The sequence below is a fragment of the Sciurus vulgaris genome (assembly GCF_902686455.1).
Source record: "Sciurus vulgaris genome assembly, chromosome: 5".
In the NCBI taxonomy this organism is placed as follows: Eukaryota; Metazoa; Chordata; class Mammalia; order Rodentia; family Sciuridae; genus Sciurus; species Sciurus vulgaris.
The window spans coordinates 175,144,588-175,197,581 of record NC_136465.1 but is presented as its reverse complement, the minus strand read 5'-3'; the positions used below and the strand labels follow the sequence as shown (position 1 = coordinate 175,197,581).

General features: G+C 54.9%; 1 protein-coding gene across 6 annotated transcripts; it reads left to right on the top strand.

Annotated features, from left to right (window-relative positions):
* Window positions 1-23,246: 23,246 nt before the first annotated feature.
* A4GALT (alpha 1,4-galactosyltransferase (P1PK blood group)) lies at window positions 23,247-45,686 on the top strand. 6 transcript variants are annotated; one of them, XM_079141261.1, is made up of 6 exons: window positions 23,610-25,902; window positions 27,839-27,934; window positions 28,206-28,757; window positions 42,466-42,605; window positions 43,367-43,782; window positions 43,942-45,686. In XM_079141261.1, the coding sequence occupies exon 6, from the start codon at window positions 43,987-43,989 to the stop codon at window positions 45,046-45,048; it is 1,062 nt and encodes a 353-aa protein (XP_078997387.1). In that variant the 5' UTR covers window positions 23,610-25,902; window positions 27,839-27,934; window positions 28,206-28,757; window positions 42,466-42,605; window positions 43,367-43,782; window positions 43,942-43,986; the 3' UTR covers window positions 45,049-45,686. The 6 variants fall into 6 exon arrangements, 5 of the variants coding, with proteins under 5 accessions (XP_078997388.1, XP_078997387.1, XP_078997386.1 ...); XM_079141262.1 differs by lacking the exons at window positions 23,610-25,902; window positions 27,839-27,934; window positions 28,206-28,757 and adding an exon at window positions 23,247-23,529; XM_079141260.1 differs by lacking the exon at window positions 28,206-28,757 and having other exon boundaries at window positions 23,610-27,934.
* Window positions 45,687-52,994: the final 7,308 nt, after the last annotated feature.

Genomic DNA, 52,994 nt, shown 5'->3' with positions numbered 1-52,994 from the left:
TCCTTCTTTGCTTTTCTTAGGTATTCTGTCACGACAAAAAGCTGACTAATACAATGATGGTGGTGGTGATAATGATGGTGGTGGTGATGATAACGGTGGTGGTGGTGGTGGTGGTTATGATGGTGATGGTGGTGATGGTGGTGGTGATCATGGTGGTGGTCATGGTGGTGATGGTGGAAGTGACGATCCTGAGCACGTTAAAGCTCTCGGAGCACTTCTGCATCCAGAGAAGGGCTTAGGACTCCTGCCCATGGTCCCTCACTTCTTGGGGTCAGAGGATGGTAGTTCAGATCCAAAGGGAGAGTCAGACCCACCCAAAGAAGCGAGGTTTGCTTCAGGCAATTTATTCCAGGATGGTGGAAATGGAGACATTTCTGGGCCTCCCCAGAGCAGGCAGCCTGCAGGGCTGAGGGGTAGACTGTCTTCCTGGACCTCCACAGAACACCAAAGCACATGAAATGGCAGGGCTCGCCTCCTCTGCTCTCTCTTAGAAAAATCCCATGTCAGGCGAGGTGAACCCAGCCATGCATCACAGGGATGTAATGGGTATTCAATCTGCCTTGTCCATTTGGGGAAGGGCGGAACAGCAAGGGACACTGCCAGAACAGGAGCCAGATGCCCAGATAATTTGGTTAAGGCTGAAGCTGAGCAGACACGAACAGCCTGACCTGGGTCCTGGGAGGGAGGCCACAGGCTCTTGGACACAAACCTCAGGGCTGAAGCAGAGGTCGGGAGGACCCATCCCTGGATAGGCCCCCAGGTGATCATCATGTCGCCCCAAGCCTGAGACAAGGAGGACCGTTCTTTCTAGTTTGCAGAGGAGGAAACAGAAGTCTGAATGGCGCCCAGTCTTACGGAGAATGAGCAGCTGAAAGATGCTAAAGCCAGCACGTCCGGGTCCAGCCCCGCTCGCTGCCCCTCCGAGACAGCACAGGCGGGCTGAGCAGGTCGTGGCTGCCCCTCCCGTCTCTCTTCCCACAGGTCCCTTGTGGTGCCAGGAAGACTCAGTGTTCAGAGCCAGCCTTGGGATCCTTTCCCAAGCTTCCCTGGAAGGCATCTGACCAGGTCACTTCCTGGGGACTTGCTGAAGCCCAAGGAGCAGGCTGGTGGGGGATGGGCGGGGCGGTGGGGCATGAGGAGGACCACAGGGTGGTGGTGAAAAGCCGCTGGGCCTCTGTCCCTCCCTGCCTGAAGCGGCTGAGCATCCCTGGGGCTTCTGCCCCTTCCCTGCTCTCCCCAGGGGCACTGAGGGACAGACACAGCCAGGATGGTGCCCTCTGTGCTGCCTGGGAGCTGCGTCTGCGGTTCAAGGGACAAATTCCTCTCTCGGTTCCCAAAACACTGGCCGCACCCCAGACAGCCCTGTCCTTTGTCCCACTTTTCTAGAAAACCATTTTTGAATCAATTAGGGTACATGGTGCTTATCTCCTGATGGGTTTGTTTGCTTTACTTCAAATCATGCCTGCAGGTCGCTTGGGCCAGGGAATCAGCGAGAGATGGGCGTGACGGAGGCAGCTAGCTCCCGCTGGACATGGACACGGTGATGGCCCTGCTGGGTGGCCGACCCAGTGTGAGGCCCCCCAGACTGGCCAGCTCCCAGCTCGGTGAGTGGGACCGTGGCTGGGCTTGGGCAGGGAGGGACTGCGGGGTCAGACTCAGCTGTCCACCTGGCTGGCCTGTGAGGCTGGGCTCGGTGTGGGAGCCAAGGTTGGGAGCTTCCTAGGTCAGGTGTGGCCCCTCCTGGGGTCTCACGGGGTCTGGGTCCAGCTGCATTGGCCTGGGTTCAGGACATCCCCGCCCTTGTCTTCCTCGCAGAGCCCCGGGGTCCTGGTGCCCTGCCCCAAAGCCCCACCCCGTCCCCCACAACCTTGCACAGCCCCGTGCCCTCTGGGATGTGAGCCCGGGGCTCCGTTCCAACTCTGCGAATGGAGACAGTCACCTCAGGGAGCAGCAGCGGGGGCGAAGCCACCTGGTCATCGTGCTGGCCACCTTCCGGGTGTCACTTCCTGGAGTCTCTGGTGTGCGCTGCAGCCTGCACAGAGGCTCTGAAGGGGAGCAGCCTGCGAGGGTGCCCAGTGGCCCAGGGCCATAAACAAATGGCAGGAGCCGGAGCTCTCCCTGACGGAAGAGCAGGAGGGTTCCAGTGCACGTGACCACGGACAGGCCCTCCAGGCACCAGGCTGAGGCTATTGGTCATCACGTGGGCCTAAACCCTCTATAGGCCTGGCCGGCCCATTTCCCTAACAGAGGCCATCGGGCACCTGGAGGGTCAGCCCCAGTGAGACAAGATGTGCGGGACCCACTCGTCTCCCCAGAGAGGGCTGGACGCTGGTGGGCAGGAAGGACAGTGCCCGGGGGCCCCCATCAGTGCTGCCAGGGTGCCAAATCCACTAGGGACCCGAGATGACAATCGCGGTGGGTGCTGGGGCAGCTCCTGAGCCGTTGGCATTCCCATTCCACCTTAGGAGCACCGTGAAGCACATGCCACGCGGAAGCAGAGACAGCCCAGGCCCTGGCACACCCTGAGAACCAGCCTGCTCTGCAACTCTGCTGGGTTCAGCTGCCAGTCATGGGGACGATTCTAGGCTGGCAGTCCTACTGGGAGCCCAGAGAGCGTAAGGCTGGAGGCAGAGCCCTGGGCCAACCGTCCCTCCCACAGCCCTGCCCTGTCCCCGAAGGCAGGCAGGGCAGGGAGGGTTCAAGATCAGATCTCCTCCCTCCCCCAGCCCTGGCACCCTGCCGCTACCCCTGTCCAGTCTGGTCACTCCATAAACAACAGTTATTTACATTGCTTTTTTGTTGTTGTTTTGCTTGGTACTAGGGATGGAACCCAGGGGCGCTCTACCACTGAGCTAGATCCCCAGCCCCTTTTATTTTTAATTTTGAGACAGTTTCACTGAGTTGCTGAGGCTGGTCTCCAACTCACAGTCCTCTTGCCTCAGCCTCCCAGAGTACCTGGGATCACTGGCATGTGCCCCTAGACCCAGTAAAACATAGCATCAACAGTGCATTAAGTACCTTAAGTAATCTAGAGATGATTTAAAGTGTACGAGAGAAGGCTGGGGACTCACCTCAGTGGTCGAGCACTTGCTCAGCATGAGCAAAGGTCCTGGGTTTGAAAAAGTACGCAAGAGGATGTGCAGAGGTTCTGTGTAAATACGGTACCTTTCAGTAAGAGATTTGAGTGCTTGTGGATCTGGGTAACTACAGGGACCCTAGAACCAATCCCCTGGGCTTATGAAAGACAACTCTGTAAGGTTCTCTATGATTTCAATGGTAATCTTACTATGGAATTTTACTATGAGTTTTACTGAGGTCTAAAGTATATCATACCATAATCCTTCCCCAGTATCTTTAGTCCTTAAAATGCTTAATTTCAAATAGCTCTTGCTGACACCAAGTTCTACACTAGTGTTTTCCAGGGTTTTCGCTCTTCTCCTTTTTATTTTCATTTATTTATTCGTTGCAGTCTGGGGGTTGAATCCGGGGCCTCATGCATACCGGGCAAGCACTCTACCACTGAGCTCTAGCCCCAGCCCTTTCAAAAATATTTTATTTTAAGACAGGGTCTCGCTAAATGGCCCCAGCCGCCCTTGAACTTGGGATCCTCCTGCCTCAGCCTCCCACATTGCTGGGATTGCGGTGAGCTCCACCGCACTCGCCTGACCTGCTCAGTTATCATCTCATCTTGTACATTTCTAAGCATCTGAAACTTCTCGACGTCATGCTGTGTCTCCCATCTGTAGTCCGGGTGGTGGCCGGAGATCTCTGCCCACACTTCTGTGTTCAGCTGACTCTCACGAGGGCTTATTTCCTTGTTGTGTGCATTTTATAAAATCCTATGTTGTCAAACCTCCTGTGGATTCTAGGACCTTCCAGATGTGCCTACCCTGGGGACACTTTTCCAAAGAGGATTTGCCAGGAGCCAGGGTCACTGCTAACCAGGGACTGTATCGGCACCCTTCAGAGACCTGGCTTACTGTGGGCTTAACGGGTTCCTTCCTCCTTCCATCCAGCCCGGCCCAGCTTAGGCTCCCTGGCAGGGAGGTGGCCTTAACATCTGAGCCCCTTCCCCTTTATTCTGCAGCCACCTCTGGTTTCACCTGGCTGTCCTTCCCCTTTTCCCTTAGTGAACATTCTGGAAGGCCTCCGCATGCCTCTGTGGCTGCGCCCTGTGCTCCTCTGCCTGCCCTGGGCCCTGGTCTGCTTGCAGGTCCCACCATGCACCTTGCTTCTATGCTGAGCTCTGGCTCAGGCTGCTTCCTCTGCCTGGAGTCCCCTTTCCCCCCAATTCTTCTTGAAAGCACCCAGAAAACCACTCCAGATGTGGGACCTCACACAAGAGACTTTAATAAGCAGACGAACAGAGTGTCTGCCCTGAAGGAGTGAGAGAGTGAGAGAGGAGGGAGGGAGAGGGAGGGAGGGAGAGGGAGGGAGGGAGAGAGAGAGGGAGGGAGGGAGGGAGAGAGAGGGAGAGAGAGAGAGGGAGGGAGGGAGGGAGAGAGAGAGGGAGAGGGAGGGAGAGGGAGGGAGGGAGGGAGAGAGGGAGGGAGGTAGGTAGGGAGGGAGGGAGGGAGAGAGGGAGGGAGGGAGCGAGTGCGCAAATGGCAGGGGAACTACCCTTAAGTAGTGGAAGCCCGTGGGCTAAGCAGACCAGTGACTGGTGAGGAATATCTAACGATAGACTGTAAAATGGTGTGCGTGGGGGGGCAGAATCAGGGGAGAAATGGCTGCAGTCTTGTTCCCTTCATTCCCCCATTTTTGTTTTTATAAGTAGATCCCTTTCGGGCGTGTGGGCCAAGATCCATCCTCAGTGACTGCTTCCTGCTGGGCATGGACATAGAACTGATTACCTGTGCTGGGCGTGAGTGTGGCCTCTCCATCAGTGTCTGCTCCTGGGATTCGTGCAGGGAGTCCTGGTACAGCAGGTCAAGTGGCACCTGGCGCATGTGCACACCCTGAAGAACCACAGGCCTCGGCTGTAGCAGGTTCAGGTCTCCTGTTGCCTCAGGAACGTCAGCTGAGTGGAAGTTGGAGGAATGTAAGGGGCAGTCCCCCACTATCTACCTGCTCCAGCAGGTACACGAGGCAGGCGTTGACCTGGGGCAGGAGGCCCAGGAGGAAGACAAGAGGGAAGCATAAGGTGAACAAGGTGGCCACATCTTGGGGAAAGAACAAGAAGCAGAGAAGAGTGTGAGACCATGGAGGGGGACAGGTGGAAAGGGCTGTGCTGAGCCCAGGGCACCCAGCACCAGATGAGAGGCAGCAGATGCAGAAGTAGACGGGCCGGCTGTATGTGATCACCCAGTTGTGGCCGTGCACGGGAGATGCTGCATCAGGCTGCACGCTCCTGAGCAGGGAGTGCTGACAGGAGGCGATGACCAGGCAGAAGTGGGAGACCCAGATGTCAGTGAAGCAGCCCTTCAGCAACAGGTGGCCCAGGAAAGCAACCAGGCTGCTTAGCCCGATGCCAAAGATGTTCTCCACCACCCCTGCATCCGGTCAGTAGAGCCAGCAGGGCAAGCTGCCACCATACGCGCAGTATGGAGGTGGTTCGTTAGCCGGGTCGAGTCGGAGGAGGGATTGGGGAGGGGAGAAGAAGTGGGGGCGGTGCTCGGGTTTGTATAAAAGCAAAGATCAGGTTTAGTGCGCGAGAAAGGGAAGCTTGAATGTAGAGAAATCTCTTTCCCTTTGCCCGCTCGCTCACAGAAGTTGTATAAGTCCGTAAAACACTGGGGTCCAGGGTGCCATTAAGCGGCCATTTGGATTGACTATCTAAATGATACTGTGGCCAAACATTATTACACAAGCAAATAAGTTTTGGTGGCTCTAGGTCAGGGGACAGGTGAGGGAGTTTAAGATTGTCTCGTAGACACCCCAGGGGTGAATCTGCCAGAATGGAGGACCCAGATCCCATGGTGCAGACTGATACCGAGTCCAGTGTCCAAGGCATCCCAAGGTCACAGACTAGCTGGCTGGAGACGAGGAGGCAGCACAATGAGGGGAGTCGTCACCCCGTCAGTGAGTGCTGGGCAGAAGCCAAGAGGGTTGAGGACCTGGCTCTAGGACTTGAGAGAGGAAAAGCGAAGAGGAGCCTCAACCATAGAGATCGGGGACCCACCCGTCAGACAGGGCCAACAAAGGGGACCAGTCGTTGCTGTAAAAGTCGTGGCTGGGGGAACCCCCACTCCTCAACCGCCTCGAGGGCGCCAGACGATCTATGGTCGCGTCTCAGGTCAGCAGAGGAGGGTTTAAGTGGACCTGGGGGAAACTCACCAATCTGAAGCCGGGGTCTGGGGGTGGAGGAGAGCGTCCGGGTGAACGGAAGGTGAGGCCAGCCACTGGGGTCTGGGGTGGCAGATGGAATTCCACCCGCCTAAGTGGCGGTGGAAGAGCTCGTGGGGGTCACAGCACCAATGAAAGCACCCAGAAACCACCCCAGATGGGGGAACTCACGCAAGAGATTTTTGTAAGCAGACGAACAGAGAGTCTGCCCTTCAGGGTGAGAGAGAGAGAAAATGAGAGAGAGAGAGAGGTGGCAGAGGGCGGGGAGGCAAATGGCAGGGGAACTACCCTAAGTAGTGGAAGCCCGCGAGTTAACCAGTTAAGCGGTTAAGTGGGTTAAGCGGACCAACGACTGACGAGGACGTTAACGATCTAGACTGTGAAATGGTGCGTGGGGCAGAGTCAGGGGGAAATGGCTGCAGCCTTGTCCCCCCTCCTCCCTGCCTCTGGGCTCCTGAGCCCCTGGACACACTGTGCTGCCCTGTCGCCCCACTGCACCTGAGCCTCTGCTGTGGCTGAGCAGCACGGCCAGCTCCCAAGGTGGCCCTGTGAGGCTGGGATGCGGGACCGGGTCTGCTGGTGACAGTGACCTGGATGCACGCCCGGTCCTGTGGCCCAGGGATGGTGCCGTGTGGCCTGGTTCACTCCAAGGACACTCCCACTTAGAGCTCATGTGCTCCATTAGGGTGACCCTTGGGGACATGGTTCCCAGATCGATCCAGTTCTGTGCTGCAGCTCTGCTCCCTTTTCCCTGGGCTCTGGGGACCAAATGGGGCGCCCAGGACTCTTCAGCTTCTGCTCCAGCGGAAGGCCCCGACCCGCCCGGGCTGACGCTGACAGTGGACGCCTGGGATGGGCAGGAGCGAGTCCGGGCCCCTCTCCCTCCTGGGGCCTGCCCTCCCTTCGGCTCTCCACCCTTCCCAGGGCTTCCCCTCCCACCTGCTTCCTGGGCCTTTCTAGTCTGTGTGTTTGTTCCTGGTGGCTCTTGCCCCCTGCCCTCCTCCCTCTTTGTCCAGATGTGTCAGGGCCCCACCCAGTCTCCAGGGATGACCCAGCCCCAGCCTGGGAGGCTGAGTGAATGCTGGACTCTGGAATTTTCCTCAAAGAAAATTTCCTAGGAAATTGGGGGCAAACACAGGCCAAAGAGTGGAAACAGTAGAGGTCCCAAGAGGCTCAGCTCAGCCTGGCCTGCCTCCAAATGCCTGCTCCCCTCCCACATCCAGTCTTCCTGCCCTAGGCTCTAAGGGGTATCTCATTTGGGGGCTCCAGATGCCCCTTCTGGTTCCCTGAAAGTCCCCAGGGGGAGGTGGGAGGGCTAGGACTGGAGTCCCCAAAGATATTGATAAAATTGAAGAATAGGGTGTCCCTCCTCTGAGAGGTCAGCAGGGAAGCCCAGGGCAGAAGGTTCCCCAGTCCAGTCTGAGTGTCCCTGACCCCAGAACCTCACAGGTTTTCCATCTCCTGCCATGCCACATGGCCACTGCTGGGCCTGCAGGGTCCTGCCAGGACGCTGGGAGAGGAGCTTCTCACCACCAGGAGTGCCTAAGTCACTGGTGCACTGGCCGAAGGCACAACTAGGGAGATGGCTTCAAGTTCCAGTGTCAGGTTTCCTGCCTGTTCAGGCCACCTGACCCAGGGGACCAATCAGAGCCCAGGTCCTGGGATTCTTGTTACCCTGTGCCACAGGTGATTGGCTTGGAACAGCCACCTGACCCAGGAGGACACTCAGAGGCCCAGAATTTTGCAAGCTCTAGCCTGTGAAGAGGAGTTCCTCCTCCCCAGCTGTGGGAGTTGTCACAGGTGAGACATGGAAGCCTGTTGCCGCCTTTTCCTGCCAAGTGGAGGAAGCCAGTCTCCAGCCAGAGTGATTCCCTTGCAAGAAGATGAAGAGATTGGGCAGAAAGCGTGGGAATATTAGAAACCAGGTTTGGAGTGTACCTACCTGCCCCAGGACTTGATTTGGAAACTTCCAGATTCTGCAAAACAATCTGCGAGGATACAAATTGGATTTCTGAGGTTTGCAACCAATTTAGTGCCCAAGGGCACTTCCGTGCTGCTCCCAGAGAACATTTACTAAAACTGGACCAGTACAGAGAGGATCAGCATGGGTCATTTAAGAAAAAAAAAAAATGACTTAAGACAGGCATGTAGTACACGCCTGTAATCCCAGGAGGATCACAAGTTCAAGGCCAACCTCAGCAACTTAGTGAGGCCCTAAGCAACTTAGCAAGACTCTGTTTTCAAACTAAAAAGTAAAAAGATCGGCTCAGATGAAAGTACCCCTGGGTTTAATCCCTAGGCCAAAAAAGAAAAAAATAACTTAAACAACACTAGGCAGCCTCCCCTCCTGGCCCATCGCTCCCCTCTCTCCCCATGCTAACTTCTCGGGAGTGTGGCCTGTCTGCTGTCCCCCATTCCTCGCTGCCTTTCTCTCTGCTGCCCACTGAAACTGCCCCCTCCAAGACACCCAAAGAGCAGCGTGCCCCCCAGCTTGAGGGCCATGGCTCAGACTCCATTGTTTTTGGGGGGTGGGCGATGGAGATGGAGCCCAGGGGAACTTTAACATGGAGCCACATCCCCAGCCCCCACCCACTATTGAGGATACATAAGTACATAGGTGAGTATTTAATCAAACATCATACAACATACACACGTTCTGAACAGCACAAGGGACCCTTGAATCTTCTTTTTGCTCTGCTGGGCGGGGGTACCTGGGGCCTCGCACTTGCTGGGCAGATGCCCTTCCACGGAGCCACATCCACAGCCCCTAATATGTACAATTTTGATGTTTTTGTGTATCAGTAAAAAATAAATTTAACTCAAAAAATTATACCTAAATGGTCAAACTGACAGCGGAGCGTGTTTTCTATTTTGAGACAGGGTCTCACTAGGTTGCTTAGGGCCTTGCTGGAGCTTGGGACCTCCTGCCTCAGCCTCTGGAGTTGTGGAAGTCTCGTCCCATCTTCCTGCACCTGTGCAGCGTCTGATGCCACCTCTGCCCTCTTCCCTCCCAGGGGAGTCCTGTCCACCCGGTCCTGGCCATGGGTCCAACCTCCCACTGCCCTCCAGGCCCCTAGCACCACACCTTCCAACCAAACTCAGGCCTCCCCTCTGCCAGGTGTGCGTCCACCCCAGCCACAGGCCAAACACCTTCCCTGGTGAGCCGCCACACCCTCCCCGTACCTGATCAGATTTCAGCCAGAGGGGAGGCGGGATGGGAGGGCGCCGCTGGGAACCAGGCCCACCTGCGTTGGGCAGGTCGCCCCCAGTGCCGGTGTCTCCATCTGTTCAGGGGAGACTGTTCCCCAGCTAACTGCGCCCCAGCGTTGACCTGAAGCCCCAGTGACAAGGCCTTCGTCCCTTCACACAGAGGCACAGGTAGGTTCCTCTCTGAGATGGGACAGGCACTGCTGAGGCCCTCGTGGGACGTCTTGCTCCATCCATTGGTTCACACACACGGTTCATCCAATGCGGAGGAACTTGATCCTCCGGGCTCTGGGCTTGAACTGAGTGCAGACGACACTCCAGGAGCCCCTCTGGACACTGGGGCCAGAGAGGACAAAGCTGGCCAGGTTGTGCTAGCGGCCAGGAGGGAGAGGCAGGGCAGAGGTGGAGCCCATGCTGCCCCGACGGTGGGGCTGAGCCAGAACAAACCCAAGTTGCAGCCCCCTAGTCCTGCGCGCCCCTGAGAGGGTCCCCTGGAGCAGCTTCTGGCTCCTGCCTACCTTTTGGGGACATAAGTGCTCTTGGCTGAGGAGGCTCAGGAGCCTGGAGGCCCTCGGGCCTAGGACAGAACAGGAGCCAGGCCTGGGGTCTCCATTCTTGAGGGGGATCCTCCACCAGGCAGCAGCCAGGATGGGTTGAGTGTAAGCGCAGAGCACGGGAGGCAGCCTCAGCGATTCGGGAAGCCTGAGCACCATGTAAAAATAAATAAGGATATTGTGTACATCTACAACTAAAAAAACAAACAGGGCGGGCTGCCCCAGCCTGGGGTCTGAGCAAAGACTCTGCAGCAGCCAGAACCCCGCCGCCCCACCACCCCCGCAGGGCTTGCCAAGTCCCTTCCCAGACCTGCCCTTGCCGTCTCTGCACCTTCCAGCCCTCCGGCATCTCTCAGGCTGTCCAGGCTTCTCCCAGTCCGCTGGAGGTTTTGCTGGGTTGTCAACTATTGAGTCATAACCAAGATCTGCTGAGGGAAGGGGCAGGCAGGTGGACTTGGGGATGCGTCCCATGTCTGCTGTGCTGACCTTGGTAGGTTAGCAACCTCTCTGAGTTCAGCTTCTGTAAATTAGGACCACGGTCCCTCTCACGTAGCGGGTGGTGAGGTGGCAACTATATTGAGCAGCCTCCTCTTTTCCCTAAACTCTGACCGAAGGTCATGAAAGGAAGGATGCTCTGCAAGGCACCAGCCCTGAAGGAGAGAGACGATCGATCAGAAAGGAGACGAAGACCCTCTGGAAGCCGGGCGGCAACTGGAAGAGGAGGCTCGCCAAGCCGATCCAGGCAAGAGGAAGCGAAGCCTGTGCGAGCGAAGCCCAGCCGCCTCTGAAGACGGAGAGGTGGCTGCAAACGCAGTGAGACCCAGATGGAGAAGTTGGCGGGGCGCCAAGACCCCACAGCTGGAGCACAGCTGGCAAGGCCAGGCTCCATGCCAGCGCACGGCAGGCCAACCAAAGCGAGCCGTCCTCCCGAAGCCGCCGGGCCACCCCAGGCTGCCGCCGAGGTACCCAACCCAGGGGACACACACCCGAGAGCAGAGCGTCCCTCAGGCCATCTGCTGTCTTGGAACCAGGCACAGGGACAAAGAGAAGCCAGCAAAGCCATTGACGGTCGGTGAGGCTGGTCGCCACCACTGTGAGACGCGAGGGCCGCGTCCCAGCAGGAGGACGGGGCTGGGGCTCAGGGTGAGGCACTGGGTCCGATCCTCAGCACCACATAAAAACAAAGAAATAAGATAAAGGTTAAATTCTTTAAAAAACAAACAAACATACTATGCATTAGTAAAAAGGAAGGGAAGGACCAAGAACTGAGCTGTCCCTGATGCCTGCAAATGTTTGCAGGATATTTTTAAATGCTTTTATTTCATTTTTGCTTTCCAAATAAGTTTTATCCTTTCATTCGCTCTTTTCAGGTGTGCGCGGCAGCAGAGTGTGGTCTGACCTCCATCCGTGTGGGGAGGGCAACTTCCCTTTCTTGTGGGGTCATGCTGGCGTGTGCTCGTGCGAACGCAGGAGAGCCATGGCCGGCTCACTCTTTCCCGTGCTCATTCCTCCCTTCCCGTCATTGCCCCGTCCAGCCCCGTGAGCCTCCACCCTGCACCCCCATGTTTGGGGAATTCTGAAGCCACAGGGGATCAAAGCCAAGGAAACCAGGCAGGGCCTCTGACAAGCAGAGTGGAGATTTGGAAACTGGGTGATGGGGAGAAGGGAGAAAGAGACCTGGATCCTCAGCTTCCTGCTGGGTGTGGTGGTGGCCACCTCTAGCCCAGCAACTCTGGCAGGAGGCTGAGGCAGGAGGACTGCAAACTCAAGGCCAGCCTGAGCAACCTGAGTAAGACCCTCAGCGATTTAGCAAGACCCTATCTCATAATAAAAATAAAAAGGACTGGAGATGTAGTTCAGTGGTAAAGTGTCCCTGGGTTCAATCCCCAGTACCTAATAATAATAATAATAATACAGCATACACTTCAATTTAAAACTATGGGAGTCGTCGCCGTTGCCTACTAAAACAACGACAACAAAATCACAAACCCCAATCTCAGAGGCTCAAACTTTCTCATTTTCTCTTTCTTTGCCTCATATAACAATAATTCTGGAAGTGGGCAGCCGTTAGGGTCAGTACAGAGGCACAGCGCTGTGAGAGCCAATGATGTGAATTCTCTTTGCCGTTCCGAATGCCTGATACCTCATGGTTACAAAATGGCAGCCCAGTTCAGCCATCACATCAATATTCCTGCAGGATGAAGGGGAAGAGATAGGATTTGTGCTGGGAAGATAACTTTCCTAGAAGCCTCACAGCAGACTTCTCCCTGTGGTTGCTTGACCACCCCAGCTGGAGCGAGAGAAGAGGGAATTAGAAATGGGTATTGAGCAAGCTGATCAACAGTATCCACCACAGAGGATAAATATAAAACTGAACAGCTGGGAGTATGGGCCCCTGGGGAGCAATAAGCAAGAAGGTCCCAACTGCAGAGGACTGGTGTTTTAAATTATGCCACGTAGGACTGATTGACTTTAAACAATGTCCATGTTTGACTTAGATAAGAATTAAAATTAAATTTCATAAAAGAACAGGTACATTATGTCCCAAGAAAAATTGGTGGGACGTGAGCCTCTTAATAAATGTACTGAACTTTTTTTAAATTTCTGTTTTTTAGTTGCCAGTGGACATTTATCTTATTTATTTATTTATATGTGGTGCCGAGAAACAAATCCAGTACCTTGCAGATGCTGGGCTAGTGCTCCACCACCGAGCTACAGCCCCAGCCCTAGGTACTGAACCTTTTTTTAAAAAAAAAAATTATTTGAGTGCTGGGGAGATAACTCAGTTGGTAGAGTGCAGGGTTCAATCCCCAGGACCAAAAAAAAAGTATTCAAACATCCAGGTAAATGACACGTCACCCATAACGCCCACAGTACGATTTTCCAGGGCTGGAGCTGTGGCTCAGTGTTTGAGCGCATGCCTCGCATGTGTGAGGCACCACATATAAATAAATTTTAAAAAGATCCGTGTGTGTGTGTGTGTGTGTGTAAAAGAATCTTCCACAGCAGCATTCAGACTTGCACTGGGCTTACACGGTCCTCAGGGAGAGAAAGCAGGGCCCCAGAGTTTTATTCGTTTATTTATATTTTTGGTACGAGGGATTCGACCCAGGGCTGCTTTACCGCTGGGCCCAACCCAGCCCTTTTCTCTAGCTCAGCTGAGGGGCGGGGAGTAGGCTGAGCCCCCCACCCCCCACCAGAAAACCAGGACGCCCACTCCTCGTTTATGATTTCAGTTTCTGTAGGTCACAAGTCCAGACCCGGATCCTCCGGATCCTCCGTCCGGGTCCCCCAAGGCTGAAATCATGATGTCAACGGTTTGCTCGGGACACTCCTCCAAGCTCACTGATCACTGGAAAACCCTGCTCTTTGAAGTAGTAGGATTGAGGCCTGCAGTTTCTGGAAGTTCGGGCGTTCCCTCTCTGAGCCAGTTTGCTTAGTCACAGGAGGGACACTCACACTGAATCTCTCACCCTTGTTACTCTTTAAAGGCAAATTCAGTCCCATGCTGAGCAGCTGGGGGTTACATCTTCAACATAAGGAGTTTTTGGAGGGACACAGTTGAGACCACAAGAGGTAGTGAAACAGGGCCGGTTGTGGTGGCGTATGCCTGTAATCCCAGTGACTGGGGAGACAGACGGGAGAATCCCAAGTTCAAGGCCAGCCTCAGCAACTAGCAAGACTGTCAAAATAAAAAAATAAAGAAAGCTCTGGGGATGTAGCTCAGGTGTAAGGCACCCTGGGTTCAACCCCCCAGTACCAGGGGAAAGAAAGTGGAATAGAGGCTGGGGTGTAGCTTGGTAGTAGAGCACTTGCGTAGCATGTGTGGGGCTCTGGGTTCAATCCCCAGCTCTGTTAAAAAAAAAAAAAAAAATTCCTGTACAGTGGCCTTGTGTAATCCCAGCAACTCAGGAGGCTGAGGCAGGAGGATCACAAGTTGGAGGCCAGCCAGTAACTCAACTTAGTGAGGTCCTAAGCAACTTAAGGAGATCCTGTCTCAAAGAAAAATTAAAAAGGGGCTGGGAGCCAGGCACAGTAGTGCAGGCCTGTCATCCTAGCAGCTCAGGCGGCTGAGGCAGGAGGATCTTGAGTTCAAAGACAGCCTCAGCAATGGCGAGGCACTAAGCCTCAGTGAGACCCTGTCTCTAAATAAAATACAAAATAGGGCTCAGGATGTGGCTCAGGGGTTGAGTGCTCCTGGGTTCAATACCGGGTACCTCCCCACAAGAAAAGGGGAGGAGATGGGACTGTGGCTCAGTGGTTGAGTGCCCAATAATTCGCATGTGTGCACGTGTGCACGCGCGCGCGCGCACACACACACACACACACACACAGCATTGGGTGGAATTCACCTGTGAGTCCATCTGGGCCTGGTGCTTTCTGTCCTGGAAATCATTGGGGGAATCTGTCCTATAATCTTGATTAAATATCTGTGCTGCTTTTGTGACCCAGAGTCCCTGCGTTTCTGCCCTTTCCCCCTCCCCCTCTGTGGAGCGGAAGGCTGGAGGGGGCTGGAGCTGGCTGCTTCCCCTCCCCAGGCCAGATAAGGTTTTGTGAAGTGGTTCCCTCAAGGACTGCCCTTTGTTAAAGAGGACAGAACACGCCAAACATTTCAGATCGCTGGCTTTTCCTTCCCCCTGTCCAAAGCTCAAAGGACTTCTTCACAGTGAGAACCGGTGGGGCTGCTGAGGTCAAGCCTGTGGGAGCCCCGGCTGTGGGTCTGGAACTCCCCGCTCCGCTCGGGCCTTCAGCATCTGCGACCGCAGCTCAAGCGCCCCTCCTGGCCTGGCTGCTTCCTCTCTGTCCACTCTTTTGACCAGGTTTCCTCCTGCGGCCTCAGTTCTCTGAAGGGCTAAGAAGACTCGCTTTCAGTTTATTCAGCTCCTTCCTCGTCGGGAGAAGGCTGGCAACTCCCCGGCTCCTGAAGTGCTCCCCAGTTTTCAAGAGCACCCCCACGCCCGCACCAGGTTCCCACCTGACAACTGCCCTGGGGCCCCAGGCTCTGTCCCTGTGTCCCTTACCAATGACCTCCAGCAGCTGACTCCAGCCAGGTCTGACCTCAGAAATCTAGCTCCCGTGTCCCCTGCTTTTGACCTCCACCTGCGTGTCCCTCAGGTGCCTCAACACACCCAAGTGTCCACCCTAACATCATGTCCCCTTCATCCAGCTCTCACCCGGCACCTGGGCTCCTGTCCCCAGGGCCAGCATCGGAGCACCAGACCGCAGCCCTGCTCCTGTCTAGGGCTTCCTCTCCCTGCCTGCAGCACGGCCCACCCGGGTTTGGAGCCTGGAGCTGAGAGTTCACCCTAAGGCCACCGTCTTAGAGCTTCTCCCTCACAGGTTCCTCCCAGCCACCCTCAGGGGGCCTGCTTCTACCAGGAAGATCTCCAAATGCCCTTGTTCGTGTCTTCACCTGCATGCAGACCTCCACCTGTCCCCAGGTGAGCACAGAATCAGCTCCGGACCGTTGCTGCTGGGTGACAGCCAAGGCCAGGCGACCTCTGTACCCTCTCTCTCCTCCTGAGCTGTTTTCTAGCTCTTGCTCACGCCTGTGTGGGGCTCAAGCAGGACAGAAGACTACGCCAGGGGAAAGCAGGCCTGCCTATCACCCAGCTGTCCAAGCTCAGCTTAGCTCCATCCTCCCAGGGCCACTCCTGGTCTCCCAGGCCCGGCAAGATGCAGTGGTGCTAGTAAACGCCCCATTTGCTCCCCAGAAGAAGCATTCGCCAACCCCTGGGGTGTAGATATTCCCACCACCGCCAGTTTCAGGCCACCAACACGATGTTACTCTGTGTGAGTCACGGAAGGCGTGGGACTCGCTCTCCAGCCTCCTGGGCCCAGCCTCCTGGGCTCAGCCTGTGTCTCTGCGCCTCTGTTCACCTCTGTCAAATCATCCACTGCAGGTTTGATAGTGAATCTTGGTTGTCAATTGATTGGATGGAGACACCCGAGAAGCTGGTAAGGCACACCTGGGTGTGTCCGTGAGGGTCTTTCCAGGGAACTTAGATATGTGGGACAGTCACCTGGGTGGGGAGACCTACCCTGAATGTGGGCAGCACCGTGCAATAGGTGTGTGGGGGGGCAGTCAGAGGAACAAAGGCAGGGAGGAAGGGCTGCCACCAGCGCGAGCCGGCTGGGTCCTTGAGCCGCAGGGTCTCCGCTGCGGCCTTGGTCTTCTGGATGGGCTTCTTCAGCCCTGCAGTGTGGACTCAGCAGTGACTCCCCGGGGGATTTCAAGCTCCGCCGGGGCTGCAGCATTAATCCCTCTTATTCTAGGCTTCCAGCCTCTTGGACTGAGCCGCTGCCAGTTCCCTGGCTCTCCAGCCTGCAGATGGCCATTGCGGGACTACCCAGCCTCTGGCGGCATGAATCATTGCAGTCGATCCTCTGTAATGACGTGCGTGCTCTCGGTTCCAGAGAGCACTGGCTAAGACAGGGGGGACGTGAATGAGTCAAAACCAACTGGGACCGCCCAGGGAAGGAGCCCGCGCCACAGTGCCTCTCACCCACGCCCTGCCCTCCTGGCTGCGTAGCCCGAGGGACCAGCCTTCGTAAGACTCGGGTTTGTCTTCTAGAAAAGCCCACATGATGAGTGCACCCGACACTTAGGCGGGAATCACACAGATGTGAGACCGTGAAGTCCTGCGGACAAGCTAGAGGTCAAAGGGCATTCTGGGGCCGAGCACCAGCAGGGGAAGCAGCTGGGAAGAGGGTGTCCCCCTGGCTGGGAAGAACCTGTGACTTGGGGCTGGGGCCACAGAAGGTGGTAAGGTCAGCACAGGTGGCCTTTGGAAGGCAACAGAAGGTGACTGGATCGCTCCTCGGCCCGGCAAGACTTGGGACGTTTGGAAAGGAAGAGGACCACGTAGGCCTAGAAACTAGGAAGGAGAGCTGGGGGTGGGACAGGCTGGCCCCGCGACCACCTCAGGGCAGGGGTCTGAGGGCACGGAGGGTGCGTGTTGCCTCCCCGCTCAGAGCCGCAGCCTTCGGCTCGGTTACGAAGCTCAGAGGCGAGAGGCTCGCAAAGCATGGTGGGAAACGCCCTCATCCGGCTGAGAACACGGAAGAGATAAGGGATCTGATGAAAGAGATGCCCAGGAGAAAGAGTTGGCTTCAGTTGGATCAAAAGTCCCGACTTCCTGGCTGCTCCCTGGTTCAGGAGCCATCCTCCGAGCCAAGGCCGAAGCCGTTGCCCGTCCAGGGCTGTGCTGCTTCTGAGAGCAGCAGCAGCAGCAGCAGCAGCAGAGTGGCGGGAGCCTGCAGCAAGGAATCTGCATTTCAACCAGTTCCTCGAGAACCCTGTGCACAGCCAAGCAACAGAAAGGCTGGCATGGGCTCTGGGGGGCAGGCCTTTGTCCACCTTGGATTTCCAGCATCACAAACATTGAGAATCCTTGAAAAGGACCGGGCAGTGGGTTGATGGGTTGGCAGCTGACCCAGGACTGCTCTAGGGGATAGAAAGGGGAGGACGCATTTGGGAGAGTGACCAGAGAAAACTGGCAAGATGGCACTTGATGGGGTGGACCGACGGAGGCGGGGTGGTGGAGGCGAGAGCTTGAGAGGGTGGAAGCTAGCATTTCAAGAGGTGGAGCAGGTACTGGCTCTGCGCCCCTGCACCTCCTTAGTGAACTGGGTCAGGACTTAGCTTGGGAGAGAGGCCACCAGGGGATGGGGTCCTCACATGAGTGCATGAGGCCACCTGGGCAACATACAAGGCAGAGTGAGGAGGCTGGCAAAGGGCCAGGAACTCCAGCATGGGTGTGTCCAGAGGAGCCCACTAGTGGATGACCAGTCAGAGGGCAGGAGGCCAAGGGCAGAGAGTTCAGATCAACTGTCAGATGCCACTAGGAAGAGAGACAAGCTGGAAACCACCTCTGCATTTGCTGATGGAGTTTTTACTCAAGAGGTCTCACTGGACGGAGGGGACAGCCACAGCAAAGTGGACTTCACTCCATGTTCCACAGGTTAAAAGTAAAACTATCCAAAAGTAAAACTCTGAAGTCGAGTTTTTCTAGAATATTCCAACCTCTATGACAAACTTGATGGATGCCATTGCAGAATTCACAGGGGTGGTTCCCGTAACACCGTCCTGTATTAACACTGAGAACTCTTCCAAAGTTTCAAGGCCGGGCGTTCATTTCCTTGTCCCCTTCTTGCCTTTACCTTCTTATGGACTTTGCTGCACTTGCTCAGCTTTGGTGGCAGGAGTTTGATGTCCTCCTGTGTTTGCGGCCGTCTTACAAGATGACCTGAGGTCTCTGGTCAGATGTTTGACCTTTGGTCCATGGCTGGACACAGGGCTGGTCCCCTTCTGGGGTAACACATGGCTAGTTACTCATGTTTTTTTTTTAAGCTTCTCTTGACTTCTTGCTCTTCACAATTGGGGGTGACTGGGCTGAGCTCAGAGAAGCCTCTTCTATCTGGTCATTCCATGTGGCCACCAGTGCCCGGGAACCTATACTGCTTTCCTTTGGTCCAGTTTCTGACCAGAATTCCAGCCAAGAACTCGGTTTATTCTTTTTAGTTTACACAGATGAAGCGACACATCTCTTTGCTCACAGTAATAAAAAAGAACTCACAGACCAACATGTCCCAATACGTTAAGCTCAATAAAAATTCAAATGTTTATCTTTTTTATATTACAATATTTTTAATGATTCACATTAATTTCCCTCTTTCTATTATTATAGATACAGCCTTTCATAGAGTTAATTCATTCAAATGAAAAAGAATTACTACAATTAATCTTTTTTTTTTGCAGTGTTAGGGATCAAACCCAGAACCTCCCCCATGCTAGGCAAGTGCTCCACCACTGAGTTACCTCACCAGCCCCCTGATCCACTGTTTTAAACAGAAGTCCCGGCCATTAAGTGTTTATTATGACTGGGTAAGTGGCACACACCTGTAATCCAGTGACTCAGGAGGCTAAGGCAGGAGGATGGCAAGTTCAAGCTCAGCCTCAGCAACTTAACAAGACCCTCAGCAAATTGAGACCCTGTCTCAAAAAATAAAATATCCTTTGGGGAAAGGAAGGGTCCCTGTCCACCAGGGAATTGAAGACAGAGGCTAGAGAGGGCAAAGCTGGTGAGAGGATGCACAGAGGGAGGTGGGACAGGGAGGGGCCCGTGCTTCCACCTGCTGTCCCTTCTGGTTCCCTCTACAGTGACCGCCTTCTAGGGTAATTCACAGGATTGATTAATGCCCCAGCCTTGCAGACTGTGGTAAGGCTGCTGCAACTTGCCTTCCTTCTCTGAGACCCCTTCTCAGGGGCCCAGGAGATGCCAAGGAGATGCCCAGTGGCAACACACTGAATTCGATGGAAAGATACTTCCCCAGTGCTGGGGATGAACCCAGGGCCTATACATGTGAGTCAAGTGCTCTGCCACTGAGCTGCATGCCAGCCCTAGGAGGTCCTTTTGAACCATGCAAACTCGTAAGTTTCTTTCTTACGTGGTTCTGAAATGTACTTTTAGAACTCAGCCCCTGTGGGGCTGCAGAGAATGTGCCTCCCCGCAGGACAGCCCCACAGATATGAGTTTTGTGAGTGTGAGACGTATTAGCTGAGGGTCTTCGGGGGAGGCCATGCCCACCTCCCCAGCCTCAGGGTACTCCTGGGTAGGAGGAGCCCCTGGGGAGGGTGTGGTAAGCGTGAAAGCTTGCTCCATCCGGGTCATGGCCAGCGCTTCCTCCGTCCTTCACTGCAGGTAGACCGAGCACAGCCCTGTGCTTCACTAGCTCCAGCTTACCAAGGAGACAGAAGCATAGGGGCTTGGAGAATTCAAGCACCTGCACACCCACCTGGCTAGTAAGCCCTGAGGCCAGCAGGGGACCATGCAGACACTCCTGTCACAGTGATCTCAGGCCCATTCTGAGACCCAGGCCCAAGGAACACCCTCCCTTCCTCTCAAAGTCATCCTTGGGACCAAGGGGTCCTGCATGGCACCTGGAAGGCAGCTGATGGGGTGCTCAGGCTGTGAGGAGAGTCCAGGGCGGCCTGGGTCAGGCCGTGTGCTGGACTACGGTTTACAGATGGGCAAGGAAGACCCAGCGAGGCGGTCGGGCTCTCCTGACGGATCCCTCCTTCTTCCTCTGCACCCTCCACCAGGCTCCCCCAGCTGGGAGGGCTTTGGCCCCAGGCTGCTGGGGCCTGGAGGTCAAACTCCAGTTCTGCTCTCCGCTCACCTCTCACACACTCGGTGACTGGGAAATTCCCCTCTGGCCTCGGTTGTCCGTGCCATAAAGTGGGCGTGCCTCCAGAGGGCTGTGGGAAGGACAGCTGCAGAGGTCACCTTCCCTGGAGGAGCCGGAGGCGCTGTGGCCTGAGGGAGGCTCCAGAGGCCAGCCCGCCCCGAGTTCTTCCATCCGCTGGCTGCTTACACCCAGGGCAAGTCTTCGCTGGGCGCTCGCTTGCCTGGCTCTCCAGACCTTTCGAACCCCAGGAGGGGAGGAGGCCTCCGCCCTGACAGATGGAGGCCGGGAGCTTTGTACCAGGGTTTCACTTTCACTGTGGCTATTTCTTCTCCACTAGTGATAATGGGGTTCATTTTAGGGTAATAAAATGCAGTTTCCATTGGAAATACATTTACTGGAATGAAAAGTCAATGTAAAGAAAAATCAGTTAGGGGCTAGGGTGGTGGCTCAGTAGTAGAGCACATGGGTTTGATCCTCAATCCTCAGCACCATATAAAAATAAATAAACAAAATAAAGGTACTGTGTCCATCTACAACTAAAAAGCAATATATATGAAGGAAAGAAAAAATATATAAGAATTTTACATGTGACTGGGGGGTCTAGCACAGTGGTGGAGCTCATGCCTAGCATGAGTGAGGGCTTGGGTCCCATCCCCAGAGAGGGGCGAGGGAGGAATCTTACAAGAGACAAAAGGGCCCAAGTTCACTTATTCTGTTTGCCGAGTTAACTACCCTGGCTTCACACTGTTCGAGGAAGGGGAACAGTCATGAACAAGACGACGGCACCCTCTGCCCTAGTAGTTCCTGTCCCCAGGCAGGGGACTGGCAGTAGAAGGAATGCATATGTGATGTGAAAATCATGTCCAGTTTGCAGCAGGGACACACGTGGAGATGGTCAGCAGGTAGATGGTGTCTTCCTTCTCTCCAGCTACCGTAACAAGATAACATAGATTGGGTGGCTCAGAAATAACAGAGACTTCTTCTTCATGGTTCTGGAGACTTGGGAGTCTAAGACAGCACATCAGCAGTCTGGGGAGGACCTGCTCTCTTACAGATGGCATTGTCCAGCTGTGTCCTCACAGGGTGGAGGAGGAAGGGATCTCAGAATTTTTTTTTTTTTAAGTACCAGGGGCGCTCTATCTCTACAGCCCCAGCCCTTTTAAAATTTTTGTTTGTACAAGGTCTCACTAAGTTGCCCAGTCTGGCTTTAACTTGTGAGCCTCCTGCCTCAACCTTCCGAATCCAGTCTCTGGGTTTATGGGAGTATGCCACCACAACAGCCTCAGACCTCTTTTATAAGGCTCTAATCCCATCCATCAGGGTTCCCAGGCCCTAACCACCTCCTAGTACTACCACCTCAGGGGTTAGGACTTCAGCAGATGAATTTGGTGGGTGTAGGGGACAGTCACTCAGACTAGAGCAGATAGTCTTCAAAGCCACAGGACTGGTAACACCATCAGGGTAAAGAGTTTTATAGGGACAGAAAACCAAGAGCAGAGCATGGGCCATCACAGCCTTTAGAGGTTGGGGAAGGGAGCCAGCAATAAAGGGGAAGTGTCAGGAAGGATGAAGAAGAGCCAGCCAGGTGAGGTGTCCAGGAAGCCAAGAGAGGAAGGTGCTTTAAAAAGAGGGAGGAGGCTGTGACAGAGGCTCGGGATGGTCCAGTGCGAAAAGAGTTTTGGGGCTGGGGAAGTGCTTCCCTCAAAAGCACAAGACCCTGGGTTCAATCCCCAGCACAGCAGAAGAAAAAAAAGGGCGGGGGGATAAGAAAGAAAAGAGTTTTAAGGGAACGGGAGGAGAGAGGCTGAAAGCGGTGTGATCAACTCTTTGAGGATTTTTTTTTTTTTTTTTTTTTTTTTTTTTTTTTGGTACCAGGGATTGAACCCAAGGGTGCTCAACCACTGGGTGGGCCACATCCCGGCCGACCCCCTTTATTTTCTATTTTGAGACAAGGTCTTGATAAGTTTTTACGGCCTCGCTAAATTACAGATGCTGGCCTCCAACTGGAGTCTCCCCACTCGGCCTTCCTAGTCGCCGGGACTACAGGCATGAACCACCACACCGGCCCTTTGTGGACTTCTGCTCCGCGGGAAGGAGAAAAGGGAGGCACCTGGGTCGGGGAGGGTCACAGAGGAGATCAGTTTTCCTGTTTGAGTTTTAACCACAGTGCCTTAACGGAATGGTCCAGGGAAGGGGACAGAGGCAGAATTGCTGGATGGATGTTGGCCCGAGGATGGCCGAACAGTCCAAAGCGCCATCAGGACCAGGAGGGTGGGCGAGCGGGTGCCACTGGAAGGCGGGGGTGGGAGCTGGTCCAAGCGTATTTATGGGGCCCTTACTATGGGCCAGGCTCCTCTCAGGGCTGGGGTCGGGTGTTTTCTCAGCCTCCTGGGCGCCGGGTTGCCTGCCCAGCGAGAGGCTGAGCCGGGAGGAGAGAAGGGACCCCGGGAAGCGCATCCGACCCCTGAGGAAGCAAGTGGGGAGAGGAGCGTTCGAGAAAATGCCTGGCATTGGACCGGACACGGTGCTGCGGCCCCGCAGTGGGCGCGGCTTCGCCTGGGGCGCGGGTGACGGGCTCTGGGCGCTGGGAGCCGGGTTCGCCCGGCGATGCTGCTCTCGACTGCAGGACATTCAAGTTGCTGAAGCGCTGAGCCTCAGATTTCCCATTCGTTAATTGGGAAAGGAGTTACCAACCCTGAGGTTGGCTCCATACCTGTTGGGCGCGGGCAAATGACGGCGTGGGCCCGGCCCGGGGAGCGGGCAGCGGGCAGCGGGCAGCCGGCGGGAACCCGACCCTGCAGCCGGCACCAGACCCGCGGGGCGGGGCCGGGCGGGGCGGGGCGGGGCGGCGCTGACCCCGCCCAGGGCCGGAGCGGCGGCGCTGGCGCCCGCGGGGCTCCCGCACTACCCTCCGGCCGCCGCCGGGGCCGGAGTGCGCTGCTCGCCTCCGCCGGAGCCCGAGGTACGGGGGGCCGGCGGGCGGGGTCCGGGGCTTGGTCCGGGCCGGGGGCGGCTGCGAGGCGCGGGAGGGCTGGGTCGCCGCCCTGGCCACCTGTTCCAGAGGCGACATTTGTGTGCGCCGCAAACCCGCACGGAGGTCCCGGGCCGCCTCCTCCGCCCAACTGCGCCCGAAGTTGAGCGCGGACCGGACCCCGAGCCCCGGCGGCGAGGGGAGGCGACCGCCAGTAGCCCCCGGGCAGTCCTCGCCGGGCCAGGTCCGCCGTGGGATGGGGGCACCCGGGGCGCGGAGCCCAGTCCAGCGCGCTCGCCCCGCCCTGCGCCGCGACCTTGGGTGGGTCTCGCGCTGGGTCCGGGGGTGGCGAGTGGTCTCGGGAGGCCGCGGCGGGGTGCGACCGCGGGAGGGCGAGGGAGCGGCCAGCCGGAGGGACAGCTGCAGGGGGCGGCGGCGGCGCCCGGCCTTGGGGATGCCGAGGCTTGGGACGCGCGTTGGCAGCGCCTTCCAGATGGAGGGAAGCGCCCGGGTGAGGGCTGGGGATCCGGGCAAGCCGCGGAGCGTCGCAGACGCCTCCCTGCCTCCCGGCGGGCTGCTCGCCCCTCCTGGTCTCCAGCTGGGAAACACTGAGGTCCTGGTGGAGCCCTGATGTGCTGGAACAAGCTGCGGCTGGAAGACCGTCCCAGGGTCCACCCCGCTTCACCGCTGGGCTGGTGCCCTGGCTTCCCCATCTGTCACTCAGGGGTAGAAGTGCCCCCTCCTCGGCAGATTCAGCCTCGTCCTTGGCTCTGAGAGGTGAAGAGCTCTCCCAAGTCCACCCCTTCGGCTGCTGTCCTCGCCTCCCCCCAACACCGAGTGATTCACTGTTCCCTGCCCTCCCTTTAGGGTCACTGAGAACCATTTATCCTGCCATTCATCAAATACCCCAGCACCTGGCGGGTATCACGCCACGCTCCTGCCTTCCTGTTGTCTCCTCCCGCTACTTGAGGGTTTCTACCTTGTCACCTTCCAAAGAACTAGGAAGCCACCCTGCCCAGGGCGCGGGGCAGGGCGGAGAGTGGGCCAGGACTTCCACCCACCCTGCTGCCCGCCTTCTCCGTGGCCCACCCCCAGTTCTTCAAATCTGTTGGGGGTCCCTACATCTGACTACACTCTGTGCCTCCGCAGCTGAAATCCCCAAAGGGAAGTCCTCAAATCAAAAGACAAAGGAAATACAAGGAAAAGAAAGGGAGAGGTCAATGCAATGGCATTCTGTTTTTCTCCCAAATGTTTTTCTTATGCCTCAGGTGTGTCTCTGCACGCCTGCCAGGACAGCTCAGCTTTAGAAAACAAACTCTGAAGTGCAGATTCTTCTTTTAAAAATGTGTTCTGTACCAACTGTGCTCTGTAGCTGTCTAGGCTAATCAGGGTTTTCCCCTGTGTGTCGCGTCAGGGCCGGTGTTGACAGGGTTCACAGAATCACTGGAGGTGGCTGGTGTGGAACATCAGGAGGTCACGACCCCTGGCCAGCCCCAGCTAGCAACTCCTAAACCCCCCTGGTCATGGGCTTTCAGATTCACACCTCCCAGGTCCCAGCATCGGGAGATGCAGGACACCAAAGGTGGATGATTTCACCTTTGGCGCACCTGCCAAACTCTGGAACACACTTCTTCCCAGTCTCCCCACCTGCCTCCTTCTCAGGTACCTCCTAGGATGGGAGGCAGACCTGGCCGGATTCAGAGAAGCCTTTATTCCTTCGTTGGGACCCATTTTCCGGATGGGAAAATGACCCCAGTTACAGAGGGGATTTGGACTTCATAGGGTACAATGACATAATATTTGGAAGCCATGCACCTTTCAGTTTTGACCCTCAGGGGCTAGTTGTACAGGTTAACACTTTAAGTTAGGAAGGTGGTGGTTGTAAAAAGGCTGAAACTCATTGTTCTTACTCTGAGATCCATTGTTTCCCAGAGTTTCAATATGTGCTGTGCCTCCATTTAGGGCTAATTTGCCATGGGGGAAGGTGTAAGTTTAGGGCCCATTGTTATTAGGGTGCTTGGGAGAGGTTTAATGTTTGGCCAATTTCCCCTTCCTCCTCCCGAGCCACACTGTCCCTCCATTTTAGGAATACATTTTCCATAACCCTTCACTAGGTGTCAACCACTCCTGCTGATTACCCTGCATTTTGTTCCTTTCACCTTGGTCCTCCCCTCCAAGGAGGGAGGAAGCTCCTGGAGGGAAGGGACCTTGTCCAAATCCTGGTGTCCAGTGCCCAGGCTGGCACCTACTAGGTACCCTCTAAATGCTGCTTGAGTAAAGTAACTGAACAAAGTGGGAATGGGGGGTTCACATTTGCATCATTTGGAGCTAGCTACTGTTAAAATGCACTCCTTTTTTTTTTACCAGAACTTTAAAAAAATTTTTTTCATATTTGAATATCTTGCCCGTACAGTTGTTTTAGTAGCATAATTTCGTGAGCATCCTCACTTGTCATTTTTATATTTTTCAATTCTTACATCTTGTTACATCATATTTATTTAATGGATCGCTTTTGATATTTAGGTTTTTTAATAAATATTTGGCTCTTTTAATGTTTCATTAATTTATGCATAAACTTTTCATAGAAAGGAATTCACCTGCTGGTTGGGGCATCTGAACTTCTAGAATGGCTACACCTCCAGCCAGCTAGCTCCACAGACAGACTGTGCCAGTTCGTGCTTCCTCAGGATGTGGGTGAGCGTGCTCACCATTTCCTAGAAATGTCATTAGTGGGTCAAAGTCTGAGCATCTGGGACCTTTGTGTGCTGCTTATTGATTTGTTCGAGCTCATGAGTGAGGGTTTTGCCCCTGTCTGGTCGCCTTGTGGCCCAGGTCTTTTCCCAGTGTGTGTATATGTGTGTGTGTGGGGGGGGTAATTATTTTGCTTTATCTGTGTGTGTGCTTTTGTGAAAGGGACTTGGCCGCATTCGTAGCTGATGGGAAGGTCAGAGAGAGCAGGGGCCCTGGAAAAGACAGGCAGGTCTATAAATGGAGGTCCCAGGGGACACAAGAGGTGGGAGGGATGTGTGCTGCTCCAGAGGGACCTAAGGACAGGAGGCCGGAGAGGAGCTGAGAGGGCACTTCAGGAGCAGGCTTTGGTCTCCTGAGAGGAGGTCTCAGTGCAGTCTCCAGCTCCCTTGGGGGCCCGCTGCCAGCGCTGACTGGGCCTTCCGTGAACCTCAGCCCCTTGGGTCCTCTTCCTTGGGAGGCAGCAGGTGTTAGCACCCCACTGACAGGCTCCAGAGGGATGGGAGGTGCTCTGCCCCATGTCAGTGGACTGATGAGTGGCAGTACTGGGTCCAAAGTTGCTTCTCCTGCTGACCTCAAGCCATGTGCTCTCGGCCCTTGGGTCCCTCCGTGAGCCTCCGTGTCTAGTGGGTTCCAGGGAAGTGGTGAGCATCCCTTCCTCTCCTCTCTGCCTCCATCATCTCCCTCTGGGTAGATACCAGTGGGTCCAGAAGCTTCTAGTGCATGGGGTTGGCCACAGGACTGGGGGAGCACCTTCCCTTTCCACGCCAATGCCCGCACGCCCTCCCCTGTGCCCATGCTTGCCTCCAGCCCGTGCCAGCAGGAGCATCCCAGCCCCCGGGGTCACACCTAGGCACAGCCTAAGCCGGTGGGCAAGAACTCAGAGGGGAGGATGGACAGGTGAGAAAGCAACAGGAAAAAGGTCTGTCTTGGGTTCTCCAGGCTCAAGTGACAGAGTGCAGACGCAGGGACAGAGCCCAGCTAGGCATGCGCCCCTCCCCGTGTGCAAAGCCTTTATTTACTGTTTCCCGCAGATCTCTAGGGTTGCCCTCCAGTTGGGGGCATCCATGAACCAACTGAGCCCCGCTGAAGGCCAGACGCTGTTGACCTCCATGGTGCCAATAAACACTAACTCCCACTTACAGGAGGAAATGGACACTTGACTCTTTATTGCAATGACCTTGAGCCCTGTTCCCCTGAGAACCAAGCTGGGTGGACCCCTTCCACCTGGCAAAGGGTTTTTGACCCCAGCTCTGCCACTTCCCAACTGTTCCTCAGCTTCCTCAGCTCTTTTTATTTAATTTTTTAAATTTTTAATTGAGCCTGGCATGGTAGCACACGCCTGCAGTCCTAGCTACTGGAGAGGCTGAGGCAGAAGGATTGCAAGCTCAAGGGCAGCCTGGGGAACTTAGTGAGACCCTGAAACAAAAATAAAAAGGACTGAGGTGTGACTCTGGTATAGTGCCTTTAGGTTCATTCCCCAATACTGGGGGGAAAAAAGTCTAGAAGGCACATAAGATCTGTATGTACTGATGGAGAACAGTGAGATTGTTCAGTGCCTGTATATGGCATGTAGTGATCAAATCAAAGCAATTAGCCTGTGCATCGCTTCATACATTCATCCTTTCTATGTGTTGGGAATCTTTGGACTCCTCCAGTAATTGTGAAATGTGTCCTAAATTGTTCTAGACCGGGGCTACATTACTGTGCTATAAACACCAGAAGGAACCCCTCCACTCTAACTGTATTTTGGTACTTGTTATCTAACTTCTATCCCCTCCTCTGTCCCCTCCTAGCTCTGCTGGCCCCTGTTCCGCCCTCTTGTATGAGATGGACTGATGAGTGAGGCTTGTCTTTCTAAGCCTGGCTTACTTCCCTTCAGGTAATGTCCTCCAGTTCCACCGTGTTGCTGCAGACCAGGACCTTGGCTCGGGCAACTGCCAGTTAGCGAAGATTGTCAAGAATGGGCGGAGCCGTGGTGATGATGCTGGGTGGGGGTGGGCAGTCTCTTTTGCTCCCTGTTATTTTATTCTTATTATTTGTTTTGGTACCAGGGATTGACCTCAGGGGTGCTTAACCAATGAGCCACATCCCAGCCCTTTATATTTTTTATTTTGAGTAGGGTCTCCCTAAGTTGCTCAGACTGGCTTTGAATTTGCCATCTTCCTGCCTCAGCCTCCTGAGCTGCTGGAATTACAGGTATGTGCTGTGGCAACTGACCTCACACCTATTTTTAATCTGTAATACAGTAAGAAAAAGAGAAAGTGAAGGAACACAGGAACTTTTTTTCAATTAGAGCAAACTCAGGACTCTCCCAACTCAGGCTGAAATTTCTAGATGCCCTTTGCATGGCCGTTCTTCTGCCAGGTGTGCTTTTGTCCGAGGAAGATCTTTGCCTGCTGCTTGCAACTTTGTGTAGAGCAAGTGACGGAGACAGAAGACTCATCCATACCAGCCACCCTGGCACTGCATCGTGCACCTGGGCATGTGTCTGGGTCCAAAGGGAATGGATAGGAGCACAGATTCATGGTGACTTATTTCTCCCTTAACTGAGCATAAAAGTCAGTGAGAGCGACTTCACCTTTCCCCTGGGAAACCAACCACAGCAGCCTGATCTTTTTTCTTTCTTTTTTCTTCTTTGGTGGTACTGGAGACTGAACCCAGGAGCCCTCTACCTCTGAGCTACATCCCCAGACCCTTTTTTAAAATGTATTCTTTATTTTGAGACAGGGTCTTGCTGTGTTGCCCAGGCTGAAGTTGCAATCCTCCTGCCTCAGCCTCCCTAGTAGCTGGGATTACAGGTGGGCACCCCCTCACTGCCTAAACCTGATCTTTTAATTGGAGGGGGGGTGGAGTACCAGGGATTGATCTCAGGGGCACTCGACCACTGAGCCACATCCCTGGCCCTATTTCGTATTTTATTTAGAGACAGGGTCTCGCTGAGTTGCTAAGCCTGATCTTAAGTCCAGCCTCCCATACTGAGCCTAGAGTGACCCTGGAAGGGTGGATGGCCTCAAGGAAACAAGTGAAGTGAAGCTCTTGGAAGTGAAGACCAGGTCCTTCAAGGTGGACAGTTAAAGGCATGCGACTTTATTTTGTACTCCCAGATTGTAAGCCAGGATATATTAATTACATTTTCGAACAGTTATAATTTGCATTTGGACATGATTTACAGTTTGCAAACAGCATTCCTCTGAATTAGTGATCGCATTTGACCCTGGTTTTGTGGACAGGATAAGGATCATTTGCTCATTTGTTCGAAGACTGGGTCTTGAGCACACACTGGGCCCTTGGGCAGGGTGGGGGTGGGCAGGGACAGAACAGTGAGTCAGAGCAGCCCTGGGGCCCCACATATCAGCCTGTCATTGTTTATTGACTCAGCTTCTCAAGAAAGCCCTTGAGTTTTCTAATCTTTTGCAATTGTAAACAAATTTGTGACCTTGTACAAATGTCACCGTTGGGTAGGGTAAGTTCCCGCTCTGGAGAGCACACTGCTGGGGAAATGCCTGTGTGGTTTTGGAGGAGGGTCAGCTGCCCTCTGCTGAGCTCCACCGTTCGGCACGCCCACCATGGTGATGGTGTCTGGCCCGCGGCCTGGCCAGAGAATGTGTTGGCAAACGCTGGGACTTTGCCCAACCGACGGGCGAGAGATGCCACCTCAGCCTTGCCATTTGCGCCGCTCTGACTTGGAGACCCGGAGCCTTGCTCGCTGCTGCGGGGGTCCCATCCTGTGTGTGTGCTTCCTCCCTGGCCTTTCCCGCTTTGGTCTGGGAGCTCTCTGTCCGGGAGGGAAGTTAGGCCTTGTGACACAGGTGCACCTGTCCCCAGACCTGCCTTTCTCTCTTGCTTACTCCTAACTGCAGTTTGGCGGCTGAGGCGTGTAGAGAGTGGTCAAGTTCATTCAGCTTTTCTTTTATGGCTTCTGGATTTCTGACAAAATTAAGAAAACTGTCCCAACCCCAAAGTTATAAACAAGTTCGCGCCCGTTTTGTTTTACCCTTTTATGGGTTTTCTGTTTACATTCGGAGCTTATCCTGAGGCGGGTTCTGAGGTGGGAGCCCCGGCCACCCCAGTCGCCCAAGACCTGTTCCCAGGCCCCTTCGTCCTTTGGTCCCTTCATCCTTCGTCCTTTGGTTTGCCTTGTACCTGAGCGCTCTGCGGCACCCCTGTGACTTCTTCTGCTTCCTTGGTCTGGTTTCTGACCACGTGCCAAGGCTGCATCCCTGGTGATTGAAACTTGAGAGGGTGTTTTCATGTTCCTGGCCGGCTCCTCCTCCTCAGTTTCTCTGCGGATTCTTACCCGTTTATCTTTCTATATCGACTTCACACTCAATTGTGTAACTCCACAATCACATAGGATTTATAAATTGGCTCAGAGCTGGAACCTTCTGTCCAGAAGTACAGTTTGTCTTTCCCTTTGTTCAAGTTCACTTCTGCATTCCTTAGATACTTAAGAACTTTCTCACATAGATTTCAAACACCTTTTGTTGATTTGTTTTTATTTATTTTTTATTATTTTGGTACCAGGGATTGAACCCAGGGGTGCTTAACCACTAAGCCACATCTCAGCCCTTTTAATTTTTGATTTTGAGACAGAGCCTCACTAGGTTGCTAAGGCTAGCTTTGAACTTGGGATCCTCCTGCCTCAGCCTCCCAGGTCTCTGAGATTACAGGCATGTACCGCTGCACCCCCTGCAAGAACAGCAGCAACTTTAACTATTTCTCTTCCAGCATTTGCCTCTGATTTTTTTCCTGTTGTCAAGTGGCTTTGGTGAGTGCATTCAAGTCAGTGGTCAGTGGCAGGGATGGTGGTAGAATCCAGCTTCTCCCTGACCCTAGCCCATCTGCAGTATCCCAAGGATGAACCTGGATCTTACCCCCAAGTGTGAATCTGGCTTCTGATTTTTGTGTTATCTGTGTAACTTTGTTAAGGAAATGTTCATTAATTTTTAAGTTAACAAAAATGAGTGTTGTCAATTTTATTAAAAATATTTTTAGTGTTACTGGGACTGGCCCAATGATTTCTCTACTTAGATCTATTAATTTGATGAATTATGTTAATGAGTTTCTAATAACAAACCATCCTGGAATAAACCCCACTTGGGTTGGATGTTTTAGTCTTCTAAGGTGCTGCCGAATTCTACCTGCTTCATTTTTGGTTTTGTTTGTTTTGCTTTATTTGCAGTGCTGGGGATTGAACCCAAGGGTCTCGTGCATGCTAGCAAATACTACTCCTGAACTGCATCCCCAGTCCAATTTGTTTATATTTTATTTAGGATTTTTATAATATTAATAAATGAAATTGAAAAATAGAGTATTTTGGGCAGTCTTTGTCAGATTTTGGTATCTATACTATACTTAAATTTTTTTTTTTAAATTTCCTCCCTATATTTTGCTTTAAGCAGTTTAAAATTTATCTATTATTTAAGAGTCTGCTAGAATTCCCTCTAAAAGATGTTTTGCTCAGCTGGTGTGATGGAACACACCTACAGTCCTAAATACTCAGGAGGCTGAGGCAGGAGGATTGCAAGTTTGAGGCTAGCCTCAGCAACTTAGCATGACTCTGTCTCAAATAAAAAATAAAAAGGCCTGGGGATGTGGCTCAGTAGTTAAGCACCCCTGGGTTCAATCCCCAGTACCAAAATAAACAAATTAATTTGTTAATTTTAAAAAGTGTTTCTTCCTGGTGCTTTTCTTTAGTAATGGTGGCTCTTATGCAATTCTTTTTTTTTTTTTTTTTTTTTTTCACTTAACAATTTTATTTCTTAAATAGCACTCAGCCTATGTAGACTTTCTTTGGAGGTCAGTTTTGATGTATTCATTTTATTTGCCCAAAAATTATTTTATTCAGATTTTACATTTTATTTTGAAAGTACTGGGGCTGGGGAGATAGCTCAGTCAGTAGAGTGCTTGCCTTGCAAACACAAAGCCCTGGGTTTGATCCCCAGCACCGCAAAAATTTCTCTGAGAATTTTTCTCTGAAATTCAAATTTCTCTGCTCTTTGGTTATTTTCTCATTTAGCATTTCTTTTTTTTTAAATATTTTTAGTTGTAGATGAGCATAATATCTTTATTTTATTTATTTATTTTTTAAAAATCTTTCAAGGCAAGCTTCTACCACTGAGCTACAACCCCAGACCTCATGAGGCATTTCTTAATTTGTTTCAGGGACTTTCTCCCCATGCTTTTCCCCACGTGAGATTAAATTAGTTGGTGGTTTGTACATTTATTGGATTTTTGCCAATGGGCCAGCTTTTTATTTTCTTTCTTCAACTGCTTATGTTTTCACTTGTTATCATTATTATTTGTTGAAGTACTGGGGATTTAACACAGGGGGCTCCACCACTGAGCTGTTTTCCCACCCCTTTTTATTTTTTGTTTTAAGATGGGGATCTTGCTGTACTGCCCAAACTGACCTCAAACTTGTGATCCTCTTGACTCGGCCTCCAGAGTCACTGAAATTATAGGCACGCGCCACCATGCCCAGCTCATTTCTGCTTTAATCTGTGTTAATTCTATTTATTTTGTGGTTCTTTTCCTAATTGTTAGGCTGCACTTCATTTATTTATCTTTATCCTTTCTGTTTTAATTGTTACATGTATTTGGATACAAAATATTCTTCTGATTCTTATTCTTGTAGTTGTAACCTATAGATTTGGTTACATAGTATACAGTTGTTTTGTTGTTGTTGTTGTTCCAGGGATTGAAACCAGGGGTACTTAACCATTGAGTCACATTCCCAGCCTTTTATGTTTTGTTTTTTGTATTTTGGTGTTTTTTGTTTGTTTGTTTGTTTTGAGACAGTGTAAGAACCCAGAAACCCCTCCGGACGCAGGAACTCACATAAGAGAGTTTATTAAGCAAACAGGCAAAGCGTCTCCCTGAAGGTAAGAGAGGAAAAGAGAGAGAGAGAGAGAGTGTGTGCGAGAGAGAGTGAAAAGCCAGGAGGAGAAAGCATGAAATCGAGGAGGAGAGAGTGAAAATGGCGGGGAGCCATTCTTAAGCAGTAGAATTCCGCGGGCTAAGGGGACCATAACGGAGAAGGTGACGCGCAGACTGACTGATGAACCAGTGGCTGGCTAGGATGTCCACAGACTGACAAGCTAGGTTGTAAGTTGGGAGGTGGGGAAATGACTGCAGTGTAAAGGGTGGGGAGCAGCTTTATATTATATTACAGAGAGGGCCTCACTAAGTTGCTTAGGGCCTTGCTAAATTGCTGAGGCTGGGCCTCAAACGTGATCCTCCTGCCTTGCCTTCTGAGTTGCTAGGATTAGGCGTGCACCATTGCCTGGCTACACAGTGTTTTGAGTATTTTTGTTTTCTAGGAATACTACAAATTCAGTTTGTATTTTCTTTTTGATCCAAGAGTTACCTAAGGTATTTTTAAAATTTTTCCTAATTATTAAACTAATTGTAGTCTTGTGATTATGATTTTTTAAACATATTTTTGGAAGTTACTGAGATTTTTCTTTGTGGACTGGTATAAGGTCAATTGTCATGAACGACCCCTCATCTCAGATCTTGAAAAGACAGTACACTCTCTGTTATGGACTGGAAGGTCTGAAATATTGTGGTATTTGGGGGATGGTTTTAGTCGGGCCTTCTGGATTTTCCTGCCTAATGTGTCTTGGACTGAGAGGAGCGAGGCAGACACTCTCCTGTGTGCGTGGCTGTTTATCTTTGTGTCCCGTATTTCCTGAAAATCGCTGCAGTCTTACTGAAACCAGAGTTGGGATGAAACTAGATTCATCACTTGGCCAACTTTCCTCTGGGTTCGTGTCTCGGAGATTTGAAGGATAAAATCCACGAATAATAACAGAAGGCAAGAGTAAACAGAGTAGGATTTATTTAAGTGAGAAGATTAGGGAGAGACCTCCTTCCCCTGGGCGGAAGGGACTGGATAGCAGGAAAACCCATTTTGGTGTGCTGCCCCAGGGGCCTAGGGAGCCTTTGGACGTGAGCATCACTAAAAAAGAAAGAGAAACACTTTTTCTTCTTAAATATAGGTGAGTTCCTCCTATTTCTAGTTATTGGCAGAGGTCTTTGGTCTCCTCTCCAGCAGTGTGGTTTGAGTGGTCATGTTCAAGTTCGTACCTATGTACATCCTGATCCCAGCTCCCTCTCTCTTTCAGCAGCATGAAGAACAACACGGGTGGCTTATTTCTTTCCTGCCTCTGCCTTTGTCTTGGCCACTCTGTTGCACACCCTGTAGGGCAGGGTGTTTCTGATACCACCATTCACTGGTGCTGGAGTATAACATCAGAGAAGCATGCCAAGGCAAGCATATTAAGCAGGTTTTATTTAAAGGTAATAATAGGGGGAGGAGGGGGCCATGGCTGATATTCTAGAATCCCAAGAAGTGAGCATGCCCTACATCTTTTATAGGTTAAGGTCTCTTGTCTCCAGTCCTCTCCCCCCTTTTCTCTCCTTCCTGCCTATGTGACTAGGCCTGGTTTTGCAGGTGAGATGCATAAAGTGAGAAGCGGATGGGCAGGGGGAGGGCCAAAGTGATTCAGCCAGGCAAGGGCCCAGGGGGCATTAATGAGCACCTCCCTGCCTGCAGTCCTCAATAAGGGCAGGGAAGTTTGGTAATCAATGGGCTCCAGAGATCCTTGACATTCCGTTCTCCCAGGGGCAGATGGCTTTCATGGCCTCCGTTTCCTCGATTTGACCCGATCCCCTATTTCTACACTAACTGCCTGTCCCCAGTCCTGGCTTCATTTCCACCCTTACCCTTTTGAGAACTGAGACCAGACCCGCTGCTTTGGGGACGTGCACCCTTGCCCGGGCACACAATGGTGGGGCAGAGTGTCCACTTGGGCTCTGGGATCCTGGAGCCAAGAGGGAGCTCTGTTAGAACTGGCATCGTCCGCCAGGTGCTTACTGCTGCGGGAGGTGGAGGTGGTGTGGGACATCGGTGCCCGAGCCCATCAGGTGCAGCTCAGGGGAGAGTGCCTGCCTAGCCTGCGGGAGGCCCAGCGCCCCGGGGAGAATGATTATTTATTTCTAAATACACATTCTGGGGCTGGCTGGGGCTGGCTGGGGCTCAGTGGTAGAGCACCTGCCTAGCATGTTTGAGGCACTGGGTTTGATCCTCAGCACTGCATATAAATAAGTGAATAAAAATAAAGGTCTATCAACATCCAAAAAATATTTTTTTAAAATTATACATTATAAATCAAAGCAACATGGTGTAATTAGCAACATTTTCAATTTTTAGTGTCACATAGTATAACAATGCATCTTATAAACACTGGTGTATTAGATTCAACAAAATAAAGTGGTATGACCCTTGTTTCAGTTATCTTTGCATCTTAAGGTGCCTAAACATCCACTGTGCTTTCTCAGCTTTACCCCAGCAGTTAACTAGGACCTGGTGATCAGCCTGCTGTCCCCTGCCCCGCCCATCTTGGTTGTATCATTTCTATATTGACCACGTGACATTTTCCTTCCCTTCTGTCGCCCTTATTGCTACTTCCCACCCCCCTTTTTTGATCTGCAGTGAAATATACCCAGTACTCTTTCCAAAAAGTGTCCCTTCATTGTCCTCAAGAGTTCATGGGGGGGCTAGGGATGTAGCTCAGTTGGTAGAGTGCTTGCCTTGCAAGTACAAGGCCCTGGGTTCAATCCCCAGCATCGCAAAAAAAAAAAAAAAAAAAAAAAAAGAGTTCATGGGAACACGGTTGCCCAAATGGCCCAAGTCCTCATATTTGCAAACTACTGGGGCTCAGCCTTTCCAGGCCAGGAAGGGCACGACTGAATCTCCAGCTCAGACTTCCTTTCCTCCAGGTCCCTTCTTTTGCCATCTTCTGCCTCTGAGCCTTGCTGTTGGACAGTCTGATGTGGACTGAATGTGTTACTGAGGCTCCATCTTTCTCTCTAGCCACCCAGAAATTTTTTTTCATATCTTCAAAGTCCAGTAATTACACTCCACTTTCTCAGGATTTGTCATTTGGCATCACTGTTACCTGGAACGCAGTTTACTTCTGCAAGTCATAAAATCAAGTTTTATTTCAGGAAGATTTTCCTGAGTTATAATTTTAAATATTTATTTTGTTCCATTGCTTTGAGGACTCCAGTTGTACGTTTGTTGTATCTCTTAGACGCACCTCCTCTATCGAGCTGGGTTTTTTGTTTTTCTCTTGGATTCTTTTCTCTCTGTTTACTTGCTTGATTTCGTTCATACCTCCCTGCCCTCTGCTCTCTTCTCTTTTTTGAGATGGGGTCTCAGTGCCGCGCAGTCTTGCCCCAAACTCCTGGCTGGAGCTGTCCTCCTCCCTCAGCCTCCCTGGTAGCTGGGACTGCAGACGCCGCCCTCGCTATGCCTGCTCATATCATGGAGTCAGTTCTTTGTCCTCCTGGCGGTTTGGTCTTAGGTTAGGCAATGGCTTGGTCTTCTGTATTTTTTATTTTTTTCTCTTGAGAGCTATCAATTCTCACTCAGGTCTCATCACATAGCTTTCAGTTTGTCCATCCGTCTCCAGCACTTGTCTTGACTTTTTGGTCTTTCTTCATGGCTGAAATTATTTTCCCAAGCTCTGTTGGTCTGGAGATGCCTCTCCCTGTTGTCCAGGCTCTATTCCTATTGCAAACAAGTCTTCGCTCCCCACATTTTCTGAGTTATTCAAACAAGCAAGCCATCTGTGCTTGATTTTTTGAGGTTGCAGCTCCTTAGAGGCTTTGGAGCAAGCACACTGTGACCTCAGCTCTGAAACAGCCTTTGTTAGAAGTCCTGAACGCCAAGAGTTGCCACTCTTACTTCTTCTTTTCTTAAGTGCTGGGATTGAACCCAGGAGTGCTTAAGCACTGAGCCACTGCCCCAGCCCTTTTTATTTTTCATTTTGAGGCAGGGCCTTGCTAAGTTGCTCGGGATCTCACTAAGTTCCTGAGGCTGGCTTTGAACTCAAGATCTTCCTCTCTCAGCCTCCAGGCCCCTGGGAGTGTAGGCATGCCACTGTGCCTGCCTGGCATCCACTCTTATTTTTTAAGCAGAAATAATCTCTTCATGCCCTAAAAGATTGCAGGTGGGCAGGTGGGTGGGAGACAGGACAGTGGACCCTTCAAGTGGCATTTGGAAGCTCTGGGTGTTGAGAACCTGGAGAACCTGGGCTACGTGACCAAACCCGCCCCCTTATCTCTATGGAGAATAAAAGCTAAGCCCCAGGGGCAGAGATGGGTCTGAGGTCACATTGTGGATTAGTAGTAGGGCCAGGGCCACCATCAGGAGCACCTGGATTTGGATTCTGCATGCTGAGATCTTTCCTGGTCCTGTGACTCTTTCTCTGAGATCCTTCTGGAAGTTGGGGACCTGCTCAGTTGACTTACCCCATGGGGTTGAGCAGCTTGCCCTTGCCAAGAGGAAGGGAAATGGGGGTGGGAACTCGCGGCTAGAAGGGCAGCAGGGAGAGATCCAGAAGGAGAGGGACCCGTGGGAGGAAAACCAGGAGGACACTGAGGCGGAGGGCTGATATCGGTTGATTAGTTGGTCGATGTAGTCATCAGAAGTTCCAATCATTTACTTTTTTTTTTTTTCTCTTTTGTGCCAGGGATTGAACCCAGGGGCACTTCACCACTGAGCTGCATCCCCAGTCCTTCTTATTCTTGAGACAGCGTCTCACTCAATTTCTTAGGGCCTCGCTAAGTTGCTGAGGCTGACCTCAAACTTGCAATCCTCCTGCCTCAACCTCCCATGGCACTGGCATCACAGTGCTCGCCTGGCATCACCACGCCCAGCTCAGTCATTTATTTCTGAGCCTCCTCTTCCTGGAGTTGGGGAGGTTCTGAGGGGCCCGCCTGCTGCTGTCTCCCGCCAGCTCCCATGTGTGCACATGGAGTTCGTGTGCTGGGTGGGATGCAGAGAAGGACCCTCTCGGGGTCTCGCCCACCCAGGGCCCCTCTCCCACAGGCCTTGGCCCAGTCCTCCAATCCCCACCCGTGGGGCAGCAGGCAAAGGGGACACAGTGGTCAGGCAGTGCTGGCCTCTGCCTGCACAGGTGCAGATGGAAGACATGAATCAGCCCCCACGGCCCGGGCTGGTCCTGTGGGCAGGGTCGCGGCTGGACACAGGTGAGCGCAGCTCTGGTGGCTGGGCGTGCAGTGCCACCTGAGCCGAGTTCCAGTCCTGCCGCCATCCGTCCTCTGTGGGGGTCTGGGTATCGCTGGCCTGCTGCAGCCTCACCTTCCCACGCCGCTGAGGTAGGTTAGACCAGGTCGTTTCTAGCAGTATAGCCTCGGCTCCTAAATAGGGTGAGCCCCCAAGAGCTTCTGCCTTGGGTCTGATGAACCCAGGGTCTCCCCCCACACCTGCGTGTCGCCCGCAGCTGTGGCCCTCCCCAAGCTCTGCAGGAGCCGCCGCCTGGCGTTGTCACCTGACTCACGTGGGAACTGACACCTCGAGTGGGCGCTGTTTACCAGGCGACTCTCAAATCCCCTCTTGGCTCTGCAAGGACACCGCGCTTGTCCGCGGGTGCGGAGGTGTCGCGTCAGCATCAGCTGGCTGCTGGCCCTGGGGGACTCAAACACCAGGTGGGTCCAAGCCTGGGGCCTGCTGTGCTGCCTCACAGATAATGTTTTCAAACGTTCTGGTTGTTTTCTGTGAAAAATAAACAAATACATCTTCTCGGCAAAAAAGAAATCATGTTCTTGACCACCCTTTCCAACCCAAGCGTCCAGTTCCCAGAAGGTGGCCCCTGGTGTAGACCCTGTCCTTGCTATGTGTGCTATGTGTGTGTGTGTGTGTGTGTGTGTGTGTGTGTGTATGTGTGTGTGTGTGTGAGATTACTCTGGAGTCTTGGGGTTGTGAGAGAAGAAGTACAGTTCACATTGGCTTAAGCCAAAAAGAACTTTCGATTGACGTAGCTGAGCCCAGGATGTTCCGGCTTCAGGTCCAGCGGGATTCAGGTGCCAAGGTGCAGCCACCTGCTTTTTCTCTCCACCTGTTGGCAGCGCTTGACTTGGGGCCAGCTTCATGCTGGCAGGCTCCCTGCTCCTGGCTCACAGCTCAGTTACCCCAGGGGAAAGCGCGTGCCTCTGCCTGGCCTGACCTGGGTTATGTCCCTCCCTGACCTCGTCACTGTGGCCAAGGGAATGCAGTCACTAGCCAGAGCTGAATGGAGTGCCCGTCCTAGAAGCCCACAGTGAGGTTAGTGTCAGGGGTGGGTCCCAAGGAAGCTGGGTGCTGTCAACAGGGAAGGGCGGACCCCCGTCTCTGGTGCCCGTCACTCATGATCCTGTCTCCTGCTTGGAGGGAGCTCACCTTGGTGTGTTCCCCGTGGAGCTGCCCCATCAGTGGTGAGCGAGGCCACATGCGCCTAAGGGTGGTGGGGCCCCGGAAGCAAGGAAGTGGAGAAGGTGATTTGAGGCGCCTCTGCCTCCCTTGCCCTCACCCTGCCCAGCCCACCTTGGACCCTGCACCTGAGTTCAGCACCTGGCTGAGACCCTGCCCCAGACTTAATCCCACAGCAGCCGGCGGCCTGAACTGGTGCACCCATTCCGCAGATGAGAACTCAAGGCTCAGAGAGGTGACTTTCCTGCTGGCATTGACAGGGCCAGGAAGGGAACCCAGGTGACCCCAGGCCTGCCCACACCAAGTCCTGCTCTGGAGGGAAGCTCTGCAGCGTGTGGTCTGGGGACTTTGGGAAGCCTTCTGTGCCTGTCTGCCCAGGCGAGGGCAAAGGTGGGTGGGAGGGACTGACTAGGCTGCAGTAGAAGCCACTGCGACCCTGGGGTGGGGACCATGGGTTCTGTCCACTCTTGAGCGTTGGGGGATGATGATTAAGAGGAAGGGGAACAGGCCAGGCACCATGCTGCATCCTGGCCACACACAGCCATGCTGCTGGCCTTGGGGGTAAGAGGGCCACAGGGCCCTGCGTCCTGACCTTTAAGCCTGCCCTGAGGGCCCCTCCCTCCCCAGCCCCGGGATAGATCCTGCACAAAGAAACACCCTGGTCATCCTGTCAGAGAAAAGGCCTTCAGTGCTGTGGCCACCACGGCTGTCTACCGAGGGAGGGCCGTCCCTGTGTCCTCCTGTGGGGCCCTCACAACCCAGGGTCTCCCCTGACCTGTCCCACTGCCCTCGCCCTCACAGTACCCAGAGCACACCGCAGTCCCCACACAGGGATCTCCTGGTCTCAGTCTGCTTCCCACCCCATGAAGTGACCAGGAGTAAAGAGGCACAGGGTGGCCACTCAGGCCAAGTGGCCAGGGAAGGCCCTTGGGGAGGGAGACCCATGAAGCCACAACTGCAGGACATCTGTGCCTGGAGAGGGACAGCCGCCCCGAGGCCGAAGCATCAGACCCTGGGTTCCAATCCTCACTGTGCTTCTGACCCTTGGTGGCCATGAGTAAGTTGCTCTCTGCCCAAGCCTCCGTTTCTCCACTGTGACTTGCGGACAGACTCCTCCCTTCCCAGGGTGGTTCTGAGACTCCAGGGCAGAGAAACGTGCTGGCGGAGTGTGGGGGGCAACAGAGGCTTCGGAAAGGATGGGTGCCTGTCCTGACCCCAGAGCCCAGGAGTGTGACCTCTTGGGGGAAGAAAGGTGGTATGGAGGAGCGATTCTGGTCCTGAGCTGAGACTCAGGCCCATGCCCAGCTGGGCCATGGGTCTGGTGGCGAGCGTGGAAAGAGGCAGAGGGGATACAGGAGAAGGCCGCGTGAAGACCGCAGAGACGGAGCCAGCAGAGGCCTGAAGGGGCAGGAAGGGTGTCCACGCTCCCTGAGGCGGGTCCTGCAGAGCTGGGTGGGAGCTGTGTCCACCAGCCTGTGCTTCTGCTCTCTCCGAGCTCTTACCTGAGAAGGGTCAGGGGAGGTGGGGGTCCTCAGGACAGGGAACGTGGAAGGGCCTAAAACCGGGAGTGAGGAAAGTTGACTTGCTCTCTGGCCACAGGCCGTGAAGCCTGGAAGCAGGAGGAGGTAGCAGGGGTATGCCAGGCTCGGTTGACAAGGACCAGGACTTGGGCCACAGCTGCAGAGCTCATTTAGGGGACCAGGAGCATGCTTTGAGCCTGAGGTCACACGGGTATTGGGCTGGGGCCAACTTGGCCCTTACATAGCTTCTATTCCTGGGTCTTGGGCTCCAGCACCATATACGGTGCCACCCGAGCCTGGCACTCCCAGCTGTGGTCAGGCGTGCCTTCGGGCAGCATATCCAGTACCCACAGCAGACCGAGCCCCCACCCCACCACAGTGGAGTCAGATCCTTCTAGCACTAGGGTCCCAAGCAGCCAGGCACTCGCTCTGAGGTGTCCTGGCTGTCCTTCTACTTGTCCATCTGTCCATCTATCAGTGTGGCTCACATTGGATCAAAAATGCCCAGGACCAAAATAGCCTCTCTCTGCAGGAGCAAGACGGTGGCAGGCACTCAAAGTCTCGGTTTACCACTCAGGCCCGTCACACAGGACCCTGCAGGGTCCCAGCGGCTCACTGGGCCCCTGGCCCCAGCTCTTCCCACCGGCTCCCTTGCTCACTCACCAGTTGGTTCACCCTGTTCGTTGACTTGCCCTCGATGGAACCAGGGCCTGTGCCCCCCAGCTGCGCCCCTGCCTTCTCACTGGGTACCTGCGGACTCTACCTCAAGAGCCAGGCACAGTTCTAGCCACAAACACGCAAAAACATAAAGCACACCTGCCCTCGCGGAATTCCGTTCCAAACACACCTGGGAGCCGTGAGCCCAGGGTCAGAACAAGTGCTCAGGAGAATCACCGCCAGCCGGGGCTCTGAGGCGATGCCTTGGAACTTTAGGGTGCGTCTCGGTGGGGAGATCGTGTCGGGGGGGGGGGTCTGAGGGAAGTGAGAGGAGCTAGGTGAGCAGCTGTGGAGAGGTCGTTCTGAGCCGGGAACTGGCAGGAACCAGGGCCCTGTGGTGGCAGCATGATTACTGAGTGAGACCCGGGAGGCCAGGTGGTTAGAGCAGAGGTGGGACTATGTGGAGGGAGAAGTGGGACTTGAGGTCAGGGGTATGCAGCACACGCAGGGCCTGGTGGCCGGCCTCCCACGTCACTCTTGGTCCGGCGGAGACACGCTATGGTCTGGCCTGGCTTTCTGAGATGAGTTCTGGCCACGTCGTGCAGGCTGGTCTTGAATTCATGCGCTCAAGGATCCGACTGGCATCTCTAAGCGTCTCTCTGGCTGCCGGGTGCGAGCTAGCGGATGAGAGAGTGAACTGAGTCCCGTGTGCCCTGTGGCTGTCGCCTGCTGGGCATAGAAAGAGAAGCTGCCACGCACTCCCCGGGCTCCGTGGTTCTCCTGAAGCTGCGGATCGGCCTCTGCCTCCTTCTCCTGTGCTCTGTCCAGGAGCCTTTTCCCCTGGGCAGTCTTCCATGGTATTGTCCTCATCTGTTTCCAGATGTCCCCCACCAGGCCCAGAGCTCCCGCGGGGGAGCCTGTGTCTAATTCTTTCCCCCTCCTGGGCACAGCACGGGACCTGACTCCGAGCGTGTCCCCTATGGTGCTGGGCGAACGAGCAGAGAGCCTGCCGCCCACCTCATTCTGTCATCTTGCCATCTTTTGCAGATGGACTTGCAGGCGCTAAGAGCGTGTGGAAAGGCCATGATCCAGTTGTCAGAGAAGGCCAGCTGCTGAGCAGGGCATGTCTCCAGGAGGCCTGCAGACCATACGGATCCCCACCTCTCCGCAGTGGCCTGCCCAGGCTGGTCAGTTGCAACCAGGGATGTGTCCAGGTCCCCTGCCCTCCACCCCAGGCAGTCCAGCTGTCGCTCAAGCCCCAGGCTGCAGCGCCACCCTCAAGCGGTGGGGCAGCCCCCTGAAGTTTCCAGTTGTCCTTGGAGGGAGTTGATTCCCAGCTTCCGGTGGCACCCAGCCTGTGCCCTCTCTCCACCCCTTTGTTCCCACATTTCTTAGTCCCTAAAGAAAAATGACGCAGGTGTCCCCGGGACTTGCCAGGGGCCAGCAGGTTGCAAACGCGGTGTGGAATAAGGAGGTGGGGTGCTGTTAATAGTGAACATGGTCCAGGTCACTGTGGCCACGATCCTCCAACGTGCTGGGCAGCTTCCCACGCCCTCCCCAGGCATGGTGCAGTGGTAAGATCGTGGTCCCCAGCCGCATCACTTGTGGCCATGGGACCCTCGGAGAGGTTTGGAGAGCCCTGTGCCTCGCTTTCCTCATCTGGAAGACGGAGATGAGCATCGCCCCCCACAGGGTGGCATGAGGATTTTACACGTTAATATGTGGAACGTGGGAGAAATCGCTTGGCCTGTAGGGGATAATCCGTGTTCACTGAATGGATAAATGGATATGACTCTGGTGGGTTTCGGTGTCCCTGTCCTGCAGGTGGTAGACTGACTTGCCCCAGGTCTTGCTGCCAGCTCAAGCAGGGTTGGGATCCCTGCGCCTCCCAGCTGCTCACAGGGCCCTGCCCTAGGGAACAGGGCTCAAGCCTGTCTTGTTCTCCCAGCCTCTTGTAGGGTACTCAGGAATGTTCTGGCAACTGGCCATATGAAGGTCACCAGGAGAGAGTGGGGTCCAAAGGCAGTACTAGTCAAGGTCGCCGACTCCAGCCTGAGCTCCTGTCTTCACTCTGAGCATCCTCAAGGCCCTGGGCGGCCTGCCCCTGGACGACCCCATGCCTGGTCATGAAGCCGAGGGAGGCATGAGCCGGCTCTCAAAGGCCAGGCCGCCGACCCCAACAGGCCCAGGGGATGGGCCTCACCAGGCAGACTCCTTGCGTCACGTAGCAAGGCCGTTGCTTCCCAGAGTCCTTGCATGGGCTAGACCCTGGCTGCTCACCATAGGCGACCCTGGCCCATCCTCGGGGCTCACAGGTTTGTCACAGAAAGCAAACGTCTGTGACCACCTGCTCCCGTTTCACAGGTGAGCAGCTGGCCGGCTGGGATCTGGCCTTGGGATGCTGGGCTTTGAGGCCGGCTGGGCTTTGAGGCCGGTGGTGCTCGGCCGCCGTTGACAGGAAGCGTTTTCCAGTGGGGCGGGCATGCATGTGGCCTGCCTGATTGATGTGCTCATCTCTTGCAGACCAGCCAGTTCCCACGGGAGGCTCCTTGGGTGATCGGGGAGACCATGTCCAAGCCCCCCGACTGCCTGCCGCGGCTGCTCCGGGCCACCCCCAGGCAGCGGGTCTGCACCCTCTTCATCATCGGCTTCAAGTTCACATTTTTCGTGTCCGTCATGATCTACTGGCACATTGTGGGAGAGCCCAAGGACCGAGGGCAGCTCTATAACCTGCCTGTGGACGTCCCCTGTCCCCCACTCGGCCCCCGAGCCCCGTCCTCCAGCACCCCCGCTCCAGGCCACATCTTCTTCCTGGAGACCTCAGACCGAACCAACCCCAACTTCCTGTTCATGTGCTCTGTGGAGTCGGCCGCCAGGACCCACCCCGAGTCCCGGGTGGCGGTCCTGATGAAGGGGCTTCCTGGTGGCCACGTGCCCCTGCCCCGGCACCTGGGCCTCTCACTTCTGAGCTGCTTCCCCAATGTCCAGGTGCTCCCGCTGGACCTGGAGGGGCTCTTCGGGGACACGCCGCTGGCAGCCTGGTACAGGGCCGCGCGGCGGCGCTGGGAGCCCTACCTGCTGCCTGTGCTCTCCGACGCCGCCAGGATCGCGCTCCTGTGGAAGTTCGGGGGCATCTACCTGGACACGGACTTCATCGTCCTCAAGAACCTGAGGAACCTGACCAACGTGCTGGGCACCCAGTCCCGCTACGTCCTCAACGGTGCCTTCCTGGCCTTCGAGCCCCGGCACGAGTTCCTGGCGCTGTGCATGCGTGACTTCGTGGCCCACTACAACGGCTGGATATGGGGCCACCAGGGTCCCCAGCTGCTCACTCGGGTCTTCAAGAAGTGGTGCTCCATCCGTAGCCTGCGGGAGAGCCACACCTGCCGGGGGGTGACCGCCCTGCCCCGCGAGGCCTTCTACCCCATCGCCTGGCAGAACTGGAAGAAGTACTTTGAGGAGGTCAGGCCCGAGGAGCTGCCCCAGCTGCTCAATGCCACCTACGCTGTCCATGTGTGGAACAAGAAGAGCCAGGGCACGCACTTTGAGGCCACGTCCAGGGCACTGCTGGCCCAGCTCCACGCCCGCTACTGCCCCACGACACACAAGGTCATGAAGATGTACTTGTGAGGGGCCGACCTGGCCACCTCCCCTCCCACGTCCTCCCTTCTGCTGCTCCTGGGCAGCGGGGCAGGAGAGGGAGGTCTGAGCAGCCATAGCCGGGTTTGGGGCAGGCGGAGGCCAAGCTGGGGAGCATGCGCCAAGGCCCCAGCATCTGCTCCTCCAGGCCAGGGTAAGCCTGGCTGAAACTCCCGAGGCCCGTGCCCTGGCTTGAGTCAATGAGTGAGTCCAGCACCATCCGGAGTGTGCCTGGTGAGCGTGTCAGGCCTTCCAGATGAGAGGCGCGAAGAACCAGCCTCAAACCTGGAACCGCAAAGCACCTTCCAGGGCAGCACAGGGCGGCCCAGCCCTGAGGGGAGCTCCAGGGACCCTGAACAGAGGGACAAGGAGGAGGGGTGAGCTCCCAGGCAGAGCAGAGGCGGCCGCAGTGGAGAGCGCAGGTGCAGATCCAGCCCTGGGAGGACTGAGCCAGGAGGGGGCTGGGGAGCCCCACCCTTTCTCGTCCAGCGATGCTGCGCAGGTGACTTGTGCCAGCCATTCACTCCCATGGGCATAGGGCTGTGGAAGTTCTTTTGGTTCAGGGGAAGCATTTTAAAGACCCCCTTATAAACACAGGAGAGTAACTATAATAAACGTGACTCACGGTGTCCAGCACCTGGTGGTCCACGTGCCTTCACGAGCTCAGCCCGTTAGCTCCATTCTACACTCTGAAGCCAGCGGGGTCATGCAGCCGCCTACAGTGGACCTCCAGGTCGGCCTGACCACTGGCTGGCTCACAGCGTCCCCTGGGTGAGGGCGGTCACCCTCCTAGGGGGTGGGAGAGCCTGTTTTCCCCTCACTTTTTCCAGGCACACAGCTTCCACCCCATAATAAGCCTGAATCTGTTTTAACCTAAATGGAGCTAAATGAGGACGCTAGGGAGCCTGCCACCATGCCTGAGAGGGGTCCTAGCCAGGGATGTCTGAGGGTCTGCAGGGCTCCTGGGCCTCTCCATGGAGGCCTGGGCAAGATCCAGAGAGGCACCCGTAGTGTCCTGCTGGGTGGCCCTAGGTCTGAGCCAGAGGAAAAACCTCTGCAGGGCCAGGCCCCAGCTGGATCACATTGTGGCGTTGGCCTCTAAGTGCTGGGCGTTCCCTCCAGGCAGGAGAAGCCCTCCCCAGGAGGCCCGGGATGCTGCCAGGGGCTCTGGGACAGCGGGCAGCTCCTGAGCAGTGGAAGGGGAGGTTCGGGCCTCTGGACTCTGCCTGCAGCCCAGCGTGTGCCGCCCGTAAGAAGGCGAGCTGCCGGAGCTGCAGGGATTCAAGAGCAGGTGGTATATGTCTACTTTATGAGGACAATGGATTCTAAACCAATTTCTCCAGCTACAATATCATTTCACCTATCTTTTAATAACGTTTTAGAATGAACAGTTTTACTTCAATAGTACGAATCACTCACGTGACCATCTATTGACAGGTGAGATGATCTCAGCGTCCGACACCGCCTTTCTATGGCTCCCTGTTGGCTACAGAGCAAACCTATCTCTGGAGCCCGGCATCGAAGTTCCCATGACCAGACCCCGCCTCCCTCCCAAGCCACACTAAACTTGATGCCGGTTAGCCACCGCGCCCCCTGGGATTGTGTGGGTACTCTATGCTTGAGCCATGTGCATTGCGATGCCCGCCTCCCCAGCCATCTTCACCAACAAATGCCTGTTCCTCCCCGTAGTGCTGAGGCCCCCTCCAGAAAGCCTCCCCTGACTACCCCTCCTCTAGCCCTCAGCTCCCAGGCATCGACCATGATTGTTGGATTCTTGGCCTGTCCCCACAGGGGAGAGTCTGCCAAATCCCTCACAGAGTCAATCCTGAGTTGGGCTCCGGATCCTGCTATGGGGGCAGGGTATCTGTGTAGCTATGTGGGGGCCCCCATGTGTCCCTGCAGAGCTGAGGACCCCAAAGGGACCAGCCCTGGCCCATCTCTACCCAAAGAGTGCCAGTAAGAGATCCTTGGCCACCTGACCCTTAAGCCAGAGGGGCAGGCCAGAGCAGGTGGCCACAACCTGGTCCGTAGGACTGCAGGCCAGCCAAGTGTGCGCAGCCCTGCCCAGAGGAAATAGGATCCAGGAGGCAGCCTTGGCCCCAGACCCTCCTCACATCCTGCCAGGCAGGGCCCCATCCAAGAATGGGAGGGAGAACTGTCAGATGCTCCTGGCAGCCATCTCTGAGAAACTGGGCAGCGCAGAGGCAAGGGAGGGAGGCGAAGGTGTGAGGCTGCTTTTTCCTTCCCTCTTCTGGTGAGGCCACTCCATCCAGCAGCCTGGGTGGTAGGGCCCCAGCTTGCCCAGCCTGCCCCATGCCAGGCCTCTCAGTGCAGCTGCTGTCATGGTCGGGGGACCCAGATGACCAGAAATAACAATAGCCCTGAGCGAAGCAGGGAGGAGGCCGGCTGAGGAACGGGAGCCGGTGGGAGGCTAGGAGGTGCCCAGCCGGTCATGGTGCTGTATGCTTGCACCTCATCTGGGCTGGTGTCCAGAGGAGGGCCGGGGACCCAGAGATCTATGAGCCCTGGCCAGGGCTCTGCCTATTTTCTCTTTGGCACAGAGGAGCTGGGTGGTGCCCACCTCTTAACAGGGTCTTGACAATCAAATGAGCCATCGGGCATGGAACATACTGTGCCTGGCCCATCGCATCCCATCCACTGAGTGGGGAAACTGAGACTGAGTAACTAAGGGGCAGCATTAGGATTCGAACCCAGGCCTTGACTTTCTAAGCTCCAGGCAGCAAGGAGGCTGGCGGGGGATGAGTGCGGAGCCAGCCCTGGGTGGGGGTAGAACCCCTCACTGCCTCCCCACGCCAAGTCCCACAGCCCAGAGCCACCCTCCCTGAGCCCCTAGGGCAGCCTCAGGGATCGGCCCCTGCCCCTGCCTGGGCCTGATTCCAGAGAGACCCCGTGCGTCCCCCAGCCCCATCCAGCTCCCAGTTGCCTGATGCCCTGACGGCCTCAGGCACCGCCCTCAGAGAAGGAGCTGGAACCTTTGCTCTGCAACTGAGTTCTGGGAAAGGAGAAGGGAGGGGCAGGCTCAATGGAACCAGCCCTGGGGACATGGAACTGGAGCCTCCTTGGATTCTCTGCTTGTTTTCAGGGACTGTTTGCAGAGGTTTTGTCCAGGGCTGAGGAAGAAGATGAGGACCTTCCCTCGACTGGGGGCCCCTGAGTGGCCTGGCAGGGGCTCGAGCAGCAGGCCGTCAATTATTTAATAAGCCTTCCAGGCTGGCTGAGCCTAGGGAGGCAAACCAGTTGGTTTCCCAGCAGTACGAGGCTAGGGGACATAATTTTCTCCTGCTGGAGTATCAATATTCAACTTCTTGATTAAATATTAAGTTGGAAGTTTTCCCCCTCTGAGTGCTTAAGAGGGACTGAGAATGGGTGAGTAACAGGGCCCCTGCTCCTGGAAGTCTGGTGTCATGGTTGGCTTGTTCTTGAATCTCTGCCTGTCCCAACCTGGGCTAGCCTGATGCAAGGCATGTTGGGAGTTCTGCTGTGACATTGGAGGTCAGGATGGGGCAAGGCTGGGGCCCTGACTCAGCAGTGACCTGGGCTTCTGCAGGGGGCTGGTAGGGTATGATGCTCACCTCCAGGGGGCCACGGCAGGAGGAAGCCAAGGAGGTAGGTGTGGAGCGGAGGCAAACTGTCCAGACATCCTTCCTCACAGCCCGGGCCCACCTGCCCAGATCAGCTCCCCCCAGCCCCCACCAGCTTCCCAGGAGAGAACCAAGATCAGACAGGAGACCTCCAGCGGCTACGAACAACTTGGAGTGGTGGAAATCACGTGGGGAGTCCTTGTCCCACGTATGTTGATTAAGGTGTAGCACAGGGACCCCATCGAGTAGCTTCAATAACGTAGGCTTCTGCCTCACACAGTGGCAAGGTGATGCTCCAAGCCACTGGGCCCTCAGCTGCCCCCAAATGTGGTTTGCAAAGTGCTCTGGTGGCTGCTGTTTTCCAGCTCATAATGGGGAGGAAGGAAGAGTGTCCAAGGCTAATGGACAAATGTCTTTTTTTGAGATGGACTCACGATGGTACCCAGGCTGCTCTCAAACTCCTGGGCTCAAGCAATCGTTCTCCACCTTCTGAGTAGCTGGGATGACAGGCCTGGGCCACTACGCCTGGCTTCAAGACAAACGTCTTTAGCAAGATAATCCGAAAGCTTTACTCATCACTTCTGCCAACTTCCTGCTGGCAGCAGGTACTGGGGATGGTGCCCAGGGCCTCACACATGCTGGGCAAGCCCTCTGCCTGAGCCATAGCTCCAGTCCTTTTTATCTTTTGAGACAGGGCCTCATGATCCTCCTGCCTCAGCCTCCCTAGTAGCTGGGATCACAGGCCTGGGCCACCAAACCCAGCTGCTTGTTATTTCTTGGCCTGGTGCTTGTAAGCTCATGGCCCACAAATGATGGAGGCAGGTGACGGGAAGCAAACCTCGGACCAGCAAACTTTCCTTTATTCTGCAGTGAAGTCAATCGATCAGGCACGGGAGGGCCCATTTTCTGGGTATGGAGATGGCCCCCAGGTTACCGAAGGAGTCTGGGTTTTATAGTTTCATTGGAGACTGTGGATGTGCAGTTTAGACAGTCAGGGGCTGGTTGTGCAGGTTAGTGCTTTAACTCAGCAAGGCCGTTGTAAAATGTCTGAACCTCACGGTCACTGGAAAAGCTCACAGCTGGGTGCTCACTGCTTATCTTCTTCCTCTGGGGCCCATTGTTACCTAGAGCTTCACTATTTGCTTCTCCCCTTCCAGGACCCACCTGAATGGGGAGGTGAAAGTCCAGGGCCGCCTCCTCCCTTCAGGGCCCACTGGGGTGGGGAAGGGGTGAAGGTTTGCTTTTAGTGGAGATGCTGGGGATGACCCAGGAAGGGATGGAAGCTTGCCTTTCCCCTTCAGGGCCATTGCTATTGGGAAAGGGTGCACTGGGAGGTTTAATGTTTGCTATTCTCCCCTCCCTCCTCCCGAGCCGCACTGGCCCTCCACTTTACCTGGGGAGCTGTCTTGTATATTATTTCCCATAACCCTTCAGTGCTGGTGATGTGCGTGTATTCCTCTGTGGAAAGTCGCTGCTGGCAAACACACCATCTGTATATTTAATAATATATACATGATGCTGGCGCAGAGGCACACACCTGTCATTCCAGGTACTCAAGAGGCTGGGGCAGGAGGATGGCAAGTGCAAGGCCATCCCCAGCAACCACATGAGACCTTGTCTCAAAATAAAAGATAAAAAGACTCTAGCTCAGTGGTAAAGTGCCCCTGGGTTCGATCCCCCGTACTGCAAAAATAACAAACAAACAAACAAAATGTACATGAAACAAGCAGGTGGGGAGGTGGGAGGCGGCAGGCAGGGGCTATGGTCCAGGACGACATGGGGATGCTGGGAGCAGCCTGGCTCCTGACCAAGGGCCTGGAGGGATGGGAGGAGGGGCAGATGGGACATCAGCTGAGATTAAATGCCAGGGCCTCCCTGGAGCTTTGGCCGGCAGGGCCCAGACTGCAGTCAGGTGATACCTCAGAGAGGCCCTGGTTGGATGAGGAGACAGGCTGAGGGCCCCTTTTAGGGGGCTTCCTGCCCCAGGGAGTGGGTCCTGGAGAGGGGGCTGCGGCAGGCATGGAGAGTCAGGGAGCCAACAGCCCTAGAAGCCACAGGGTGGGATGGAGAAGCTCTGGAGCGACGGCAGGGGCTCAGGTAGAGTCAAAAGCAGAGGCTGAGAGCCCCAGGTCTGCAGTGCCAGCCACTCCTGCCCTGGGTGGGCAGCAGCAACAGGTCACAGCCGCAGTTGGTGAAGGGGTTGGCAGGGACCAGGGAGGGCTTGCAGGGTCCTAGAGGGCGCCGGCAGTGACTGGAGGCTTGGCAAGCAGAGGCTGGGCGGGCCCAGGAGACATGGGTGGACACAGGGCCGCCTGCTGTGCTCTCTGCTGAGCCCTTTGTGCTCTCTGGGACCAGGGAGCTCTTTTCCTCCCTTAGTGTCCCCAAGGGACAGAAGACCCCATCAGAACTGCCGTCAGAACTTCGCTCCTTGCAGAGCCTGGGGTGGGATCCCCTCTTGGCCCCAGCCCAGGCCACGGTCGGATGGGATGTGGTTGCCTGACGAGGGGAGAATCATGAGCTTGAGTCCCCAGGGCCCAGGGACCTGCATGCCCATGAACCCCAGGCCTTCTGGGCCACCCAAGACTGTCTATTGTTGTCCTCAGGCCTCAGTGTGCCTCCCCAACATGGGCTGATGGAGGAGGACAGGAAATCCAGAACAACAGTGCCGAGAGGGGTCAGGTGGGCCTTGGAATTTAGGGCCTCTGGGAAAATCCACCTCAGAACTTCCCTGAGATACAGAGTTAGTTGGGTATGAAGAATCCCCACTCCAGAGAGACCCCAGGAAGGCGGCCCTGCAGTGACACAGAACAGTCTTGTAGGGCCCAGAGGCTTGGCCACAAACTCCCAGTGAGACTTGAACAAGTTACATCTAATACGAGTCTCAGCTGCTTCATCTACAAAGCGGGAGCAGGGAACCAGGCGGTGTCTGGCCCTGAGGTCCCCAAATGGACGAGGCTCTTCAGGGGCTTTGGAGGCTTCAGGGGCAAGTGCTAGAAGGTGAACACAGACCGTTTTATTTTTTTGGTACCAGGGATTAAAACCAGGGCGCTTAATCACTGAGCTGCATCCACAGCCCATTTTATGTTTTGTTTTGAGATAGGGTCTCACTAAGTTGCTGAGGCTGGCTTTGAACTTGAGACAGCCTCCTGAGCCGCAGGAATTACAGGCACACACGAGGCATGTGCCCAGCACAGCCACAAATTTTTCAGAGATTTGAATGGGACCAGCCGCCTTGTGCAGAGCCTGCTTCAGTGCCTGGGAGGAAAGTTCCAGAGGCAGCCTGGGTTCCACGACAGGACATCCACATCAGAGACCACAGCTCAAAGTCCAGAAGCAGTAGAGGCCCACACGAGGTCCCCATACGGCAAGCACTGTCCAGGGGCAAGGGCCTGCCTTGTGCCAACTCACCCAACCCTCTGAGGTGGGTATCACGACTGTCATCTGCCAAAGAGAAAATGAGTGGCCAGAGAGGGCAGTGGGTCCCAGTCACACAGCCACGTCCATGTGCTGCTGCTCCTGCTGCCCAGTCAGCGCCCTCTGGAGCCCAGAAACACCCCTGCTCCCAGCCTGACCCGCAGTCCTTTTCTGGTCTCTGCCCAGGGTCCTTCCTGCACAGAGCGCTGTCTCCCCCACAGGCTGTAAGAGTCCCGAGGACAAAGCCAGGCTCCAGAATAACCCCCTCCACAGCTCTGGTTTGGGGTTTCACAAAGCTCTCCCCCGCCCTCGCCTGCAGGAGAGCTCAAGGCAGCGGGGTCTTCGCCTTACTGAGGAGAACACAGTGTCCTGGGGGGTTAGCAGCCTTGACCCAAGTCTATAGCTGGTAGGAGGCCAGGCTAGGCAGATGTGCTGCTGCCCATCCCTCACCAGCAGGGCCATCTCACCAATGGGGCTGCAGGTGCAGGCAGGCAGGGGCACAGGGCCAGCATCCCTCCACCTGCAAACACACTAGCCATCCCAGCAGACAGGCCAAGGTGTCCCGGCCGAGAGACCGACTCTCAAGAGTGGGATGGAGGTGCACTGGCTGTTCCCCTGGGGGCAGCTGGGCCCACGCGTGGCCTAGCCCGTGGCTCCTCAGGCCTCAGCCCAGACCCTGCAGGCACTGGAGCAGCCCAGTCATCCGAATCACAGAAGATGGCTGGAGCAGGCGGCCTCAGTGGACCCAGTGGAGAGAAACTCCTCCCCTCCCCAGAGGGCATCTGCTCTGGAGTGGAGGGTGGACCACATGGAGAGCCCTCCTGAGTCCCCCGGGGCTGGACAGGGAGCGGGAAGGGGGAGAGGATTTACCTGTCCACTGTGCTTGCTGCTCATTCTGGGTGACTTCCCTGTCACTCTGTG

What these genes read in the sequence shown, in the direction of transcription:
- A4GALT (XM_079141262.1), top strand. Translation starts at nt 43,987, where the DNA reads ATGTCCAAGCCCCCCGACTGCCTGCCGCGGCTGCTCCGGGCCACCCCC.